This window comes from Silurus aristotelis (genome assembly GCF_946808225.1).
Source record: "Silurus aristotelis genome assembly, chromosome: 23".
In the NCBI taxonomy this organism is placed as follows: domain Eukaryota; kingdom Metazoa; phylum Chordata; class Actinopteri; order Siluriformes; family Siluridae; genus Silurus; species Silurus aristotelis.
Genome location: NC_139596.1, coordinates 16,088,954 through 16,161,042, shown reverse-complemented (window position 1 = coordinate 16,161,042; position 72,089 = coordinate 16,088,954). Strand labels below are relative to the sequence as shown.

The window sequence follows — 72,089 nt, the reverse complement described above, 5'->3', positions numbered from 1 at the left end:
GGCTTAATGACTTTGCCCTCCATCACTCGGAAAGAGATAGAAGCTACAAAAAAGGGAGACAGAGAGAGAGAGAGAGAGAGAGAGAGAGAGAGAGAGAGAGAGAGAGAGAGAGAGAAAGAGAGAGAGAGAAAAGATGACGACGAGCAGGCTCGGGAATGGAAATGCACTCTGGAGAACAGGGCTCTCAATGCCCAGACCTTGTATGCTTGAAGAGTGAGATGAATTAATACATTTTAAACAGGGAGAAATGAGAAGGAAATGGAACAGCATTGGCACACTGAAATATACTGATTCACCAATGCTAGAACTGACAATAACACCTTGCTCTTCCTGCTAACAGAACAGTGGGTGTATTGCAGCATATTAAGTGTAAATGGCTTGGTGGGGTCTGAAAAGAAGCTGTAACGAGGACAAATTTCAGACCTGATTGTGTAGAGCGAGTCATTTCTTTTTTATTTATATCATACATATTTGATCATACATCATATTGTCTGTATGTACAAATAGGGTGATCAAGAGATGATAGATTTCCTGAAAAATACATAAAATGGAGTTATTTGTAATAAAAAATATAAAATATACATGTTTCTAATTTATTTAAAATAACCATTTGCCCAACACTAACCCTAGACTTACATTCAATCTGTGTAAGATACCATCACGTAAGAAAAACAGGAATCCAAGTCCTGCTGATCACAGCAACACCAGCTAGTCATGGACTTCTGTGAGAACATGTAGGTGGTAATAGGGCATAAAGTACTTTTTTGGTGTTTATAATGATGTCCTGCTGTGGAACATGAGCAGAAGTTGAAGTTTGAAATGATTTTGAAATGTTGAAGCACCTGAAACAAGCCACCCATTAGCAGGATGCTTAACTGCTTTAGGGAAAAATAGGGTTGGCAGATATTTTAGTTTTACACAATAAAGAGGAAATATAAAGTTGGTTGGATTCATGTCATGGAGGTATTAATCTTAAGCCGCAGAAGAACTCGCGAAAGTGGCGGTAAAATCAAACCTTACAGCTGCTCCAGGTGTTGTATTGTATACTGGTGAATCTCTGCTGTTAGTTAGTGCACATATACCTTTTGAACAGCACACGGGAGAACGTGGGTTGAGCAGCAAAAGCATAGAATGAACACCGGCAGGATCGGGGGGGAATCCGCGATGCGCTTTGGGAAGAAAAGAGCAGCCGTTGAGAGAGTGCCGGTGGGAAGACACGTACCGGGATACACATGAGCGATAACAACGACCGCCGTGAACCAACATATACCAACAATAACAGACAGTGAGAGTGTGGAAGTTTAAATAGGAGCTGGTGATGATGATAAACGAGCACCATATGTGCGCGATTAAAGCCGGGAGCTTCAGAGAAAGCGGCCGAGAAAACACCTGCCACGCCGAAGGGGGCCGAAGGGGGCGTGGCAGGTGGATTCCTGACAGATAAACATGTACTGTATGTATTTTTATAACATGCCTTCATCAAACAAATCGCGGCAACGCTGTTGTGTAAAAAAAAAACCTTCAAAAACACGTGCATGCACATTCTCATTTATTAACGCACATCATGTACATAAAGAAATTTCAAGCACGTTAATATACTGCCGCCATTTTGATTTTCGTTTATCTCGATCATCGGTTACCTCGATGCTTTTTGGCGACCCCCTAGGACATTGACATAACCGGGTTCCACTGTGTATGTGTATATATATATATATATATATATATATATATATATATATATATATATATATATATATATATATATATATATATATATATATATATGTGTGTGTGTGTGTGTGTGTGTGTGTGTGTGTGTGTGTGTGTGTAGTGAACATCTCACCATAAGAGGCATCTGTGATTTTTTTTTTTTAACAACCAATTTCACATTACCAATTTGCAATCATTACAACACTCCATTTTGTAGACATGGCCGACATTTAGACTCCCAAAGTGTCCACTTTGGAAAACACCCTACAAAATAGCATTTCAATTGTCTTATCCATTCTCTGTGCATAAACACACGTCTGTAACTAACAATGCTGCTCTTTTCCCCGCTGATCAACTCAAGTCTCATGTGCAATAGGCTGCAATCAGTTCTCTAAAAGAAATCTATCAGCAAAGTGTCAACATGAAATGAAGCCATCAATCCAATGGCATCAATCACGTTTCCTTTCCCAGTGGAAAGCTATATAACTTATATAGTTGCGGAAATGTGAATCGTTGTTGTGAAATTGCCAGAATTCCCTGCAGGCTGACTTTCTCATTTGCTTACACTCATTGCATTTATAGTTCTCTCCATTAATGATGATGGAATAATAAAAAGAAAAATCTTTTATATATATATATATATATATATAGAGAGAGAGAGAGAGAGAGAGAGAGAGAGAGAGAGAGAGAGAAAAAATACTGGGAGAAAATACTGTGGCATTAATTACAATACATTGATTTGCCATTGTTGTTTTTAATTAGTGTCTTTATATATATAAAATAATAATAATAATAAACTGTCACTGAATTTTCTCAATACAATTCACTACTATTTATGGTGTAATATTTTACTTTTTCCTCCATTGCACTGAATTTCAGAAAAAAAAAAAATGTTAAGCAACAAAATAAAGACAGTGTTAAATGAAAAGTTGTGGCAAAAGCAATAACCCTGTAATTCCAATTAGAATGTGTGGATTAACACCCTTAATTGTTTGTATTTGACTATAGAAAACTCTGCACTTATGAAGGTCTGATGTGCAGGAGAATAGAAGCACTGATCTGCATCCATTATTCACATAGAGTTCTCACGGATAACTACTTTTGGCAGAATCATTTTTTTACTTTCCCTAAAGTAGGAATTCAAAATGAGTACTTTTACTTGAGCTGGAGTCATATTTGTAATTTTACCCAAGTACAGTAATGTCATCCGTTGTCCAATACTGTTAATGAGACCTTATGAACACGCTTGAAACACAATGGGAATTTGGCATATATTTGAGTTCTGATACACTTTTACAACCACACATTGAGTCCTATTTTCAGCCTTTATTGAAAAAACGGTGACATGCAAAAGTTTTATCAGAACTCTCAGCTCAAGTCGAGAGCTCTCGATCCTGTAATCACAGCATGAACCTCCTCCTTAAAAGTACTGTAAAGCAATTCAGAATCCTTTCCCTCCTGACCTGTGGACTTTATTTCATTTAGCCGGAGAAGTATTTGGTCTCATTTATCTTGCTGCATTTGCCTTGCCAATGCTGCCAGACCCTCAATTTAAGGCATCACATTTTCAATTTGTCTGCCCGTCAGTGTCTGAAGGGGAGAAACGCAGATCTGAGCTGCTGCAGGTGGTGGAAACGTGGCTCGGGACGTTGATGAATATGGCGTAACGCAAGTGTGGCTTTAATCGCAGAGCTTTTTTTGACAGCAGCAGCGAGCAAGTGAGCGAGCGAGCGCCTCAGCCTGTTAGCAAGCTGGTGCTGGCTTTAATGACTCAGGCTTCGGTGTGGATCCTGGAGCTTCAATTTCACAATGATGAGATTTGTGTAGCAGGATTTGGCCCGGTCTCTATTAAAAGTTTATTTAGCAATCCTGTTTGTTACAGGCAAGAGGGAATAGATCAATTTATATTGTGGTGCAGGGGAGATTTGGTTTACACGAACGCAGTTAATGAAGGAAAGAAATTGGTTGCATGGCTTGTGGCAGCAAAAAATGCCACAAAAACCAAAGAGAAAAGTAGTCTGTAAATCTTTTCTTTTTTATTCGGCAGCATGGAAGCGCGTTGACTGCATTTCGCTTAGTCATTCCACTCGTCAAGGTTAGGCCAAAAAAATCCGAAGCGGTAGTTTATATACGCCGATATTCAGCGTTTCAATGTCAGTTAAAAAAAAAAAGCAATTTGGACAAACATCACGTTTGGCACTTTAGCGCAACTGTAGAAAGACGTCCCTCCCGATGAGAATACCGTCCCGCTTTTCTCCGTGGAGAAGAAACCTGGACCCAAGTCACATATTAATGAGCACTTTGTTACCAGTTAGCATCTGCTTAAGCGTTCCAGGACTGGGATTTGTAGCAGAGACAAGGACAAAGTGAGCCGAGTGTAGCATTTTATATTAATCAGCATACAGGGACTGGTGGCTTGTTGGCACTTTTAGGCTGTGGGGGGGCACTTATTTATACCGCCGCCATGATTTTGGTCTATTTGTTCCCGTAGAGAAAATAATCACTCCAAATCATGCAAATGTTTTTGATTGATATTTTGTTCTCGTTTATCCTTTGAGACTAGTTCTGAGTCTAGATGCACAGGAGTTAGACAGCTGAAGATGGGTAGATATTTACATTTATGGCATTTAGCAGACAGCTTCATTCGGAGAGATGTACAAAAGGGCTTTGAAGTCTCTAGCAATGAATAAATCAACACTGGATCACTAGGTTGCAAACTTATGATACCATCAGTCTAAAACTCTGTTGAGAGGAAATTTTTATTTTTATTTTTTTTATGTAAAGACATAAACCTAACAGGGAAAACAGACCATCTCTTGCACTTTTCCTCTTTTTTCTTCAGCTCTCGAAGTTTGGATATTCTCTACCCATGATGGTGTCCGATTCCTGTATTTAATTCAATTTAATTCATTTTAATTTGTATAGCGCTTCTAACAATGGACATTGTCTCAAAGCAGCTTGACAAAGAAAAAGTTAAAAGTATTGTATAAAGTTATGAAAGTATAAAAGAATGTATAATTGCAGTGCCTTCAAGTTTGTTCCTTATATTGGTAAGAACTCTTGCCTTTATTTCAGGAAGGAATCAGCCAATCATTAGGAAGCAAAAATAAATAAATGCAGCTATAAATCAAGGCTTTGTTCACATTGAACATAAACAGAGAGCAGAATGATCTCAGTGCCTTTTGTAGATGTCCTGGTTTGAGTGGACAAAGTTTGGACCGCTGCTATAAGACAATGTATATTGTTACAAATAAAAATGAATTGAATGATGGAACTGTAATAAATGGACATTTGGTGCCCTTTTGAATCTGGTTTTTCTGAAGGTTTCTTCCTCATGCCTTCTTAAATAGTTTTTCCTTGTCACAGTCACCACTGGGTCACTCATTAGGAAAAAACTAACAGTTTCCTGCAACCAGAAATAACGCTCTCATTTGGCCTCCAAAAATATTAGCGAAGTATTCAATTCTGTATCATGGCACTGAGATAAATTTGTCTAAATAAATCCTTTAAAATGTGTTCAGCCTTATAAATAGTTCCCTTGCTCAGTTTAACTAAAAAAAATCCAGATTAATGTTAAAGTTGATTTTACAGATAACTTCTCACTTTATAATTTATCCAGCCAAAACTCGATAACCGCTCAGGAGTATATCTACCAGACTTGATCATTAATACTTTTATTCCTATTATTATAGATTTCATGTCCGATTCATGATGCTGAGAGGATTCTTGATTTATTCTTGAAACACCATCCCAGTGCATCATCAGTTTCTTTTTTTTTTTTCTTCCTCAATCCCTCAAGCTTGGCCCACTGGCAGTTCTAGGAAGATATAATGCTTCATTTTGTTATTATTAGAAGCATTGACAGCATCATGGGGTTTCATTTCCTGTTTCGACTTCGCATTTTACTTGGCCACGCTTCACTGGACACTCATTTGGCGAATAGGAAATATTTCATGATACAAAATATAAGCAGTTGGAATAGAACACAAATTCTATAAATGGCTGTAGCGACTGCAAGCTCTAAGATTTGGACATGGATGTCCATACAAATGACATGATGTATAATTGTATAATGTCTATAACTACAGAAAAAAAATAATAAAAATTGTGAAAAAAAATGTATTGTGTATACTGTATATGTATGACTAGGGATGTTGAAACATCTATCTATCTATCTATCTATCTATCTATCTATCTATCTATCTATCTATCTATCTATCTATCTATCTATCTATCTATTATTGTGTGATGAAAATCTTTTGAACAGTATGTTATTGTATATTAAACTGGCCAATAAATGCAATTGCTAATTTTTTCATTTAAAGTGCAAAATGTACAAAACGATGGCAAAAAAAGCAAAAGGGTGAATCTTACAATCCCTAATATATACAGCACTTTCATCAAAAGTCCAATATGCTTTATAAATAAATTTGACTGGCTGGCAAACAAGATACACTAATTGTGGTGTGAGTTTATTTTTTTTCCCAAGAAATACAAGAAACACATTGATTCAAGTGCAGACAGGCAAGTGACATGAAACATGACAGTGCAGTGGCTTATGGGGATTGGAGTCCTGTGGGACAAATCTCACGCCAACGCTTCAAGCCCTTAACAAATGAATCTCCTTTCATTTTGTGGAGACGATTATAGCAGATCACAGAGAACAATATTAAAAACCGATTTTATTTGTCATAAAAAATTTATCCATCTATCTATCTATCTATCTATCTATCTATCTATCTATCTATCTATCTATCTATCTATCTATCTATCTATCTATCTATCTATCTATCTATCTATCTATCTATCTATCTATCTAATTTTAGGAGACAGTATTTTACTCTAGTTGTATAAGCATTAAACCTAGATAACATTACAACACACTGATATTCAACATTCACAAGTACAACTGGTCTAATTTCATGCAAAGTGCCCAAACTCATCAGAATCAGAATCAGAATCAGGTTTATTGGCCAAGTGTGTTGACACACACAAGGAATTTGGTTCCAGCTGTTAGTGACTCTCAAAAGTACAGACATAAATTGAACCTATATATGACAAAACAGACAAGACAAGACAAAAACAGACTATACAAACAAGACAATACAAGACAATACAGACAATGTGAGACAATATAGACAGTGTGGGTAATAAATAGGGATACAGATCAGTAATGTGCATAAAGTGTGAGAGTGCATGTTAGTGCAAATGACAGTATTGTGTGTCAGGTATGATTAAAGAGTTTACTATAAAACTTTGTACAGTATATAGCAGCCATAGTGTGTGCAACATATACAGATGATGTGATGACTGACAGTTCTGTGCAGTACTTATAGATATGAGCAGGGAATATAATTATGGACAGTTGTTAGTGAGGCTGATTGCTTGGGGAAAGAAACTGTTCCTGTGTCTGGCAGTTTTGGTGAACAAAGTTCTGTAGCGCCTGCCTGCATGCATAGTCAGTTAAAGGCTCTTTGGTAAAGTAGGATTGATTCTTTACAGAATCAACAAGTTAGAAACTAAGTTGTGTTGGTTGTACTTTAAGTGTCTTGTTTGTATGCTAATTGGTTCTATTATCTTACAACCCCATCCCCCCCACCACCCCCTCCCATCCGACCTCACTAATAATACCAAGGACCCACCATTATCTCTAACCTCCTTAACACTAACATTACAGTCATACAACCCCCACCCTAAACATTTCATATACTGTATGTTACACTAACACAATCAACAAAGACCACTATATTGCAACCCTGCACCTTGGCTTTATTTGGGTGGGAAAAATGGTCATTGCACTGCCTCACTTTAAATAACTTTGCACAAACTGTAAAGTATAATGTCTTTATCTTTATTAATTACTGTAATATATTATTTTACCTGTTTTTTTTATATATAGGTTTTCATATCGTTTTATAGCGCAGCACACCATCACAAATTTCTTGTACATGCAACCTATGATACTTTGCAATAAAGATGATTCTGATTTAGATTCTGATGTTTTCAGGAGTAGTTTCCTTTAAGGTGTGATTTGTGGGCAGGACTTAGTTAGATATATTGGTTCTTTCACACCACTCCACTGCTACATTCCCTCTCCTGGTTTTCTGTAGTTGCTGCATTAGATTTAGTCAGATCTACCTCACAGCACTTCAGAGGTGGGAAGTAACGAAGTACAAATACCTCCTTACTGTACTTAAGTAGATTTTTCTGGTATTTTGGTACTTTTTCACTATTTATTTTTCTGACAAATTTTTACTTTCACTCATTACATTTTTACACAAATATTTGTACTGTCTAATTCTTACATTTTCAAAACGGACTCGTTACTTTAGTTTTAATCTATTTGGTGAAATGTCCATAGTTTTTCTTCTCATTGCGTGCCGTTTTCAACCCATCAACCGATTTCCTGTCATTGCACAGGATTTTCAATCTGCCACTGGTCTATCATTTCCTGGTTATCACACACCACAGACGTAGACTAGTTTACGAAGATAACAATGAACAAGGCAGTAAGAAGTCTGGGGTTAACGTGTATGAGACAGAGGGTGTCCGCGATGTAAACATGATGAAGAAAAGAGACATCCTGATCCCCTGAACATCATCCTCATCTGTTCTCTGCTTGTGTTCTATATGGTGGTTGTTCAGCTTGGATACACTCATAAGGTAGCAATATTTTTGTTATTATTTTCTTTTAATATAATAATTAAGGCAGTCAAAATGCAAATTAATTTAAATGACAAATACATTTTATTATTAAAGAAATTAATTCAGTCCACCAGACAATCGAATGTTCTTCTGTGGCAACCCCTAACGGGAAAAATCAAAATCCATATATTTAATGCAATAAAGCTTAAATGTATCAAAAATAATATGGATAAGCATATTTATCCCCACAGGGCCTGACATTTTGGTGATCCGCTTGTCTAGCTATCACAATTTGGTCCTTGTCAAAGTTGCTCAGACTTCTATGCTTGGTCATTTAGTTGTGTTAATTGTAAAACATGTTTAAATTAGTCATACCTGTATGTTCAGTGCAAACTGTTGGTTTGCTCTAATCTGGAAACAAATTTCTTGTACAGTATGTTCAGGTTTATTTGGCTAATAAAGCTGATGATGCATCGGATACTCACTGACATTCACTTCACCTCCCAGTGGTTTTACTGTTATGGCTGAATGGTGTATGGTACAGTAAAAACATTAAGAGTATTTTAAAATAGAAATTTAAAATATATCAAATGTGTATTATTACTGGTAATATCTGACGTTTGCAGTTTTGTAGAAATCATAAAAAAATGGCAAATGCTCCCACTTTTCCTGATGAGTTCTTACAACATTTATTTGGATATTGAAGGATCATTTAATAAAAAATGTTATCATCCTACTCTCTTGCGACCTATTTGTCGAAAGTTCACTTAATGCTGCTAAATTTCGTGGACATTAGGAGTCCTGACAGCCCTTTTAATGTCACCTCAGCCAAATTCTGAAGTCAGTGCCATCGCCATCGTCATCACCTCACCCCACAGTTAACGCTCATGCTGCACTTGGTAGAAGCCGCAAAGCTTCTCAGAGAGTCGTCACGCTTTACGCTGAATCACTCTAGCAAATTGGCGGTCCTGCGGATGTGGTGAAACGCAGCCTGGTGTCTCTGGAGTGACACGCACTTTCCTTGGCATCCATAAAAATGAAGAGCGCTGTAAATAATTGAACTATAATGAGATGAAACTTGGATGCATTATTCAGATCTGCAGACAGTTACAGCTTGGAAAGTGTCATTTAGAGCAAACGATGGTATTATCCTCGACATTAGGCTGTAAAATCTGTTTTTATAGTGATAGCTAACTGTGAAGGCTTATTGTCACTGTAGGCTCTGTACTGTAAAGACAATTCATCAACCCAATAATCACATAAATAATGGATGGGTTTTTTCTTTTGCATTTTGATGTTTTTAGTTGTTTTTAATGGGTTTCCACAAAAATATTACCATCATGCTCTATGAAAAACCATGAACAGTTAAATAATAGTGCATAATAATGAAGGGATTTATTTTCTCTCATATCACATTTGCCCACAAGTAGCACCCCCCCCCCCCTTTTTTTTTGTTATTATAATTTCTCTTTTATTGCTAAAGACCATCCCTAAAACCAATCATATTCTTTTTCCACTTTTAGTAAAGCTGCTATTAACTTAAACATGCAGAGTTTGTAAAGTTTGGAGAGGGGATGACTGTTTATAAGACAAAATTAGACAGAATCTTTCCAAAAAACTCAATAAATGTCTGACATTTTTTTGTCGTTTAGCTTACTGGCTGATTCAAAGCACTGGCAATAGAGACTCCTTCCATATATTATATATTTCTTGATTAAATACAAAACATTTTTTATGTAGTTATTAGCATTAGATTTGCAATTTAAGTCTTTCAGTGTTATACACTGATATGATACATATATATAGAAGCGATATGAATCTACATAACTATATTTATTTAGCATCTTAATCCATAGCCAACAATACGATACATTAAAGATACATATAAAGCAGCTACCACTGCAATACGATTCATCCCTATTGCGATCCAACGCGATTCGATTTAATTCTACACAAAACGATGCAATGAAAAAAGATTATGCTGTGCAATTTAATATGGTACTTGGTGGTAGAAATCAATCTATGTGTAAAATATTGCTCACAAACTTTTGGTCACTTTCTAAATTATAAAAGTATAGCACATCTACAAATAATTATGTTTTAATAAATGTACAAAGCCCTAGACAGGTTAAGAATAACACAGGGTGTTGTTAAGGGAGAAAAGTGACTATGCAAACAGAGTTGGAATGGCAAGAAAAAATACCAGGCAGTTTAAACAATACATAAATCATATTTTGTAGGGAAATTGTTTTGGAAGACAATCTTGACAGTTGCCTGCCAGGTATATCTTATTGAAATTAGCCATTTTTTGTGGCAATATGACCTCCACATTTCTAACTCAACTATCACAATTTGGGGCTTGATGCATTTGTTCTTTCAGTTTCAGAGAACATCAGCCTCACTGGAAAGACAAGCTGCAATACTGAATAATGAATGGACATTCAGTGCCACCCAGATAAGGATGGGTTCTCTTTTGAGTCTGGTTCCTCTCCTGTTTTTTTTCCTCATGCCATCTCAGGGAGTTTATCCTCACCACAGTCACCACTGGATTGCTCATTAGTGATAAAATGCTGATACCTTGCTCTGATGTAAGTGATATGAGCACTAAACGATAAGAAATAGATCAAATTATCATCAATTTGAGGTACGTATAAGAAAATGCACAAGCATGTCTCTTAAAAATAATGTGGTGGAGTGTGGTGAGGGGGGGAGGGGGGGGGGTTGCCCTCTATTCCATTACGCACACTATAGAAATCAGGCGTTTACTTCTTATCTGATCAAAATAACCCGATTAGGTACTAAAAAACAACTTCATGGACCCAAGCCAAGATTTTTACAAGGTATCTGTAAAAACCTGTAGAAACTGTGGAAATATTTCAACCACTAAATAGTAAAAGAAAACAAATCCATATAATCTTAAATATTAGATATGTGCTGGGTTTTATTTGTTGTTTTGTGCTTATATCCTGTCTTATATCCTACATGTCTTTTAACTCAACCCCACTGTTTTAGCTTCTGTGCTTTTAGTTTTTTAATTAAGTTTGATAGTTAGAAAGTCAACTTTTAAATTAAATCATCGTGCTACACAGTATGAACTAATAAACTGAATTCATGAGTGCATTGGGAATTCTTTAGACAAATAAAGAAAAAAAGGCTTTGAGCTTTACCACTATAACAAGCACAGTCTTTCCAGATCTTGCACACATCCCTGCTTAGAAGATGTCCAAACAATGATGCTGCAAAGCCCATGAAATTAACCTCCCCTGTTTGGCAGATGAAATTGGACCTTTCGAGCTCTCTTATGGCTAAAATCTGATTCTGCCTTGGCAGTCATTGGCCAGTGGTGCAGTGGCCTTGCTTGATCAACTACAGAGGTCATGTATCTTTCGGGATAAAATGCTTTCGAGGATTCTGAGTAATCATAGAAAGGTCTTGCAATGTTCAGGATATTGGGAAAGTAATATTGAGTATGTATGGAGTAGATTTGAAGGCATGAAGAGTTTCCAATGCCTTTGTTTTTGATCTGTATTTGATTTTATCAATCCTTCTTTATACCTTCATTCACTCTTCTTTATACCTTCATTCACTCTTCATCCAGTCTTGCAGGTGAGAGTGTTTTACTTATTCCTTTTACTTTACTTTTTCAGGTGTTATTTCTTTTTATTTAATTCCAAACAAAAAACCCAGATTGCAGTTCCATTTCTATAGGTTGAAGTGGAAGATCTTGACTGGCCTGCTTTAGAGCTCTGACCTTAACCCTATTAAAAACTTTTGGGATGAATTGGAACACTGAAGGCAACTCAGGCCTCCTAACATCACGTACATCAGTACCTGACTTTAATTTTAACACCCTTGTGCCTGAATGATCACAAATCTTCACAATCAAACTTCATAATCTAGTTGAACCTCTTCCCAGAAGAATGAAGGTTAATTATAACAGCAGCCAGGACAAAATGTGGAATGTGATGTTCAAAAAGCACATACAAATTTAATAGGCATATAAAATTTATTATTACTATATTTTTCTATATAGTAATTATTTTCTCTATTACTGCAACAATTTGCCAATGACTGCATTTCTGGTTTTTCATTTCCATAACAATATAATGATACGTACATGATTCAATCATTTACAATCAATTCAATATGACTTTAATTATTTGTGTATGTGTTTGTACTTCATAAACTCATGATGTTTCTTTCAGGATGCTTTTGATCTTGGACATGCTATTTTCTGTATTTATTTTAACCTTGTCCAAGATCTATAGTATGGATTCGAGTGTTATTTACACATAAACATCAATATAAACATAACGTTTTGTTTAGACTATAGAACACCCAGATTGTCTTCATGCACCCAAAAAAAAAATCTCTTTTTTATAACATGGCACTTTGTTACATGATTCTTCAATCATCTTACTGTACTTCTAATGAAACCTGTATTCTGGTGGTCATTCATAAAGAAAAAAAATAAAGAAATAAAAAACTCTTTATGAAATGAGTAATGTTTTTTTTTTTATGCCATTAATTTACCACTTCTAACAGTGCCGGTCCCAAGCCCGGATAAATGGGGAGGGTTGCATTAGGAAGGGCATCCAGCGTAAAAACATCTGCCAAATTGAACATGAGGATCACGGATATACGGATGATCCGCTGTGGCGACCCCTAATGGGAGAAGCCAAAAGAAGGTTTTTTAAGTATCCTATTTCCCAATAAGGTTCTCCATTGGTTTCTTTGGTTTGAGTAAAATTACTTAACAATGTACACAAACACACCACTTAATGGAAACTTTTCAGTAATGGTTAACAGAAGATGGTTTCTAATGGTATTTGAAGTGGGAATGATTAGAGATTCTGTGATGGTTTCTACTGTTATTTACTGTTTTTTAGCAGGGTATTGTTACATTTACTCTTCAAATTACATTATAGCAGCAATTAACAGCCATTATATATTATATATACTAGCCTCTAAATAGTCTTTTTGCTAAAGAATGTTGCTTTTCAGGTTATCAAAAAGTTGCAATTGTCTGTCCTTCGAAGTTTTTCATAACTGGAAACACACAGATATTCCCAAAGAGCTTGTCCTAGAGACTCCTTCCATAAAAATATCTTCAAATCACTATATCAGCAATTATTATGGGATGTAGGTTGATTGGTCAAACTATTTTCAATAATGTTGTAATCTAGCTAGCTTTCGCTAATTGTATTAACGCGATCTGGATAGGTTTTTTTAATATGATAGCTGGATATGTGTGCAGTGTATTAGTTTTATACCAAAAATGCTGTTGAATGCTTAATTCCGATTGTTGCTTCCGAGTTGTGACAGTGGCTTTTTCGTAAGGTTTAATTTTAGGGGACTTTTCTGATATATTAGCATTAAAACTGGTGTAGTCGTTATGTTTACGTGTGTAGCAGCTGCTGTAGCGATTGCTTGGACTGGATTGGACAGTTGAACGCTGAATAGCAGTCATTCTACTTTACAGTGAGCTGCATCACATCATGCTCCCACTGATCTTTTCACATTTCACACTACTATTATTTGACATGCTTATAAAGGATTTGTGAATTGCTGTACATATTAGCATTGAACACTTTTCCTCCCGTTTTCCATCAGTAGCCTTTGTCTTTTGTTGACACCATGAGGAAAGTTAATCATCGCATGTAGAACAGTCATGGAACACTTGTCTGCTTTTAAAGACCCGCAATCACTGCTCGCTACGTGCTTCGGCTTCCTCATAAATCACCCAAATAAACCCTGACCAGCTTTCGAGCTTTAAGCAGCTTCAGTGTGCAGAGTCAATTACGAAAGCGCACCGTCTGGACCGGAATAAGGCTCTTGAAATCTAATTGAGTCACGCTTAAAATATGAGTGACCCCACATGAATAATTAATAAGGGCCAAAGACTGATCATTATTAATGCCGATAGGCAGAGGAACATCGAGTTATGCAGAAGGATTCCGTTGCTTGTTAATGTGCTATGCTGAGCCCCTTGCTGTGAGAACCAGCAGGTGTAGAAAATTCCCATTACTGCTTTACCCCATAACGGAATTTAGGTGGTGGTTGTAAAAGAGCTTACTTTGTATGCAACATGCAGCAATCGTTTAGATTATTCTTGTTAGATAAAGTCGGTTTCTTGAACAGAGCAGGCATGTACAAACACGTGTACGTGGAGCACACATGGACAAGACAGTGAGAATTTCGATGAATAGAACAAAGTTGCCTAAAGCCCTAGGGGTCTCAAGTCAAAGAGAGATATAAGCCACATAGTATATACACTGTATAAATATATACACTATAGTTCCAAAAGTATTGGGTCACCTGGTCATAAGTACGATATGTGATTTTTGAGCATTGCATTCCACATTTAGTCCCAGTGTGCTCTTATAATTCCCTCCACTCTCTTCTGGGAAGATGTTCCACTAGATTTTAGAGTGTGCTTATGGATATTGTGTTTATCAGACACAAGGGTATAATAAATGGCAGGTACTGATGTAGGTGAGGAGACCTGGGGTGCAGTCAGCGTTCCAATCCATTCCAAAGGTGTTCAGTAGGAATGAGATCGGAGCTCTATAGCAGGCCACACAAGATCTTCCTCTTCAAAGCATGTAAACCAGATCTTCAAGAAGCTCATTTTGTGCACAGGAGAATCACCATGCTGGAACAGGTTTCAATTTTAAATGAATGCAAAATTTTATTATAGCGCATCTAAAGACGTACAATTGAGTGTCTCCAGCTTTGTGGTAACAGTTTGGAAAAGAACCACATATAGCAGGAAAGGTCAGGTGACCCAATACTTTATACTATATATATATATATATATATACACACACACACACACACACACACACACACACACACACACACACACACACACACACACACACAGACCTGTACTTATTCTCTTGAATGACCGGATTTTTTATTTTTTTGGTTTCAGCCAGTCACGCTGTTTTTCTTAGTCTCTCTTTCTGTCAGTCTCTCTCAATTCAATTAATGTCAGGCTAGTGCTATTCAATTACATTGAAGAGGAAAGTTTTTCTGTTACGTATATAGTGCACTCCTGGGGAAAAAAAAACGTGCCAAACTCCAAATGACAACAATTTAAAGAGGACATAACACACACACAGTTTCAGCCAATCTTATGTATATCTTGAGTACCTATAGAGTAGTATTGCATCCTTCAGATCTCTGAAGCATCATTGGTTTTTAATCAGATTTATAAAAGAAACATACAGCTTTATGCTTCTCTCCGAAAACAGTCGAGCTCCTTAAGCCGTGCCGTGAGTGGAGCAAAAGAGTTGCAAGCATGAGCAGACTTTGAATATCAATCGTCTAGAAGCTGTGACCTTGCTAACAAAAAACAGGAACAAAAATGTTTAAATCTTAAATAAACTCTGGCTAACAATCAGATCCAGTTGTACATATATGATCTAGAATCGGATTCCGAGTCTGAAACATCAAAAACAGCAGCAGCAACACTGGCTACAGCAGGACGTGTTTATATGGTAAATACTGAACAAGACAAACAACACAACAAGACAGACAACATAAAACCAAACAGTATAGAACAGATACACAAAATAGTGCTGACCAGTATACATTCTGCATAATACAGCAGGGAAAATAAGTATTTGACACATCAGTTTTTTTATCAGTAAGGGGATTTCTAAGTGGGCTATTGACACAAAATTTCCACCAGATGTAGCCATCAAGCCAAATATTGAATTCATACAAGGAAATCAGAATATTTAAGTATACAAGTTGGGTCATAATAAATAAAGTGAAATAATACAGGGAATAAGTATTGAACAAATGAAGATAAGGTGCAAAATGGCATAGAAAGGCAGGAGATCAACTAAAATCTGTCAGTATAGAGAGATAAACCCTGCCCCCTATCAGTACTAATTGATATCAGCTGCTTTAGTCCTAATTGATGGCCTATAAAGGCTTCTCATTACCCAGGAGGCACACAGAAAAGACTTCATGATGGGTAAAAGCAAAGAACTCTCTCAAGATCTTCGTAATCTTATCGTTGAAAAGCATTTTGATGGGGTTATAGGCGCATTTCCAGAATGCTGAATGTTCCTGTGATCACTGTGTGGGCCATTATTCGGAAATGGAAAGAGCATCAGTTCATCACAAACCGGCCAGGATCAGGTGCTCCATGTAAGATCCCTGTCCGAGGAGTCCAAAGAGTCCAAATCAGGAGTATTTTGCAAAATGTAGTTAAGTCAAATGTTTGACTTTGAAATGTAGTAAAGTAAAAGTCTGCCCAAATGAAAATACTTCAGTAAAGTGCACATATGTAAAAAAAAAAAGCTACTAAAGTACCATAACAAATTACATTTACATTGAAGAAGAATAGCTTTTCTCACATATATTGTGCATTACAGCACAGTGAAATACTTTTCTTTACATATGCCAGCTTGTTTGAAACTTGGGGTCAGAGAGAAGGGTCAGCCCCCCAGAGCACAGAGGGTTTAGGGCCTTGCTCAAGGGCCCAAGAGAGGTAGCTTGCCGATGCCAAGGTTTGAACCCTCATCCTTCTGATTATTAACCCAGCGCCTTAACCACCAAGCCACCACTCCCCCAAGTGTTTCTGTCCACCACTGCTTACCCACTGTACAAACCAGAAGTTTGAACATGGATTGGATAAAAGAGGGCTGCAGGGTGTTGCATCATCACTAAGCTGTTTAAAAAGAACTATGAAATGTTGTGGTTCAGTCTGAAAGCTCTTATTTTTTGTATCTTTAGATTCCACTTCATGTACAGTTTTAACATCGGGCTTCTTTGAACAATTATAGGCTTTGACATGGAGGAGTTGGTGTTGGATCTATGATGATCTCAGCTATTTTATGAGTTGCTCGGTAGCTCCTGGTTCCACAACGTCTATTGACTGTATAAGACTGTAGAAAGGACATTATTCATAATTACACACTCCAGTGCTCCTGTTAGTTCTCATTCTCCATTTTTTTTGTATTGTTTTTTAAGATTTATAATCACACTCTTGATATCACCCAAATGAGGATGAGGTTCTCCTTTTGAGTCTGGTTCTTTTCAAGGTTTCTTCCTCATGCCATTAAGGGAGTTTTTCCTTGCCACCGTCACCCCAGGCTGCTCATTAGGGATAAACACACATCAGTCACTTATATAAATACTTTTTCTTTTGTAATTTTTATGTTCTGTAAAGCTGCTTTGAGACAATGTACATTTTTAAAAGCACTATAGAAATAAACTTGAAACTTTTTCTCTGTGTTGCCTGACTGCTGACCTTCAGAACTAATAATATAAATGTACAGGATGAACATAAAGTGGGCCAGTAGGTTAGTGATCTTATTTTTTTGATGGGATGATGTTCAATTTTGGAGCCTGTATGAGCTGAGGAATATTTGCTTTGCCCTAATGGCTCAGTAGATTTGTGCGTTGGTTGGTATTAGAGTGGTGCTGCGGCTCAGGATTCAAATCCTAGGTGTGGCTGAGGTATTATAAAATTCATTAACAAAAAAACCCCATGCTTTTTATCCATTTGTAGTTACATGTACTGTTGTGGACTGTCCACAAAACAAGTTAGTTCCCATCATTACTTATGAATTATTACTTACTGACATAATAGCAGTTTTACAGGTGTTCCCTTTATCGGCTTCCTAATTTTCTTTCTTGAAGTTTCTAAGACAAAAATGTTTATTAAAAACAAAAAAGCTCCTCTATCCCATAGACCTGATACTGAACTTTCATTTACAGCTTTCCCTTTGAAATGATGATACTAAAGACTCCTTCCATAAACGTTAGCATCTCCTTACAGAAAACTTCAACATAACATTTTTATGGGTCTTTTTTTTTTTAAGATAACAGCTTCTTTCTTAATCCATGTTTTTTTCTGGCTGTTACTATAGAACCAATAATGAATTAGAATGAACTAATGCAAGGCTAAATCACTTTGCTGTAAATCTCAATGTCGTCAATCACAACATGATGAAGCCCACCGCAGCAAATTCATCCTGTAGTAACTGAAAGTCAGAAGAATATAATTGCGGAGAGGAAAGAAAATGCTAACAAGATGGATCGAAAAAGAAATGGGAGTGTCGGAGCTTAATGCATCATCAAATATTAATCTAATCTCTGCATCCCACTCCATCTGTTATCTACATTCAAATCAGGTGAATGGAGGAAACGTTCCGATGCAATTTCCACATCTGTTGCCTGGCCGTGCCTGAGCGCTGATTGCTGCTTTGTCTTCGACAAAGTCGCAGCGTCCTACACGCAATACGTGTAATTACAAACTGGTTTAATGGATGCCGTGGTTCATTGTTACAGAACATGTCAGCGCTTGGCACCTCTGTCACCTCCATTTGCTGAAAATACCCTTGTAAAAATATATCACTTAAGTGCACAGCAGGTTTGGCCAGAAACTACTACTATTGATTACACAAATCAGATGCTAAATACAAGTAAAAAAAATAAAACAACAGTGTTTAATTAAAACCATATTATTGCCCTTGCCTCAATTATTCTATTAATTAATCTATTGTTCAATTAATCTATTTATGACAGAATTATTCATTTTCATTTATTAGTATTGTCTGGTAAACTGCTCAAATCCAAACATAATTCTGAAACTTTAAATGTGGAAATGAATTGATTAAATATATTAATAAATGAACGTTTAATTAACAACACATTGTGATATCCAGGCTCACACAAGATCCAAAACATTCCAGTAGATCTTTACTAAAGTTATGGGGGCAGGCCTGCCAGACTGAACCAGTATCTGAGTGGCTTGTGTGTGGACAAATTGTTGTAGAAAAAGAAAAGTTGTAGAAAATTGACACGACACGACTAACAATGGCAATATGAGATGTAAAGAAATGTTGCCCATGGCTACTTCAAGGTTGAGTCCACTGACATACAGTGATTATATAAACTGAAATGTTGAATCAGAATCATCAAAGTGGTAATAAATACTACATATTTAACAAGTTATCTTTTGAATGACCTAAAATTAGTATATTTCATGGCCATTTATGACTAGATTTTTTGTTAAAATTCTTCCTTGTGTGTTCCTTGTGTGTTGGTTCAATGTGTTAAGTCATCAGAAAGCACCATACTTGTGGTAAAGCATGGTGGTGGGAGCATCATGTTGTTAGGATGCTTGTCCTGAGCTGGTACTGGTGCTCAATGATAGATGGAAGCATGTTTAGCTTGAAATAATGTACCAATCCATTTTGAAACTAAATTTGCAGCTGAAAATTAAAGACAATTTTACTTTCCAGTACAATACCAACCAGAAGAACAAATCGATTTCAACAATGAAGCAGCATCAGAAGAAGATAAATGTTTTTTGAATGGCACAAATTTGTATCCTGATATGAAATTGCCTGTGTACAGAAGATCCTCTCTAGATTTGTTAGACCTCGAGCATTCTTGCAAGAAAGATGATATAAAGTTGTTGTTTTTCCACATACACCAAATATGTTAAGCCAGTAGTTTAAAAAAATGATTTATGATTTGTGAAAGGCTTGTGCAAAGATTCTCCAAGTGCAGTTACCATCAACTTCTGAAAATCAACACCAGTCTCTAGGATTCTGACTCATTGTGGCAGAAAGTCCAACACTATTCTTGTAATGTTGTAACTTGAACCATTGAAGAAAAAATTTGTATCTGTGATTATGTAAACATTTTAAATTTGGACTTTACAAATCCATATAAGATGAAAAAAAAATATGAACAAACACAAGAAAGTTTATTATATTATTTTTTTGTTGTATGTATAAAAAAACCCTTGTATTTTACATTTCCTATTCACATATAATCTTTCTAGCCTGTTGTGTTTCATTGCTTCTCCACACAGGAAGCCAGGTATTGGATGGGATAAGCAAGGTTTCAGGTTTATTGTCTCTGCTGAAAACATTCAACATAATTGTTTTTGAGCATTCACTGAATTGACTTTCATATTGATCCGCTGTGCAGAGACTCCTTTAGTTCTTTCTAGAGACACTTCTGTCGCTGTTATCAAACTGGTCTGAATTCCAAATGACTGCTGTTTCAAAACAGTGAAACAGTATCATCGTCATGATCACCGTCATCATCACCACCATTATTTTTTTCATATATCTTCAATTTGTTCAAACAAAGTCTGTGCGATTTTGTGTTTTGGTGTTTTCATGATGATTATGATTGATGATTTATGATGGGGAATGGTTTTTTTTTGGAAATGTTTCAAAGGTCTTCAGTTGGGTTGCGATCTATATAGTGTGGAGGTCATAACATGATTTACATCATTACCATCCTTATGAAAGTATTCAGCAATCCCTCATACCTTGTGGGTTGGGGTTGGCCTGTTGTTGTCACCCTGAAAGAGACCACACCCATCAGAATAGTAATGATAGGAATAAGATAAAAAATAAGTACTTTGTATTGATTTGGAGTGATGTTTTGCATTAAGGAGACAATTGATGTCAAACCATTTGAGAAAATAAACAAATGCCCCCCTCGCAGCATAACAGAGCCACCGTTTTATTGTTGTCACCCTATGAATTAGATTGTATAAATAGATGGTTTGTGTGGGTGCATTTGAGTTGCGTATTGTTTTGTATGTACATCACATTTAGCTTGTTCCTCAGAAATAGACTGTACCCCAAAGTTCATACTTTTTTTTTTACAGTGAGTTGAAATGTGCCAGATATAAAATACCCTGAACCCATTTTTTATTTTGTGTTATAACAAAAGTGAATATCACTGCACAAGGCCAGCTTGTCTGGCCTTCTTTTTATTCTTGTCAGATACAGTAGTACAGGAAGACGCAATAAACACATTTTACAGGCTGGACCCAACACGTACATGTTACATATTAGATTTACCCAAGCTTAACAGCATGTTGAATGTGCCTTAACGAATATGTTTATGATATAAAAAAAAAAGCAATACAAATATACATATACTATATTTCCAAAAGTATTGGGTCACCGGACCTTTCCTGCTCTATGTGGTTCTTTTCCAAACTGTTACCACAAATCTGGAGGCACTCAATTGTACAGGACATCTTTAGATGGTGCTATAATAAAATGTTGCATTTACTTGAACTTGGAAATCCAAACCTTTCCCAGCATGGTAATGCCCCTGTGCACAAAGTGAGCTCCTTAAAGATCTGGTTTACATGCTTTGGAGAGGAAGATCTTGAGTGGCCTGCTATAGAGCTCTGATCTCATCCCTACTGAACACCTTTTGAGATGAATGTGAACGCTGACTGCACCCCAGGTCTCCTCATCTACATCAGTACCTGCCTTTCATAACACCCTTGTGGCTGGCTGATGAACACAAATATCCATAAGCACACTCCAAAATCTAGTGGAACATCTTCCCAGAAGAGTGGAGGGAATTATAAGAGTGAATTGGGACTAAATGTAGAATGCAACGCTCACAAATCACATACCAGTACTTATGACCAGGTGATCCAATACTTTTGGCAAAATAGTGTATGATGCAAATTAGATCTAAAATGATCTGTGTAAAATACAGTGAAGAAAATTTTGAGTAAATAAACAAAAAATGAGTCTGTGTAGGGAAAATAAAAAATGAGCAACATACAGCACAGTTTTAATCTCAAGTATTCAAATATTTAAACCAAACACTGCCTTGACATTGGTATTTTTTTTATCCCACAAAACTACACAACAATAAGCCGTACATCCAAACCTCTTAGGCCCGCTGTATATATTGCAATTTTTTGAGCAAATAATCATTTTGGACATGTACATATATTACCTAAAACATTTATATATTAGAAAAACTCTGTTAGTATATACATATACAGTATATGTACAATAATCATTGATCCAATGACAATATGAATTCATTAAACTTGTGTATAATAGTATTTTAAAGTGCAATAAGAAAATAATATCCCACTGGGCTTTTTTCTTTTATTAGCTCTGGCACCTTGAAATCTCAGATAGCTCACAGATTTTTACTGCCTCAACAAATGATGGATGAGCTTCAGCGTACATGGAACAGTGATAGGACAGATGATGCAACCCATAAAAAATCTACATTAATGGTCGAAATTTGCAGCTGTCACATAGGGTTTTTTTTTTTGGAGGTGCTGTTATTCAAACCTTTGTTCTAACATTTACATATTCATTGTTGTACCTAATTAAAAACTAACACATTTGCCAATTATACCTCCGTGTTCACACACAACATTCTCAGATTTAGAACTTTAACTCAAACTTTTACACACAGCCAAACAAAAAACTCATTCACACATAACAGTCACATTCACAGTTTTACCTCACGCATACACACACAATCACATTCACAATTATACCTTACACATTCACACACAGTCACATTCACAATTTTACCTCACACATTCAAACACAGTCACATTTAAAATTTTACCTCACGCATTCCCACACAGTCGCATTCACACACACAGTCACATTCACAATTTTACCTCACATTCATACACAGTCATATTCACAATTTTACCTCACGCATTCACACACAGCCACATTTACAATTTTACCTCACACATTTCCACACAGTCACATTCAGTTTTACCTCACACATTCACACACAGTCACATTCAGTTTTACCTCACACATTCACACACAGTCACAGTTTTACCTCACACATTCACATACACACTTACATTTACAATTTTACCTCACACATTCACACACACAGTCACATTCACACACAGTCACGTTCACAATTTTACCTCACACATACACACAGTCACATTCACAATTTTACCTCACACATTCAAACACACAGTCACATTTACAATTTTACCTCACATATTCACCCACAGTCACATTCACACACACAGTCACTCACAATTTTACCTCACACATTCATACACAGTCACGCTAACAAACAAAGTCACATTTACATCTGCGTGTATCTGTGTGTATTTGAACATCATTATAAACAGCACCTCCTAGTCATGGTCACACTGTACTTGAGCTACATTGGATCTGTTGCCAAAAATGATTGACATATGCATACAACATACTTAGGCAAACATTCAAATGTCAGAAATTACTCTGAACTAATACACCTCTTTCATCTTTATACAGCTCCACATGGCAGTATGAACATCCTCTTTCCTAACACAGCAGCACATTTCCTAATTAGCACTGCTTTCTATTTTACCCTAATTCACCCAATTATGCTTAAAAATAGTGATCATGTCCTTTACGCACAGGTATATTGCATATTTTAGTTAGACTATTATTTTATTGATTTCATTCATCAATATTTCTGATTGAATTAGTCATCATTGACATCACTGATTAAAGAAATCTGTAAGGTCCAAAAGTCTGTTGCTTTTTGACTTCCGTTTCTGCTGTCAGAGTTTAACTAATCCAGCAGATACTGTTTGTTGAGTAAATTTATGCGACTGATCATAAAGGCTGCTAAACATACCAGCTAGCTTTATTATCAAACAATGTCTATATTAGGGCTGTCAAAAGTAGCGCGTTAAAAAACGCATTAACGCAAATACATTTTTACGGCACAAATATTAATAACGTGCGATTAATGCAGCGCCATTTTTCTTTCCCGTTTTTATTAAGCATATAAATAAATAAATATAAAAGAGGCGAAATTTAAACCTTCGACGCAACACACATTTAGTCATGATGTAATTTTTTTACTTAGATATGAAAAATAATTATAAACTCCACCTGAAAATTATTTTTAATCAGTAAACATTTGTTTTACTGATTCGCCAAGTCTCAAATCAAGCACCAAAATCCACACGATGCACACATCCGGCAATTAAAACCGTCCGTGTGAAAACAAGGCAGAAGTTCAGTTTGGTGTCCTGATGTTTTACGTAATTTAAAATGCCATAATTACTTTAACTACATTTACAAGTATATTTTGCCTTCATGCTCTATGTTGAGTTTGGTTTCACTCATAATAAACATACATTTGCATGTCCATGTGGATAAGAGTATTAAAAACTTGAAAAGGTACACTGAGAAAAGATACAAATATGCAAATTAAGTTGTGAATAATTGCGATTAAATATCTGAATTGATTGACAGCCCTAGTATATATTATTAGCTACTGTATCTTGCTTACGTAAGACTGCTATTTTTGTCATTGGAGTTGCTAAACATAAGTAATTGCACAATGAAGCTTGGAGGTTACCTACTATTACCTATCACTCTCTTTGTATAATGAATAAAATAACAATTATTCAACAGCATTGTTGGATTCTCGTATTTGATCTGTCAGATGCTGGAGCTGTTGCTTTTCTAGAAATTTCTATGAAATTCAATTCCAGTTCCAGCTACAAATTACAGGTTCATATTATTGCTCTTCTTGTAGTCAGATCATATCTACAGTAATGTTTAAACAGAATTTATAAAAATATTGTAAAGATTTCTGATAGATGTTTATTTAAGCCAGGAGTCTCCAGTGTCAGCAGTTAAGCTTTTTACTTAAGCATAGGAAAGTCTTCATAAAAGATAGTTTTGCAGTTTATAGATTAAGTTAATTACTGTTTTAATGCCAATAAAGGAGCAGAAAACTAATTGTTACACTTCAGGATGTTGTTAATGTTGTAATTAGAAAATAACCAGTTTGACAGATTATTTCTGTTCATGTAAACGCATATATCTTTTAAAATATGTACTTTAGATTTTATTTTTGTAACTCTGGTTGCTTAGTCATGGATTCAGGCTTCTGGACCATCCTATTCATGGTAATAATTAGTAAGGCAGAAGTTTTTCCTGATCACTAAAACCCCAAAACCACATTGAACCTATTTTGTACGTGCAATTTGGACTTCCGTGTGCTGCTTTTTACATCTATATGCTGTCAGTGGGCCACATTGCACATAAATTTAGCAAAAAATAACAACCAAATCTACTGAGATTGACTAGTGAAACACAAAGATGGACCCCTGCTATATACAGAAAATCTAAACTGAATTACACACACACACACACACACTCTTACCCAAGGCAATATTTAAAAAGCCTAGGAAATGCGTCATGAACAAACCCAGACATACAGCTTACTACATCATGAATAACAGGGTGGATTTGTTCAGGTGGTGATTAAACCCACTCGTGAGATTAAATATACAGGAATACATTTCCGAATAGAATGTAAATAAACTGCAATAGGTTTTCAGTACATAACATTTCAAAATATGTATCGAATCTATTTTATATATCTATAGCATCTTTTTTTTCTATAATACATTGTGTCTGGACAGTTGCAACTTATCAAAGTCATTTCCTGAAATCACAGTAAATCGTTGGTAAGATGCACTCAGTGCACCCATCTAGTATTGTGTCATCTCTGACACATGATCATGCATCAGCAGTGCAAAGGTTGTTGTGAGTAATGAGAGGAAACTATTACTGTACATAGGGTTGACCGCTTGGGTTATGCATAGTGATTTGCAGAAAAATAAAATGTTGAATTTATTTATTTTTTTTGGTGTTTGATGCTTGCTCACTCATGTAATGTTGACAGTTTGAGCCTACTGTTGCTAACAAATAAAGAAACCCAACAGGCAACTGGTGGCTGAACAGAATAGTAAAATAATCACACACTTGCCTAAAAAGACATAAGAAATCCTTAACTAAGCTAAAGTATATAACAAAGTTATTTTTAAGTAATTTGGAGCATTTACACATTTAGACATTTGCTATTCGTGATTTTATAATTTTTTTTTTTTTACAAAATTTCACACTTAGTTTTGGAAATTTGCACATAAAGGGTTCGCTTATGTGAATCCTAATTGATCAGCTTCGTCTCATAAAATTAATGTGGGTTTCTGGAGTCATATATACTGTCAAATTTTTTTTTTTTCGATAACACACACACATTTCTTTGTCATCGAAGCAAAAAAATCATTAAAGACCTATAAGATTATCTTTTTGATTAGGACAAAAGGAATGGAAAGAGAATTAGAGCTGATGAACTGCGGTGGCTGAGCTGTATTACTGGAAGATTTAGCTCTTGCTACAATGCTCTTTTACCAATTAACCATGCTGTCATGAGGTGTCTGAGATTTCATTAGGTTTTGTGTCACTAACTGAAAGGCATTTGTCATGGGTATGCTTAGTAATTTACTTAATCAATACTTACAAAGGAATACTATACACAAGAAAATCAATGCTACTGGTATGTTTTTCAAATGAAGACTTTTTAGTTTAGTTTGGTTCTGGAAAATTTCACAACACAAATTTATTGAAGGATCAAGAAGCTTTTGGTTATGTCTCAAACAAGCAAGTTTGAGACATAGTTCATAGCCGTTTTTTAAAGCAAGTGTGTGATGTAGAAACAGGCTGTGCAAAGACTAAACTGGCATGCTCTAAGTCTCCATTATTTGTAAGCAACAATAGATAGGTTATAGGTTTTGTCATCTTCAAAACGCATTTAAAAATTAAAATTTCTGGCCAAACATAAAGATTTATGTCTTGAACCAGACCTGCTTTGCGTTTTTTCTAGAAACGGAGAACCTGCAGTTAACATCTCTCGAGATTGTGACCTCTTTTGCGCATCTATAATGTATATCTTGAAGTGCAAGGAGAGATGTACAAACTTTTCAAAGCAGTCTATATCCTGCTGCTTTTGTGTCTTGATCAATCAAACATATTGCTGTACACCTTGAAATCCTGAGTGTGACCCAATCTTTCGTCTTCCCATTTCACCTTACAGTTTCTTTGTGCTATTTTTTGGGAAAGTTTGCAATCTAAAACCAAGCCGAACTAGAAAAGCTGGTAGGCATGCTGAAGCTGTAAAGACACAGTTTGTAAATGCTGCTTTACTGATTCCAATCCCAACCCCAAAATTGATAACTCTGTAGTAAGAATAAAGGGGGAAAAGTCAGTAGGAAGTTTTCACAGCAATGCCATAGAAGAGCCATTTTTGGTTGCTCAAAGAACCTTTCAGTAAATGATTGGAACTAAGAAATATGCACATTGTTTAAAATTTTATACAGTTTTCTTCCAACTTTTTTGTCCAATTTAGTAAATTGCTTTGGGTGGGGGCGGGGCTATTATTATTATAATACAAATCCCTGTTGCTAAATCATAATAAGATGTTTTCATGTGCAGTATTTATTATCATTATTATTATTGTTATTATTTATATTGACAATTTATTTGCACATCTCACAGTTGTATACATACTCTGTATACTGGTTGGTACTGCATCGTTGTTGTGTTGTGCTGTGTTGTGTTGTGTTGTTGCACTGAATGTTGTTTGCATAAAGTTGCATACATGCAATCTATGTAATGTCCTGTATAAAGATCTGTTTTGGAAAATGTGCTGTACTGTATATGGTTGACAATTAAGATTTTTGGGTATAAATTACCTTTTTTTGGTTCTATGGATGTTAAAGATTCTTCACACGACCATACACCTTGACAAAGAACTATTGAAAAACCTTTTTTAGCAGTTTTAAGAGTAAACATGATTATTGCTTCCACATCAAAATGATTTTATTAAAACCAAATAAAATTTCTCAAATTTGGTTAAGACTTATTTCTACTGTTATTAAAAATGAAAATAAAAAGGTGACGTTTTTTTGAAAGCCTGGTGGAGAAAAAAACTTTCTACTAAAGATGGAATAACTAATCAAAATCACTGGGCCAATTACCAATTCGGGTTGTTTGTTTTCTAATGGCTATGTAATGGTAGTCTAAAAAGTCCAAAACCTTAAACTAGAGAATCTGTTGTAAGGTTATTGCTAAATATTTAAAGACAGACTTAAATGTGAAGTCCAATGAAGACATACTTTTGCAGTCAAGAGAAAATAAAGCACAGGAGATCAAATTGTCATTACTAAGTCAAATTAAGTCAAATCTTAAGGGTTGTCAACGTCTGGTTCCCAGTTCAAGAAGAAATACAGAACCTACATCACCATACGAAGACTTCAGGGCTGCTGCGCCCCCTTTGGCAGTGTGAAATATTACTACAATGTGCTCAGTGCAACATGAAAGAAAGCACAGAAACTGATAAACAACACATAACACACCCACACACACATTTTACAACATGAGCATATCCTGAACAGCCCTTGTAGTCATGCACATGGACCAGCACGCTTTATAGAGGGTATATTTCCAGTCTTTAAAAATCAGACCTCCTTGACTCCTTCACTGGCATAAAGATAGAACAACAGATGCTTTAAGACTACTAGAAGTCCATGCATCACTTCATCACTTCATGCACTGAAGGAGGAGGATGAAGACGAGGACAAGAACAAGTAGGAGGAAGGTCCTGGATTGGAGGTTTCCATGCATCTGGTACATCCAGGCCATTGAGGAATGAAAGTTTCTTAAGTCGCATGACCTGATCAGGATGTGGATCCAATCAAACAGTCTTTTTTTTTTTTTTTTTTTTTTATCCTTTGTATTTTTTTCCCCCTCATTTACTGTATTCAGCTGAAGGTCTGTGTAAAACAGATTCAGTACTTATTAAAAATTTGCAATTAAATGAATTACAAATTAAATCTTATGGTTCATGTAATGCAATAGTTTTGTTTTTTACAGTGCTGATTCCAGTCAATGTCGAATGTTCGCAGGTTTGTGATTGGATGCCGACGTTATTTCATGCCGCTTCGGAGCACCTGATTGGCTGCGATAAGCATGACGCTGATGATGAAAGCGATGGCGAAGGCGCAGATCAGACTCTTCCTTACACACGTCTGTTTCACCTGTTGTGTCGGACTCTCCGCTGAGTAGACACAGTAAAGAGGAAGACAAAAATCAAAGGACAGTACAGCAAATGACCACCAGGGTTTTTTTTTTTTTCTAACAATGGTGCCTGAGACGAACTAAGACAACAAAAATCTCAGCATCTCATTTATTCAGCTCACAGTGGCAGATTTCGTTTGAATCATCTTACAGTCGATGTCCACTTGGCAGTCCTCAGGATTCTCAATGTGGTTCTCCTCTGTCATGATGATGGTCTCGATGTCTTTCATGGTCAGGTGATCGCAGAAGGTCTCGTAAAGCAGACGCTTCAGCTCGTCTACAGTGAGCTTCTGCATGTCGCACTATCAAAAAGAGACAAGTTCACAGTTTTAGAGGGACACGTTATAGGTTTCATAACGGACATTAACACACACAAATGCTGTTTTTGTCTGATTTTATGTCACTTTGATGTAACACCTGAATCAAATGTTTCATGCTGCATGGCCTTTTGCACACATTTTTCACTTATACAGCTTGATTACTTACTTTGCACTTTTTGTGTTTTTGTTTGATAAGAAAGAAAAGAAAGAGGTAAAAAGGCTTTTTACTTGTCACATGTATATTACAGCCCAGTGAAATTCTTTCCTCTCATATCCCAGCGATGTAAGGAAGTTGGGGTCCCAACCCAGGGTCCACTATGATACAGTTCCCCTGTAACAGGGCCTTGAGGGCCTTGCTCAAGGGCCCAAGTGTGGCAGCTTGGCAATACTAGAACTGACTTTTTTTTATCACTAACCCAGAGCCTTTACCACTGAGGTACCACAATTCAGTCTTTTTTTATATAAAATGTATGTTCTTTTTGAAGATTCCAGTCCACATGTAGTCTGTATTTCCTCTTGTAATACTTTTAATCACCAGATTTTGGAGCATGCTTGTGGAGATTTGTGTCTCATGTTAGTAAAGTCTGGCACTGATGTAGGTGAAGTAAGAAAGACTGGGGTGCAGTCAAGATTCAAATTTTTGTTCCAAAGGGGTTCAATAGGGTTGAAGTCAACTCTCTATAGCAGAAGATTGTCCACTCCAACTCATGTAAAGCAGATCTTCATGGAGCTGGCTTTGTGCACAAACTGACATGATGCAGTGTGTCTTCCACTCGTATCTCTCTTATTCTTACACACACACCCACACACACCCACACACACACACACACACACACACACACACACACACTTCTGCTTTTAAGCATCTAAAGGGCTTTGCTCAAGGACACTACATCACAGAGCTGTGCCGGGACACAGCAACCAGCTCCGCTTAATCCATTTCTAACCCACTGTTAAAATAAGAATTAGCACAAAGTGCAAATTTTTATGCAAGCAGGAGGCTTAAGTTAGCTGCTTAATTAATGCCAAATTGCAAAGTAAGTGTGAGGGCCGATACATTCCTGATTTAGCCTATTTTGGTGTGTGTGTCTGATTACGGGAGACACGAATGGAAGAACACACTGCATCATGTCAGTTTTAATAAGACAAAGTCACATAGTAATTACCTTCCAGAACACAGAGTCGAAATCGGTGCCGTTGAACTTGTCAGGCATTCCGGCTGCGGAGATCTTTGGCCCCAGGAGTGTCACAAACTCCTCAAAGTCCACTTGCCCATCTCCTGTGAGAGAATGAGTAAAGGAGACAGAAAGAGAGAGAGAGAGAGAGAGAGAGAGAGAGAGAGAGAGAGAGAGAGAGAGAGAGAGAGAGAGAGAGAGAGAGAGAGAGAGAGAGAGAGAGAGAGAGAAGAGGTAGAAGTGAGATGTTTGAGTGGAATTAATTCTATAATTTAAGCACTACAGACAAACTGAAAGAGAATTCAAAGGTTAATGTGATTAGAGGTGGAGTCAGTATTTGTGTATGTAAATAATAGTGTAATGATGTTTATAGATGGTAAAGGTATGAAGGCTATGAAATTCAGAAAAAATTATATATAGCTAGTTGCTATCAAGATGGCTGCAGTTGTGGGTAATGATTTTATTGAACCTGGCAAACAACAAAGTACTCTGAAAAGCACTTTGACTAAAATTGGTCAAGGACAGACAATAGATCAGGCAATTTATTAAAAGAATATCAGCACTAATACCAGTGGAGACTGTTTGGGACACCATTTTTTTATATGCTTTGCCTCACCATCCATGTCCAGTCTCTGGATGATGACCTCCAGCTCCACCTCATTGGGCATGTAGCCCAGAGAGCGCATGGCCATGCCCAGCTCCTGCTTAGAAATAAAGCCGTTCCCATCGCGATCAAACACCTTAAATGCTTCCCGAATCTCTGAGGGGACAAAAAACACCAAGACACAGAAAAGAGAAATCATGAATCATCAGTTGTGTGGAGCAGCATGTAGGAGCCGTTTAAACGTAAGACACATAAAATTAAAGTTTCAAAAGTATTGGGACACCTGGCTTTTCTAGGCATATGTGTATCTAATCCTCGTATCCAGAAAAGCTTCTAAACCTTTACCACAACGTTTAAGTCACACAATTGTATTGGGTGTCTTTGGATGTGCTAGCATTTCATTATCCCTTTAATTGAACTAGCAAACTCCAAACTCTTCAATGATGGCGAACCTCCTTAAAAGTTTAAAGTCAGCTCTATAAATATATGAAGTTGGAGTCTCCAGGCCTCCTAAAATCTCCACAACCTCCCTCCAATATCTAGTGGAACATCTTCCCAGAAGAGTGGAGGTTATTATAAGAGCAAATTGAGGCTAAATGTGGAATGAGATGCTCAAAAAGCACGTATAAATCTTATATCCAGGTGTCCACAAACTTTCTCCAAAAATCTTTTTTTGTATGTTATAATTTCTTTCACTTTTTATTTATCTTGTTTGGACACACTTTTGTCTAATTCTAGTCCTTGAGTAATTAGTGCAATTAACAACTTTTGTGGCAACTGTGAATTTGTATTCCTTAAGCACTTTTATTATTTATTAATATTGTATTTATAGTTTAATTTTAGCAAATATGTGAACACTTGTATTAATGTGTACAATAAATGACCTTGAACAACACACAGCTATTTTTTATTAGGTGGTGTTAGCTCAGTAGTTAAGATTCTGGGTTACTGATGGGAAGGTCGGGGTATCGCCAAGCTGCCACCCTTGGGCCCTTGAACAAGGCCCTTTTACCTTTATATAAAGAGCGAATGACAAAACAGTGAAAAAGGATATCCATTCCAGAATACTGGGTTAAAAGGATTTAGTATTTAAAACACTCATTGGAATGCATTCAGCTCACATATACAACAGTCAGTGCTGGTCTTTGAAATAAAAACTTCAGCATGGAGGTCGTGTTGAAGTGTTCGAGCTGAACTCGGTCAAGCAGGATATTGGTTATGCTTGAATGCGGCATTTCAAGTCTCAATCTCTTTTTTCAGCATGCTAACTTTATTAGGAACTAATAAACATATGGGGATTGAGGTTATAGAAAAAATAGTCAACAACAGATTGGTTAGTGTCAAGCAGGGGCTGTGTAGCATGTGTCACTGGCTACCCAGGTACATACTGTATAAATATGACTTTATTTGTAGGTATCTACAAAATGGATTGTTTTTTCTTAGCTGTTTACTTGCAATACATGGCAAGTATTCACAAACCCAAATCGGCCCAATCAGCTCTTAGAAAAGTAATATAAATCTGACACACTGAGAAGGTGACCTTCCTCCTGATTGATTTTATTCCCAATTTTATCTTTTGTTTCATAATTTTTTGGAATATACACGCTCAGACAATAAAGAAGGGCATTTCATTTAGTTGACTACGAAAATGAAATTCGACATTTCTGTCAGGGTTAATTTATTATTTCTGCCCTGCTATATGTTCACACACTGTTAGTTATATTATTCAATTAGATTTTTAATCAAACCATTCATTTGCATTCATGAATTCAATTAATTAACATGATTATTCAATATAATTACATGAAATATGTTCGCAGTTCTGCGATAAATGGACAAAATTATCAGGAACACCTGACTTTCCCATCCATATGTCCTTCTTTTCCCAAACTGTTACCTACACTACAGTATGTATAGGATGTTTTAGAAAGCTGATTGCACCCCAGGCCTCCTAAACCAGTATCTGACAGATTTTCACATTAACACTCCAGAATCTTCCCAGTAGTGTGGAGGTTCTTATAAGTGCAAATGGATGTCTACAAATGTCTATATATAAATTTGTCCATATAGTGTATGTTTATTCTCATTATGAGCCTTTAAAAGCATTTACCTCAGCATAACGTGACCTTTAAAAGCATAGGCATTTACACAATCGCAATTTTACAGCTCTTTGTAAGCTTGAATAGTCTCGCTTTTGAGGTTAGTGTACTTATATTTCATAATTATTTCTTGTATGCACACCTCGCTTCATCTAACAGACCTCTTAGTTACAATCAGTGGTGAAAAGTATTTAAGTAAATGTACTTCGTTACCGTACTTATGTAATCTTATTTTTATGTAAAAGCAAGAAAGATATAAGCAAGTTTACGTTCTATTCAACTCATTTATGATCCAATATACCGTATTTTTCGGACTATAAGCCGCTACTTTTTTCCCACGTTTTGAACCCCGCGGCTTAAACAACGAAGCGGCTTGTTTATGAATTTTTCCTGGGTTTTTCCCGGTTTTCACAAACTTCAAGCCAAAAAACTGAACCCCATAACATTAGACCAATGAAATTTCCGAACAGAAACGAAAAAAACGCACCTCACCTGTGTTCTGAGCTGCACGGCATCGGGAAGTAAAACGCACGACGATGCCAAAAGATAAACTCCCGAGAGAAATAGTTGTGAAAGGAAGGAGGAAGACAGTGAACAATGACTTTCTTGGTAGGCTACTGTTTAGATACAAGCCGTTGTAACGCGTTGAGTCTGGGTGAAGGGAGAGCTCGCTAACTCCAGTTGCAACAGATATCATATAAGCACAGACAGGTTTCCAAAACTCGTGCTTTTTTATTTTTCTTGGCAACAGCGTTATGGGTTAGTCAAAGAAACTTAGAAATGAGCATCAGAAAATAATAAGGACATATTCCTCGTCTTGAACACACCCAGTAATACTGGAAAAATGCAGTGGCAAGCTATTCCCAAAATACCGCTATGCTCCTAAAGGAAGCGCAACATATTTCACCAGTTACACCGTGTAACAGACATTAAAGCCTGTGTAAAGTACATTAGTGTAGACACCTGAGGCTTATAGACAGGTGCGGCTTATTTATGTTCAAAATATAAAAATATTTGATATTATTATAGCTTGTATATGGGTGCGCTTTATAGTCCGGAATTTACGGTATGTATGTTTTACTCCACTGTATTTTGTTGGCAATGACTATTACCAATCACATGTCGCAAATCTGTTGATGTCATTAAGGATGAACCTTAATGACATCAACAGATGTGCGACATGTGATTGGTAATAGTCATTGCCTAAATGTTGCCTGTGAGTGGCTTTTTAGCACCGCTGGCCTCATTTTCAGTCTAAAAAAGAGCTCAAATAAATTCCAAAAACTTTGAGAACCAGGTTTTGTTGAAGTAAAAAAAAAAAATGTTGTCCCTCTCAGAGACTGAGCAGTGCATCAAATCACAGTCAGCCCTGAATATTTGATTTAATTGAATTTTGATAGTAAATAATCTAAAATTATGGTTTTTTTCTTCGCTCCTTCAAAGATAAAGCTGCAAATTCTTATAGAGAAAGTCAAAGAGAACGTTTCAGAGAAACTGCTCTGTGGGGAAAAAGTTTCAGGAGTGGAGACTCCTTCCAAACATGCTAAACAAACATCTCCTTTGCCATTTCAGTACATTTGTATTTTTCTTTTATACAAGTTCCTGAATTAAGCATTCAGCAGCATTATGGCAGCGAAAAACAAACCAAAAAAATATCATGAAAATAGAATTTAAAGAAGAAGCATCATATGTAATAAATATTAATATATGACACCAAGCATGCAGCGTGATCAGAAATGATAACTTACTAATGAATAAAGCGTCAGGTTGCAAACATTTTGAAATAAACCTAATCAACCTGAGACACTGGACTCTGAAGTAAAGACTTTTTTTCTTTCTTTACCCCTCTGCATCTTTCTCCAGGTCCCAGGGATGGTGATTATCAGTTACTGGTGCAGGAAAGCTGCATTGTTTAGCATTTCCCCTGCTCTTTCTACAGTAGTCTTGATTTCATATCAGTCCATTCTCCTGCATCCATCCGTCTTCTATATGAAAAGCTTTTGGGTGACATTTTCTACAAATCCATCCGGAAAAAACAATAACCTCGTCACATATATACTAACACTAAAAACCCTGCATCTATAGCTGTAGTACAAATAGCAAGATAAATGAAATGTTCAACATTTTGTTTGGTGCAGTCTGATAACAGAATAAATAATAATGACCAAAGTATTAAGGATCAAACCTCAAGGATGCTGCAGGAGAAACTGTTACAGATATACCATAATAAGAATTGGGCAAAATACTGTGCCATGCTGAAACAAGAAACCATGGGGCAAAGAGAAAGGGGAGATTCAGAGAATAATAACACAACATGCAATCAAAGTAGCCTTTTCTTAGGTTAAAAAAATACAAATACTTCATTAATATATTTCTGCTTAACAATGGAAGTCTATATTGTTGCTAGTTATATGTATATTGTCAGAGATATTCCTCCTTGTGCAGAGCACAGCATGCCAGCTTGCAGAAAGAGAGACAGCGGGTACCGCATTCTATTCCCTGATGTCATGTGCTTTTGTTTTGATTTAAGTCCGTATGCACTGAGTATTTGTTTTCATTGTCACGTCTTTGTAATTTCATTTATTTAATTCCCGTCTAATTACTGGTCCTTGTGTTTTCCCATTCACAGCTGTTCCCTCTTCCGTGTTCATTAGCTTGTGTTTAAATATTCGTGTGTATCCATGTGTATTTCACGTTTTCACAGCGATCACTATCCTATTTTTGTTTCATGTTCCTCGTTTCCTGGTGTTGATCTAGTTTTGGTTTCTCATTCACGTTATTATTTATTAGTCGTTTTGCTGTTTGACGACCGCGCGACCTTTGCCTGTCTCACGTTTTCGCATCAGGGAATCGGCATAAAAGTTAACGATGTGATGCATCGATTTTTCAAAAATGTGCGTCTTTACATATTTTCATCGCTAAAAAGCAATTTATTGATATTATTATTATTATTAATAGATATGCTATACTTAAATTATTTAGAAAGTGAACAATAATTCATGTGTAGATTGAGTCCTCCTCCACTAAAGTGTTTCTTGATCGCGTTCTCGCTGCTACGTGACTATGACGCATCACAACACCAAGGAGACTGAGGCGTGTCCTGATAGTCACATAGAATAGAGATTAACATGGCAGAGGTAGAGCTGCATCTTCCTGAAGACACAAAAGGAAAATAACGTGGTTTTTTTTGCCTGTTTGTGAAAGGGACATGTGTTAGAAGTCAGACGGCACTTAAGTATGAATAATATATATTTATAAATTTATGATTTGCTGTCTGTCTGAACCAAAGAAATAAAAGTACGATTTGAAATTGTATAGAATCATATTTTTTCCAATGCATCGTATTTTATTGAATCGCATTGTGTTAAATAAAATCTAAATCTGATTGCACTGCATCGCATCAGTAGCTGCTTTATTAGGTATCTTCATTATGTATCTATCATTTTTTATGTATCGTTGACTATGCATCGAGATGTGAATCGTATCGGCCTCAGTTATGGAGAAACACATCCGTTATATGTGTTACACAGTATATCAAAATGTGGCATTCAATGTATGAGCAAATCCCATTTAGCCATTCAAGGTCTTTAAAACTTGAATCCTCACACAATGGATGCCGTCAACTGACAGATACTGGACGTGCTGTCTTTAAAAATAATATGAAATTAATTTCTGCAATTTATACTCAGATATCATTTGAAATGTCCTCAATGCCAGAATCAAACTTTTAAACATCAATTACCCTTTTTTTTTTTTTTTTTTTTTTTTTATATTAAGTGTAACTAGAGGTTAAAATACCAAAATGTTATGACTATATATCTAAAAGTTTGTTGATACCTGGCTATCACACACAAACTATATGTGATTCTACTTTTTAATTTGGAAACGCAGTTGTGTAGAATGTGTATATTTGCTTGGCCATTATAATTCCCCTTCAGTGGAACACCCCTGGAATGCCCCCTGTGCTACAGGAAGTTATAATTTGGCGAGGTTGGAGTGGACGAGCCGGAGTGTCCAGCACAGAGCCCTGACCTCAACCCCACTGAACACTTTTGGGATGAACTGGACCACTAATATGCTTTCAGTCCCTCTATATCTGACATCAGAGTAATCAAAGTAATGCTCCTATTGAAATCCTTCTCAGAACAATGTTGGTCAAGTGATGGTCAGATGTGTAAATACAGTAGATAAGTCCATACAGTGTACATGAAACAAAAAATGAAAAGACAAAGCACAAATTATCATCCTTTGCAATAATATTTTCCCTAAGCCATGACTCATTTATTAATATTAATATTAATAGTGCTAGTAGATACACAGACAGTAGGCTGCATGTCATCATACCATGTGACAAAAGGGGACTCGTATCCAGCCTGAGTGGCTGATATGAAGAAGTAAAATAAGAAATAAAAGAGTGCATAGTAGAATGTGACTCGATCATGCTGAATATGAAAGAAAAAAGGGCTGTGTGAGTCTCTCTAAAGGCAAAAGTACTGAAATAGATTTTAAACACAGAGGGTGTGAATGGAGGGAACGGCAGCACGTAGGCGAGGGATGAACTTAGATCAAAGAAAACGAATTAATCTTTCACTGGTCTCCAATTTTCTTTGTGTGAGCCCTTTAGACAAAATTGTAACCCACAAAAAGACCATAGTTAGTCTTAATCTGTGCTCAAGAAGAGACTGCAAGGGGGAGGGGGTATCCTATGCCTCTTATTCTACAGAGAGAATGGAGTTGGAATAAATCAAGGTTTTTGTCTGCGAAATGTCGAATTTGGCTAACTGTTAAAAACGTAATCTTACCTGAACCATGTGAACAATAGAAAGCATCTCTCTTTCTTTTTCTTTCTCATCCACACTGAACACCTTTGAAATGAACTGGACCCAGTCACATGCACCCTGGACCTCTATATACTAACATCAGTACCCAATCGTACTAATGCAATTGTGGAAACTTTCATGTCCTTCGTTTTTAATTTTTGCAGCTTTTCAATAAATCCTAATAAATGTGCATTTTTTCTGTTTTGTCTGAAAAACAAAAAAAATATATTGAATCTGAATAAAAAAAAAAAAAATTTAAGTACTAAAAACAAGTCTCAAACTGCTTATTTGTATTTGGATGTTTTTTATTTTTCATTTAATAGACACTTTGCACTTTTTTCCAGATCCTGAACGGTAAATGGGCTTTAAAAAGCATCAGAAATCATTTGAATGTCACATTTGTTAAAAACTTAATCCTACCTGAACCCCCTTGAAATCAATATAAATTAGTGTAAGTAGTTATACTTGACATGCGTGTCAAATATAAGGATATGATTTTTATAGTGTCAGATTACATCACGGTATGGCATTTACAATTAAAAAAAATTGGTGAATTCAAATCCCAGCAACAGCCAAGTTTCCACTGCTAAGTCCTTGAACAAGACCCTTTTCCCTGCCTCAAGATATGTCAAATTCCCTTTAGCAGAGGTTCTGCTTTTATATCTTAAAATTCTGAATATCTTGAAACAACAATAGGTTGTATTATGGTGTATTTTGACACAGACGTATACAAAGTAGTGATGGGAAAATCGGATCATTTTAGTGACTCAGTACTTTAAATCTCGTTCATTTTTTGAGTCATTGAGTTCATTTTGGGGGTTGGGGTTGGAAGCATGGCTGGAAGCATCAGGTTGACATTTAAGGATGGAATCTTCTTTTATCTTCTCTTTAATGATGGAGGAATATGTGTGTATGTAAATTTGCTGGGATTATGACAAGCTGTTTATAGCTGCTATAGCTAGACTCTCTATAGCATACGAGAGCAAAGATCATATAATCAATAAATAGTACACTTTCTTCCCTTTTTGCAATACTTTAACATTTACAACATTTGACACAAGCTTTTGTCCAGAGCATTTATCTTACTGTGCATTTATCTCATTTATATAACTGAGCAGATATTGGGTAAAGGGCCTTGCTTGAGGGCCTCGGAGAGGCATCTTATAATATATACACAGCGCTACTCTGCTCCAAGGTGCTTTGTCCCCTGTTTCTGAACAAACTGGAATATGTAAAGAAAATAATTTCACTGTAATATATAAGTGACAAATAAAGGCTCACTGTTGATTAATTTCCTAAACACCCGTCTCACCCACCCACCCCTTATAGGGTGAATCCTTATTTGATGTCTACTTTTCTACTCCTATGCTTTACTGGGGCCAGGGGTGCAGCTCCATTTTTGCTGAGGGGTATTCAAGATATTGTATTTACCCACTTTTTGGGACGGGGGTAAACAAGAAAAAATTACACTACATGCAATGGATGCAATGGAGGCACCCCTATGCCCACTGCACATACTGCATACTCCATGTATTATAGCATGTGTGGGAATGCTTGTATTAAATTATCTTGACAGCCTGAATAAGTATAGCAACAGCTTTTTCTCCAAGGTCCAATTTTAATGTGCCCTTTAGAGTTACAAACTATTGTGGACTGTACCTTCCTGATGTTCCTTTAATTAAAGGAACAAAAAGACCCACCCTAGAGGCTACCACCGAGTATTTTTTTCCTGAGTGGTCACAATGACCGCATAGGAGACTCTGTTCATCCAGCTTAATAAATATCTCAGCTTGTCATCATGCTGCATACCAATGAGCCTCGGAAGCCTTTGGCTTCAGGTCCCGAATCTCCTCTAAATATCCTTTGTCGCTCTTTTTGTTGGTTTGATATTGACGTCTTGGCTCTTGCTCCTCTCTTTTAAACAGAAGGGTTCGGCTGCTCCTGATACACACCCACGCTGCTTTTGATGTATGAAGGTGCGCTCACACTTCAAAGATATGTAATGATTCCTGCTGTGACTTCGAGTAAGACCGACATTTCAAGTGACCCTTTGGAAATTGCTCCTGTGCGGGGTTAAATGGATTCCATATACTTCTCGGATTTATATAGAATATGAGAGCGCACACTCATGAACGTGCTTTCAAATAAATTCCTCGAATCTAAATGACGTCCCTGATATAAATCTTCAAGCGGGACACTATGAACGCTTTATAAAGCCAGTTAAACGGTGTTTTATGCTGCCAATATGCTCACATGCATCATAATGACGGGGACAGTAATTCATTCTGTCTGTAGTTTCAGTGTAACAGGTGTCATCTGAGAGCTGCAGAAGCTCCTCCACATGCTAGGGTTACATTTGTGGACTTCCCTACTAGCTCTTTATAGAACAGACTAAAGTAAAAAAATTTTAAAAATCTATGTTGGCAAAAATATAACCACCCATTGTGTGTGTTCTGCACTTATTTTTTTTTTTATCTCCTCATAAGACTCAGTCCATCTTGCATTCTGTGCAGACCTTACTCCACATTCGAATACCACTGTAAATGTATTTTAACGAGCCTCGAGAGCCTGCAAATGGGCTTAATCGCAGCACTGGTACAGAAAGATTTTCCCCTCACTTCTGTGTCTGTCCCTGCGGAAGAATTGTTTTATGGAGAAAAAGTAAACAGACCTAAGAAAAGATATATGCTCAGGATAGCCAGTTATACAAGTCATCATATTGCTGATACAGTGGATATTAAAAGTTTACACAACTGTATGAAATTGCAGGTTTTTGAAATATAAATACAGAAAAAACAACATAATTGTTACATCTTTAATGCAATATGATGCATAACATTATGACCACCTGCATAATATTGTCTTGGGCCCCCTTTTGCTGCCAAAATAGTCGAGACCCACTGAGTAATAACAGCGTGAACTTCTTCAGAATTTTTAGCTACAGGAGCTCGTCTGTTGGTTTGGACCACACGGACCAGCCTTCGGTCCCCACATGCATCAATGAGCTTCAGCCGCACATTATCCTGTCGCCGGTTCACCACTGTTCCCTGCTTGGAGAACTTTAAATAGATACTGACCACTGCAAACCAGGAACTTCTACAAGAGCTGCAGTTTTGGAGATGCTCTGACCCAGACGTCAATTTGGCCCTCGCCAAAATCGCTCAAATCCTTGCACTCACCAGTTTTTCCCGGCTTTTAACACATTAACTTTGAGGACTTTCAACTTTGCTGCCTAATAAAATCCCACCCACTAACAGGTGCCATGATGTTATGCCTGGTCGGTGTATTCATTTGTAATATATATATATATATATATAATGTTAGTTCCCTGGTGGTCTAGTGTTTAGGATGCGGCGCTCTCACCGCTGCGGCCCTGGTTCGATCCCCGGTCAGGGAACCAACCCCAGCCACTCTTAGTGCCGGTCCCAAGCCCAGATAAATGGGGAGGGTTGTGTTAGGAAGGGCATCCAGTGTAAAAACACGTGCCAAATCAAACATGCGGATGATCCGCTGTGGCGACCCTTAATGGGAGAAGCCGAAAGAAAGCTTTTGTATATACACAGTATATAGAAAAAAAAAATTACTTTTTTGGCAATAATCATAAAAAAAGTTTTCTTAGCTCTAGCTGACTATTTGTTGTATATATTATTGCAGCCAGATCTTGTCATTGTACGTCCGTGTGACTCAACACGCCTGGCTGAGATTTGTGATTTGGGAGCAGTGAATAAAGCGAGACCTCCTTTGTTAGCACACGTCCTCATAATTACATGATGACAGAAGCCTGTCTCCGACTGGAAAGCTGTCTGCCAAAAAAAAAACCTCTAAAGAAGGATAAAAAACTTCTCTGAACAGAGGCTGACAGACAGCATGGAAAAAGAGAGAGAAAGTTAAAGAGTGAGAGAATGTGAGGATTAAAAGCTGCCGTCTGTCTATTTTTGTTTTTTTTTTATCATTTTTGAGTCTTACCTCTGACAAATCACATAAGTAATCCAATTACTAGCAAAGTTGATACATTCTAAAAGATGGGTACGGATTAACCTTTAGATTTATGTATAGCTGTTAGTTTAATATTCACATCGTGAGTCGCCCTATAAAAGCATCCATCTGTTGACCTTAATGTGATTGACAGCGTTTGATTACTGAAACCGCAGAGTCATGAGGGGTGTGACATCATCGTGACTAAACGAAGACGAGAATCACTTAGCGGAATGAGCAGGACAGGAATCAAATTGAAAAGTAAGAGGGGAAGGAATGGAGCAAGACGGATGTTGCTAATTAAATACGGCCTCGTATTTGCTAATTAATAATCCTAATGGTGATATATTGTGAATCCAGACCGATACAACCCTGAAAATATTTCCCAATAACAGCACATTAGGGTGTAGTTTATTCCTTTTTTAACACAGGATCTTTGACAACAGTAACATTTTAACACCACACATATTAGGTCCTTTTATAACTTTTGTTACAGCATCCATAAAAGTCTGCATTGTAGGACTTTTGGGCTGTCCCAGATAAAAGATGTGCAAGGTAAGCCATTAATAAACGGTGTTCGTACACCGTGTAGTGAGAGGTTTTAAAGATTCCATTGTGACGGTCTTGTTATATTTAAGCGACGGCTGAAGACCCACCTCTTCCAGAAACACGTAAATTAGCACTTTCCAAGTTTGCTTTGTAAAAATGAAGAGTTATAGTCTAATTTATATTAAGTAATCTAGCATACCAATGTAGATTTATTCATTGCTGGAGACTCAAAACACTTTTGTACGTCGCTCTAAATGACCATCTAACAATGTATTTGCTGTGTCTACCGACTAGCCAATAAAAATTCAACACATCCATCAACGAAACATTGCGCTAAAACCTATATAGTGTGGATAAAAAAAGAGCTAAAAGAAGTGAGGAGGAAAATCTTGTTGAGGTGTGGCAGCAGAGGTCTTGCTCGTTCGACATGTCCTCTAGCTGCAACCATGATCCTGTCAAGAAAGATACTGCATGGAAACAAATAGCGAAGGAACTGGAGCAAGCAAGCAAGCTGTACAAATGCAATCCTTTTTGTCGGCCAACAGAGTTTGAGTTATTTAATACTGTTACACCATATGTTCGTTTCACATTTGGAGAAGTGAAAAGCCGTGTTTAAACTTTCACGATTTTTCAGTACACATAAAAATGTCAATTGCCAAAGCGTGATTCATTTGGCTTAATTTGTTTAACAACATGCAGCTGACGGTTTATTCTTCTATACTAACTATTATTCATATATATTAACCTCAGAGCTCAGGCTAACAACAGCGACTTTGACAAAGTAATTTTTATAATGTTAGGGTTGGGACATTTCAGATTTGAGAGAGAATGTGTTTGGACAGAAAATCTGATAAGGAATTGAAGTCATCAATAATGTCAACAAAATTGTTTGTTAGTGCACCAAGATACTGTGTAGCGTCTGTAATACAGGTCTATGTGAATGATTTGCTGCTATAGAAACAAATCATATTGAAAAGAGCATGTTGATATAAACCTGTCATGTTACAGACAGATTTAATGTCTAATCTGTGGGCGTATATCAGTTTCTACTCAATCAAGTTTAAACAATGTAGTAATAGTGTGGTATAAATGTTCATTAGCTATTTAAACTTCAAAAATTGTGAATCTGACTAAAAATATGGAAATTTTCACCTCTGAGAGCAGCAGTGTGTTTCCAAGTGCTGAGTTTATGCTAATATTTGTTAACCATAGCCTACTTAGATGCAAGCCTGGGCAGTTTATAAAGAAATGTCAGCATTCTTGGTTAAATTAGCTAGTTTAAAACATGCTCAACAAACAGATAAATACAGGTTTTTTTTTTTTTTTTACAGATCAATACATGTAGTCATCAGTGAGCCTGTTATTCTTTCAAACCTTAGCAAAAATCAACAATTCTGCTAATCTGTATATTAACAATAGGTTGCAAATCTGACCATCAAGATTTAAATAAACATTTAGCAAATCTGAAATAGGACATTTTGTTTGAGGAACACATAAAGGAATTAATTTGCCTCTTTTTGGCAGAGACAGTAACTTTCTTAGGACATTTTTCATTTTTTTATTTTGTGTTTGTTGCTAACTCTTCACAAAGCTGTCCCCAGCTTCAATTGAGTTGTACTCACTTGTTGATTTGCAGCCAATTCGCATTTGATTATGCAAATAATGTGCATCTCTCATGCGATGGAGATAATGCTGCTGATTTTTGGACAGCTTCTTAAATTGAGGAGGATTTGTGTCACTTTTCAGCTGAAGGAAAATGAAGGAAACACTACTGGCACACGATAATCACAATATCCCCACTTTAAATGTAAATTTACTCATTACTATGGTTGTTCTGTTTTTATAAATACCCTTCGCTCGGCTTGATGTTTGTTGTGCACATTCGGTTATTCTGTAAATAAACCATGCTTGACCCTGCTATGCCTACTATCGTCTGAACTCACTTATATGCTTTTGTACAGAATGTGCCTCACATTTGCTTACAGATGCTCAAGGTAATCGTTTTTGCCACATCACTGCTTCTGGTCCTTGGTTCAATCATAAGCTCACATTATAGCATGTTCTTACATTTCGCATATTCTTCTGGTGCCAGTGTGGGTTTTCTATGGGTTCTCCGGTTTCTTCCCACCTCCCAAAGCTTTCAGCGGGTTAACTGCTGTATGGAGTTTGTAATGTATTCATGATGTCCACCCTCGAAGTTTTCCTGTCTCTCAGCAAGTATTGGCAAGATAGAAAGATTTACTGCCAGCCTGAGCAGGATAAAGTGATTGCTCAAGATGAGTTGACATCCAATGATTGTAATATATTTGCATAAAAAAACCTCTTCCTCATCTAATGTATAACTATAAATGATCTTGTATTATGGTCTGTTTCAATACATAATTCTGATTGGTGAACATGGAGTAGTTCCAGTCAGTTATAACAAAATTATACATGAATGTGCCGCTTCATAAAAAACTGCAACCATAGTAACATACAGTTAGAGTCGCTTATAGAGTGAGACAGCTATTGTTAACATTTCTTAAATGATCTAACTGAGCCAAATGGAGGATTTTTGCATGGTGAATACACTGACTTTGCTAAATATACAAGATAAATTTGATGAATTGGAGAAGATAAAATATAATGAAAAATGGCACCAACAGCTTTATTAGTGTAAGTACGCACAATCCCCTTAAACACAAACAATCTCCCTCTCATAAGTATTTATTCAAATTTATGAAAAAAAAATTACTCATAGCATTTCTGTATGTCTGTGTATAATTTAAAGATCAAATGATCCATATTTTTTTAATAACTAAAGGCTTTATATTATCCAGTAATTATGCAGAATAATTCACAGGCAAATGTATGTTTCATGATTTTAAAATATCTCATGAAAGTGAGTACACCTCTCACATTCCAGCAACCATTTTAGTATATATTCTCATGTGACTATACTGTAGAAATGCAACTTGGATATATTTTAGAGTACTTAATGTGCAGTTTGTGTAGCAGTACAGATTTTTTTTCCTTTAAAAAGAACTCAATATACAGCTATTATTTTCTAAATAACTGTATGGCGTTTAATCATGCAAAGTCACATTTCCTATTTATCACGTTCATATTTTTGTTTGCTTGACAGGACCATACAAATTTGTATATCTTGTATTAGAGGAGTTAAAATTGGCACAATTCTCTCATTTTGTATGACATATAGACTCACATACAATATGTGTGTGTGTGTGTGTGTGTGTGTGTGTGTGTGTGTGTAAGTGTACATACTGTTTTTATTCTCTCCTTTTGTCTTTTTTCACACTCTCTCTCTCTCTCTCTCTCTCTCTCTTTTTTTTTTTTTCCGAGGACTAAATCCAGTTCCAGCTAGAGGTCATTAATTTTTAATTAGACTTGTCGATTTGCAGTAACGGGGGCAAAACAAGTGGTGGTGAAGTGAAGGTGGTGAGGGCAGGGATTTATGGAAATGTGAAGTGAGAAGATGCGGCAAGTGTACTTGGGATTAAGGGATGATGGGACACCACTTGAGTGAAAAAACTGCTGCTACTGAGAATGTTAGTCTTTCGCAAGATGGTATGGAGTCCATACGGTTAATTTTTTTTAATCCCGGAAATTAGCACTGCCCTTATTTGAGGATGAACTATTTATTTTTTCACCTTTCAAACTTTGAGGCATATGAGGAAGACTTGTAACGTGTGTGATATTTACTTTTTACAACAAATAAGTCTGAAGCAGAGAACCTAAAAACCTGCTGTAGCACTTCATCACAAATAGCACAATATAAACATATGGACAAAATTATTGAGACACCTAATTTTCACAGCCATTTTTGTGGTTCGACCCCAAACTGTAACCACAAAGTTGGAGGCACACAATTGCATAGGATGTCTTTAGATGCGGTAGAATACAATTTTCCCTTCATTTTACAACTAAGACACCCAAGCCTGTTCCAACATGAAGCCCCTGTGCACAAAGCCTGCACTATGAACATATCTTTTACATGGGTTGGATTGGAAGATCTCAAAAGCTCTAACCTTGACCCTATTAAACCTCTTTGAGATGAACTGGAATGCTGACTGCACCCCAGACCTCCTTCATCAGAACCTTATATTACTAACATCCTTGTGACTGAATGTCTCTACAACCACACTTTAAAATCTAATAAAAGATCTTCCCAGAAGAGTGGAGATTATTATGACAGTGTCCACAAACTTTATCCATATAGTGTCCCTCTGCACAATAAGACACAATTTCCCAAATTGCAAACTTATTCACTATTCAACACCAATTTTTCTTATAAATAGTGCGAGTTCTATGTTTACACTGAACATTGCAACTAGCAGAAATGCACTTCTTCTAGGAGAACCTAGATGATATGCATATTCAACCGAAGTCTGGACTTATTGACACTTCATGCACAGTCACTGATATGCAGAGAGGCTCCCAGGCTACAATTTTTTTTTTTTTGATTGAACAAGTCTCCTATGGAGGTGTTTAAACTTCTATTTGATGGTGACTGAGGTCATGTCTGTGTGTACAAGATAACATTATTGACCTAAAACATTCAAATTAGGAAATCCATTTTTGATTGTTTCTGCAAAAGCTATCAGCATCACATTTAATGTTCAATGTGAGCCAATGATACCCTTCTGCAGTAGAGTACACAAGTTGTAGTATAATATGTCATTTGAGACTCAACTGCAAATGGTGAGGCTTTTACAAACAAACTAATCAAAGGGAACAGGTGAAAACAATCAAATAATAATCCAATGCCAGGACAGGGGTTGGATACAGGACTAGAGCAGGAGAAAAAAATACACATGGAAAAGAAAAAAAGAAAAAAAGAAAAATGATATAAGCATTGCAATGGTTTTTAGGCAGACATAAAGTTAATTTATTTCAGTGATTCAACTTAAATTGTAAAACTTGTGTATGAAATAAATTCAATGCACACAGACTGAAGTAGTTTAAGTCTTTGGTTCTTTTAATTGTGATGATTTTAGCTCACATTTAACAAAAACCCTCTAATCTCAACAAATTAGAATATGGTGCCATGCCAATCAGCTAATCAACTCAAAACACCTGCAAAGGTTTCCTGAGGCTTCAAAATGGTCTCTCAGTTTGGTTCAACGGGCTACACAATCATAGGGAAGACTGCTGATCTGACAGTTGTCCAGAAGACAATCATTAACACCCTTCACAAAGAGGGGAAGCAACAATCCTTCATTGCTAAAGAAGCTGCTATTCACAGACTGCTGTATACAAGCATGTTAACAGAAAGTTGAGTGGAGGGAAAAGTGTGAAAGGAAAAGATGCACAACCAACCGAGAGAACCACAGCCTTGAGCCTTGAGCTTTGCTCGTCAAAGCAAAATCCATTCAAGAATTTGTGTGCACTTTACAAGGAATGGAATGAGGCTAGGGGTCAAGGCATCAAGAGCCACTACACAGAGACATGTCAAGGAATTTGTCTATAGTTGTCGTATTCCTCTTGTTAAGCCACTACTGAACCACAGACAACGTCAGAGGCGTCTTACCTGGGCTGAAGAGAAGAAGACCTGGACTCTTCAGATGAGGGCAAATCTTGTATTTTATTTGAAAACTAAGGTCCTAGAGTCTGGAGGAAGGTTGGAAAAGCTAGTAGCACAAGTTGTTCAAAGTCCAGTGTTAAGTTTTTACCGACTATGATGATTTGGGGTGCAATGTCATCTGCTGGTGTTGGTCCACAAAAAAAAAAAAAAAGTTTGGCAAGCAAGTTTAGACCTGCTAACCAGTTTTTTAAAAATGCTGATTTCATTTCCAGCAGGATTTGGCACCTGGCACACTACCAAAAGCACTACAAGCTGTTTAAATGATCATGGTGTTGGTGTGCTTGACTGGCCAGCAAACTCACCAGATCTGAACCCCATAGAGAATCTATGTTAATTATCAAGAGGAAAATGAGAAACAAGAGACCAAAAAAATGCAGATGAGCTGAAGGCCAATGTCAAAGAAACCTGGGCTTCTGTATCACCTCAGCAGTGCCACAAACTGATCACCCCCACGCCACGCTGAATCGAGGCAGTAATTAAAGCAAAAGGAGCTGCTACCAAGAATTGAGTACATATACAGTAAATAAACATACTTTCCGAAAGGCCAACAATTTACTAAAAAAACTCACTTATGAAGTATTCTAATTTGTTGAGATAGTAAATTGGTGGGTTTTTGTTAAATGTGAGCCAAATCATCAACATTAAAAGAACCAAAGACTTAAACTACTTCAGTCTGTGTGCATTGGATATATTTAATACAACATTTGAGTTGTTTTACTGAAATAAATCAACTTTTCCATGAAAGTATTTAGCCAGATTTCACCTTTAATCCCTGGAGATGGAATGTAAAGATCAGTGGCTTCATTTAAATGTCAGATTTATTCAAGATGTTTGATTAATGTGATAAGTCATTGATGATTTCATTTGCCTTGGAATGCATACAGATAATCGCAACATTTACATTCATTTGCAACAAACACACACACACATGCAAAAGAGCTAATATCTTGGCTAGTTCTCTTTAATTGTGAACCACTCACTGCTGCTGAGGATGGCTTCTCATGAACAGCTTTAAGATCCATAAGATTACTGTGAAGGGGTTAAGCCGAATAATCATGAAGATGGTTTTGGAATGTTAGAAATATATACACTTTGCTGCACTAGATTGGGTCTATGGTAGCTCAATTGTTAAGATGTTGAATTTCTGATCAAAAGGTTGTGAATTCAAATCGCAGTGAAGTCCATGCTTTACCCTTAAGCAAAGTCCTTAACCCTCATCTGCTCAGCTGTATAAATGAGAACATTGTAGATTGCTCTTGATAAGAGTGTCTGCTAAATGCTGTACATGTACAATTGCTACAGACAATTTTGACCTTGAATCCATCAGTGAACAGTTGATAACCTCAGCCCTAATGGAACTATAATGAATGGATATATGGACATCACCCAGATAAATATAAGTCCCCTATAAGTCTGGGGGTGAGTGTTTCTTCCCTGTTTTTGCTGAAGGGAGTTTAAAGAAGTCGTTTTTGTGTTATTTATTTAATTGTAGGTAAGTTGAGTTTATTGAAAATAGTATTTTGATGGTTATTTTGGCTTTGGTCCACCCTGAAGCTATCCCTAGTGTTTGCCTATGAATGTACATATTCCAATATATACCTCCTGTTTCATGCTATTAAAGTGTTTGTGCTTTTTTTTTATAGCTATCAGGATACCATGTACCTTACAGATAAATCTAACATCCATCACCCAATGCCTTTAATAATAGAGTGGGTTGTATCATTCTCTCAAGGTTTCTTCCTCATATCATTCCAGGGAGTTTTTACTTCACTTACCATCACCACTAAGTCGCTCATTAGAGATTTGGTACTGTGGGACTGATTTTTTCTTCTTCTTCTTTCGGCTACTCCCATTTGGGGGCGCCACAGCGGATCATCTGTCTTCATACCCCCCTGTCCTCTACATCTGCTTCTTTCAACCCAACTACCTGCATGTCTTCCCTCACCCCATCCATAAACCTCTTCCTTGGTCTTCCTCTTTTCCTCCGATGGTGGCTCCTCAGCATTCTCCTACTGATATACCCCATGTCCCTCCTCTGCACATGTCCAAACCATCCTAATCTCGCCTCCCTCACCTTGTCTCCAAAACGTTCTACATGAGTCTAATAAACTCATTTCTAATCCTGTCCATCCTCGTCACTTCAAACGAAAACCTCAACATCTAATTTATGACTTAAAAAATTATTTTCACTTTAAAGCTGCTTTTGGACAATATGCATTGTTAAAAAGGTCAACAAATAAAATGTAATTGTCAGTAAAACAGTAAAACAATAGCTCCTGCCATTGGGTGTGCATGTTAAAGTGTCAAGCTGAGCTCAAGATTCAAAGTGCTTACATTTGCACTTAGCCTATAGCACACCCCATGCAAAATCCAACCTGTGTGTTTACTCATTTTATACATTTTACCCAGTACAGAATAGAAACTTCAGCAAGCAACGTCTTATCATTTTTATTCAAATATTTCCGCACCCACCAAGGGGGAGAATTCGTTTAGCCTGCGGCACTGACTATACAGTCCCAGCATGGTTTTTGCATAATGATATCTCAGCTTTGTCTCTTTTTTTGTTTTCATTCTGTTTTATTTGCATTCTGTCACTACTTGCCAATAACCTTGTCATGTCGGGAAGATGCACTGACATTGAGAAGTAAGTGGAAAATTGTCTCAAAGATCACTGACTCATAGATCATGTACAATAAAAATCATTCTAATTTATTTGTATGGAGTCAGTCATTGTGTTTTATAGTTATATAGCTGTAAAAGAAAAAAAAAACCACAGACATTATATACATCATTTCTCCTTTGATCGTGTTACTAAGAAACCACAAGCTTTAACTTTCACTGGTACAGTACAAAGCACTAACACTGGAGACTCCTTCCATAAAAGCCGCAAAAAATACTATATAAACAAATATTTACTTTTTGTTTTGTTGCTAGTCTTCCATTACTTATTATTCTTCCATTAATTATTAGATTATATCAGTGGTGGGTTTTGCATTTCACACCCAGGCCTTCAGTGGTGTTCTACCTGAATCGATCCACCTCTTAATACCATCATTATGATGCCTCAGCTATAGAAACCATCAATATTATAGGGAAGTGCAGTAGAACAGAGCTCTGCATCACATACAGGAATATCATACAGTGAGAATGAATGCCATGACTAAAGCAAGAAACCCAATGAACACAATTCAACAAGTCTCCTTTCACTGAAGCCACAGCTGCATTGCCCACATACATCATCTCTAGCAGAACCATTGATATTTACCTCATAAAATGACCCTGGTTGTGCATTGTATACAGGAAGGAAAATGCTAAAGTATAAATGGTTCATAAAAACACTTGAGGACTGTTTTGGCCAACCTTCCCTCACCGTGTCCAGCTTTTCTGGAAAAGTTCATCTTGTAAATATCCTTGTAAGTTTAACTCATTCAAATCAAGTTCTTCTTCTGTCAGACAGCGTGGGAAACAAAAACAGCTATATAATCCACACAAATATATTTGAGTTTGGGTAATTTGGTAACAACGTTTTGTTACCTAATGAATATATCCAGGCTGAACATCCACCATATAGAACACAAGCAGAGAAAAGATGATGATGATCAGGTGATCAGGAATGTCTCTGTTCTCAGTCATGTTTATATCGCTGACTCACTCTGTCTCATTCATGTACGTTAACCTCAGACTTCCTGTTGCCTTCTGCCCTGCTCATTGTTCGCTTTGTAGGCTAACCTACTGTACATCTGTGGTGTGTGAGAGCCAGGAAATGACACACCAGTGGCGGGTTGAAAAAGGCGACCAATTACAGAAAATAGGTTGATGGGCTGAAAATGAGTGCAATGAGAAGGAAAAAAAATAACGAGCCTGGTTTGAAAATGTAAGTAGAAAGTACAGATATTTGTGTAAAAATTCAATAACAAAGTAAAATGTTGTCAGGAATATAAAGTACTGATACCAGAAAAATCTATTTAAGTACAGTAATTACAGTATTTATACATTACGTCCCAACTCTGGTCTAGTGCGGAATCAAAAGACATGAAAATGTCAACGTGTTCAGCCTGCTAGACGACCAAATCTTAGTCTGTTTGTTTAAGCAACAGCTTCAAGTAACATGGATTGCAGATAATTTAATACATATTTATGGACAAAAATATTTTAAAACTTTAGTCAGTGATTTTGATTCTTGCCACTGGGTTATGGAACACATTCAACATTAAATTCCTGATTGAGATTAAAAGCGATTGAGCCATTTCTATACAAACGATAACGGTATTAAAAGTAAAAATAGCATTTTTTTCAATATTTTGCAGAATAACCATCTAAGCTGTATTACTACAAGCCAGGCTACGAAGAATGATGGAAATATCAGAATTGCTCTCTGAAAGGCACCTTGCCACACAATGAAGGCTGCTAAACTGGGTTTAATTGGCTTCTAATCATCCATCGAAGTATGCGTGGAATGACATGAACATCTCCATATTTAACAATAATCTCATGCTGAGTTAAGTGCTGGCTGATCATAAGCAAGGAAGACTTTCCAAATACACACCTGACAAGCAATAAAAAGAAAATTTATGACCTGTTGCTCAGATTAGAAATGAGTGTTTATTAAAGGGCTTAACCAGGTCTATCATAACAAACATACCCACACGAGCATAATAGTTTTCTCATCGTGTAGTTGGCTACCGTCGCTTGGAATTAGGTTTACTTACACACCTTCTCATTCAAAGAGTTTTCTTTACTTTCATGACTATGAAAATTGTAGATTCACACTGAAGGCATCAAGGGCTATTTGACCAAGAAGGAGAGTGATGGGGTGCTGCGCCAGATGACCTGGCCTCCACAGTCACTGGACCTGAACCCAATCGAGATGGTTTAGGGGCGAGCTGGACCGCAGAGTGAAGGCAAAAGGGCCAACAAGTGCCAAGCATCTCTCGGGGAACTCCTTGAAGACCGTTGGAAGACCATTTCAGGTGACTACCTCTTGAAGCTCATCAAGAGAATGCCAAGAGTGTGCAAAGCAGTAATCAAAGCAAAAGGTGGCTACTTTGAAGAACCTAGAATATGACATTTTTCAGTTGTTTACACTTTTTTGTTATGTATATAATTCCATATATAATTCCACATGTGTTCATTCATAGTTTTGATGCCTTCAGTGTGAATCTACAATTTTCATAGTCATGAAAATAAAGAAAACTCTTTGAATGAGAAGGTGTGTCCAAACTTTTGGTCTGTACTGTGTGTGTATATATATATATATATATATATAGTTTTAAAGCAGACCAAACCAGAACCTAATCCAGAAGTGTAAACGAAAGCAGGGATGGGCAAACAATGTGAATTAGTGCAAGACAAGAACGTAAATAATAAAACAGTAGGTTTTTGGATCATAAGGTCATGAGTTCAAGCTCCCACTCATTGGACCCCGAGCATGGCCCATAACCACTCCACTGTTCAGCTGTATGAATGAGAGAAAAGCCACTCTGAATAAGGGCGTCATAAATGTAAATTCAGATCAAAAGCAGACAAACTTAGAACTTAAAACAAAATGACCCGATGTAGGGCAGCAAAACGTGCATTTCGTGAAGTGGTATTTCATCAACAGCTGTAAACAGTGATGAATAGGAAATGACAGGGGTTAAGATATAGCATGAATCCAAACATGGCTATACAAACAAAAAAAATAGCAGAAGAGTGCTAAAGATGCTAACTGGAATTTGCTACACAATGATGTGATGCAAAAGAGGGGAATCTTTTTATGACAAATTTTTACCTGCTAGTTTATAACCAAAATCAACAGTCTGGTAAAGTGTGTCATACCTGTAGTATTGGACGGAACGTTATTTTAGTATTATATTGAATTGAATCTCTGGGAAAAAACCTGGGGTAGACAATTTGTTAGATTAAGTAGGAATAATTTCATATCCATTTCAACAAGCTGATGCGGCTTTCTGGAAATGTTTAAACAGTTGTAAATTAACTCCCCGAAATAGTTTTTGTTTCCTCTGGCTATTATAAGTCATACAAGTGAAACAAATGATTTGAAATGCCTCTGATTGTCGGCGCATACAAATCAGAGTTTGTTCAGGGATTCAGAGGTTTCCTAGCAAAAAAAAAGAATAAAAAATGTACGATGCAAATAGGAGAACTATTTTCCTGCTCCATTTTTATTTCTCGGTCGCACGAGGAACACGCCAGGGGGTGAAGCGTCGGATCTGAGAAACGCAGAAGACCCGTGGCTTATGGAGCACCGCGGCTGTCAGGAGGCAGATCGTTTCCTTAATGCCGCAGCTTCTCTGTCAGTTATTTATGCATAGCTTTCTAGATGTTGAGTCTACTTCTTGTCTTCCATCTAGATTGTGCTTTCGCTCTTTACTGGCATACTGGTATAAACAAATGTATCATAAACATCATTACGGATTCTTCTGTCCATTTAAATGACACTGATATGAGCACTGTAAAGCCACACCGCTCTACGTCTTATTAAAGACTGATTACGGGCTAATGATATGAAGTTTTTCCTAATAAAATGTCAGCAATAGATAAACAGGATGTATATAATTGAATAGCGGGAAAGATTTATTCTAAACATAAGCCAGAAGCACAAAAAAGCCTGATGGTGTGAAGGTTATAAATCATATAAATAATGAAGTGAAAATAAAGTGATTGATCGCAACTTAATCGAAAACTTTCACTGTTCTAAATGTACCTTAATTTAATTTAAGAATTTCCCTTTTTTAACACTATAATCAACATGCGCATGGACAAATATTGATGCTTTATGCAAATGTATGTTTATTATTAGTGAAACCCAACTCATCATAGAGCATGAAGGCAAAATATTCTTGTAAATGTTTGAATTACGGTGCTTTAAATAGCGTAAATCATCAGGACACCGAACGGAACTTTTTCCATGTTTCCACACGGACGGTTTTATTCGCCGGATGTCTGCATAATTTAGATTTTAATGCTTGATTTGAGACTTTCCGCATCAGTAAAGCAAGATAAAAAATAAAAGATAAAGATTAAGGAAAAAAAATTATATTAAATCTGGGCCACATCAGTGTTAGTCATTGCTGTCTATTCTTTAGCTAATTATTTTTCCTAGAATTGGTGACATTTTCTCTCTCATTTGTGTCTCCGGAAATGGTGTAATTGAGTGAAACATGAAATAAGAGACATGAGACAGTTTGGGAAAGGTCAAATTTATAATGTTTAGAGTGTAAAAATTAAACACTATTAACATGTGTATATAAAAAGCAGGTTAATGGTAAGATAAGAGAGAGAGAGCGAGAGAGCGAGAGAGCGAGAGAGAGAGAGAGAAGCAAAAAAGCCATACAATAAATAAAAATAAAAAGTAAAGCAAAAAAGAAAAAAGCAAAAAAATGTTTTATTAAAATTTATATGATTGTTATTGTTGTTAATAAATAATAATAATAATAATAATAATAATAATAATAATAATATAATAATAATAATAACTAGAATGAATTCATTAGTTTTTCTTCTTTCTGCTGCTTCCATTATGGGTTGCCACAGATTTTGCATCTCCATACCACTCTGTCTGTACCCTGTCCTCTACATCTGCCTCTTTCAACCCAACCACCTGCATGTCTTCCCTCACCACATCCATAAACCTCCTTCTTGGTCTTAGATTTTTCCTCCTGCCTGGTGGCTTCATCCTCAGCATTCTCCTACTGATATACCCCATGTCCCTCCTCTGCACATGTCCAAACCATCTCAGCCGTCTCTTACCTTTTTCAACCCTTTCACCTCATCCACCTTCACCACCTCTACTCCTCATAATTCCATTGCCCTCCTATGCTTTTAATATTAATAATAATAATAATAATAAAAATTATAATAATAATAGTTCTTACAGCAGTGGAGAATGCATGACTATAAACACCAGATAGAGAAGTCATATAACAAATATAAGCACTGTATGCTACCACCACCCTCCACCCCCACCCCGAGGGCAGTACTGAGTAAATCCTGCACGGCGTCCCATTCGAGGCCGCTGTCACAGTATTGAATCTGCTCTAGGTTTCATCTCAGAGGACTTCATCCGTCACTGCTGATTTTTACTGCGCTGTTTGTACTGCAATGATTTTTCAGTACATTTAAGTATTGACGTTTTTATTGAACACAAGCTCCCATTTAGTGTTTCTCCTGGCACTGACTAAATCCTTACATGGTAGCGAATAAAAAATTGCTTCATCACCTAAAAGAAAGAAAACAAATGATAACCTCTGGGGGGGGTGGGAATGTAGATGTTACCGCACTTCAGTTGTTGATTCGGTGTGAACTTTTTTCATGAGGGATGAGTTTCATCAGCAAGTACATGCAAAGAGCTCAGGCGCATAGATACATCCCTGGACTATGCTGAAATTTCCGGAAACCTTTACCCTAATTATGTGTCTTCTTTTCACCGACAGTCATTTATTACCCAGCATGCTCGCCTTCACTGCAGGCACCGTGTGCACTTTCCTGCCAACTGGATGGTGGAAAATGTCTTCTTCTGAATGGAATTTAAAGCAAGCTATCTCTATCTATCTATCTATCTATCTATCTATCTATCTATCTATCTATCTATCTATCTATCTATCTATCTATCTATCTATCTATCTATCTATCTATTCTCTATCTATCTATCTATCTATCTATCTATCTATCTATCTATCTATCTATCTATCTATCTATCAGTATTTCTATCAGTATTTCTATCAGTATTTCTATCTATCTATCAGTATTTCTATCAGTCTACCTATTTATATATTTGTCTGTTTGTCTGTGTGATCTATCTATCTATCAATAAATCTGTCTTTCTATCTGTCTGCTTGTCTGTTTGCCGGTCTGTTTGTCTGTTTGCAGATCTGTTTGTCGTCTGTCTGTCTGTCTGTCTGTTTATCAAAATTTTTTAAATCTGTCTATTATCAATCTGTCTGTTGTTTAACTCTCTGTCTGTCTGTCTGTCTGTCTGTCTGTCTGTCTGTCTGTCTGTCTGTCTGTCTGTCTGTCTAGTTATTGTTACTTTCCAAAAAGAATAAAACTCTTCACACTCGATGTGAAACATACTGAAACATAAATCATTATTTACACGCGTTCTCTCACGCCACCTTCGTCATGATTACCCATGACTGAGCCTGCGTCTCCATGTCCTACAGGAGTATGTGAAATTATGCTGTGATCCATGACTTTTCAGCAAGTGTTCGATGGCAGGTAGAGATCGTTCTCTCTCACACGGGAAAACACCATTCTCCACGCTAGCTCGTGTGCTGCACAGACACCCCCCTAATCCTTACCCTTTCATCCAGCATCCAAATGCAGATTGAATCACGGATGCAGTTTCACCTCTGCCATGTCTGCCAAGCGCTTTAATCAAGCTCGAAACAAGCTCAGCAGCCGATCGTCATGGTGCAGCGGAATGCCATGTGGAGCACGTGGCCAGGTGCAGGAAACATCTGGGAATTTCCTCAGAACAGCAAACACTGTCAATCAGAGTGTTCCTGGCATAGCATGAGGCAACTCTATATCCTGAGCGCGTCTCTGAAATAAAGCAGCTGCAGTACGACTGGCCTTTCACTTTCCTTAATACACTTGTGAGGGTTTTTTTTCTTTATCTGTGGTGTCAGGGCTGCTGAATAAAAACCATTTAGCATGAAAATAATTTTTCCAGATTATCAATCCGGACTTGAAAATCGAGATCAGATGGGATATCTTTCCAGAACGCTGAGAGCATGTTCTAATTTTTTTTTATCTTTTTAGAAGCTTAAAGAAAGCAAACTTTCATTGTAGATAAAAATCAGTTAAAATCCGATCATCGTTCGACACGCATGAGATAGGATCAGATGCTAAACGGGTGAGACACAGTAATTTAAATAATAAAAAAGTGAATTTGCATTAAACTAAATGTTTCTATTCTATATATATCATTTAGTTTAATGCAGTACATGCTTTTATTATATTTATTATATTTATTAAATTAAGTAATATATCATTAATCATTAACGACACTTCACACCCTGGACACAACATCTTTCAGCTCCTCCCTTCTGGCAGGCGCTACAGAACTTTGTCCACAAAAACTGCCAGACACAGAAACAGTTTCTTTCCCCAAGCAATCACCCTCACTAACAACTAACCATAATTATATTCCCTGCTTCACATCTATAAGTACTGCACAGAACTGTCACTCATCACATTATCTGTATATGTTACAAACACTATTGCTGCTATATACTGTACAAAGTTTTATAGTAAACTCTTTAATCATACCTGACACACAATACTGTCATTTGCACTACCATGCACTCTCACACTTTATGTACATTACTGGTCTGTATCCCTATTTATTACCCACACTGTCTATATTGTCTCACATTGTTTGTTTTGTCTATATTGTCTTGTATAGTCTGTTTTTGTCATGTATAGGTTTTTTTATTTATGTCTGTACTTTTGAAAGTAACAAACAGCTGGAACCAAATTCCTTGTGTGTGTCAACACACTTGGCCAATAAACCTGTATATATGTGTATAAATAGAGAAAACCTTTTTTTTTAAGCAGGCATTTTATTTAAATTTGTTATACAAACATATATTTCAAATGTTTCTAATAATAAATGATGTAAATACAAAAAATGTATTAAAATTTAAATTATTATAAAATTTTAATTTAACATCGACTTAAAAACAGAGAATGAAGTCACCTTGTTCTCTGAATCTTGACAATTATTATTGGATCACGGATAATAAATAAATGCTGGCATCCAATGTGGCATCCTATCATTTCATAATCATATTCTTACTGGCAATGGTGAGTATACGGTCTCTGACTTGAATGTCTTTAATTTTCTTATAATTCCTCCATACTCCGTCCCTAATGTTATTTTTCCTCTCATTTGTACACCAAGCTGCTACCTTGATTCGTTAGCTGATAAAAATGTAAAATAAATAAATAAGTGCTTGGTAGCTCTTTACACAAATATGAAAATTTGTACAGCTGTGGAAAATAAAAAGAAATGGTTTCTGAAGCAACATTTCTGCCTGCTTTGAGGTCACATCATGCAGGATCACATGTGAAACATGTGCTGCTGGTTGAAGAGGGAAAAATGGCTACTGTGAAATAGATAAAAAAAGCCTCTGTGACCATTCGCTTGCTCCGGTTGCTGATTTTGGATGCCTGCATTCTTTTCCAGTGGCAGGTCATTCAATTTACTGGATATCTGTGCTTGGATGTTTGGAAATAAATTCCTACCCAAAGTCTTCCGAGTGAAGTATTCCCAATTGGTGGCCATCTTGTTTTCACAAGAGACATGAGCTGAGTCATTTCCAATCATCCAAAACTCATTTTTAAACGTAAGAGACACGTGTACGTGAAAAAGGTCAACAGGATGACATTTAAAAGGCACAATAATGCCAAGTATTATAAAATATGATCAAATAAATGCAAAAAAAGTTTAGATCTATCGTTTAAAACGAACAAGCTAATGTACAAGTGTTTCTGTGTATACACTGGTGTAAGAATCTGATGTAGGAGTCATGTTTTTGCTCAAATCTTTGCCAATATGTTTGGGTTTTTTTTTTACTAAAATACAGCACTGTCCCAATCGGTTGCCAGTCCCACTTCACACTATCTTCTGTAAAAACTAGCAATACATTAATGCTTTAGTCTTGAGACCACTGTTTTTATTAACCATCTATAATTACATTACTTTCCCCCAAAACTTTTAGGACACATTTGGATGTACACAGTTGAAAAGGATGCCTTTGGATGCAATAACATAAAATTTTGCCTTCACTTAAACTCAAAGACCCAAACCTGTTCCAGCATGACAATGTCTCTGTGCACAAAGCATAGATTGGAGAGCTAGATCTCCTGCTTTAGACCTCTGAGCTCAACCCCATTGATCAACCCCTCTTTACTAACACCCAGGTGCCTGAATGGATCTGCACAAATCTCCACAAACACACTCTAAAATCTACACACTTCCCAGGACTAAATATGGAATCGATTGCGAGAGAACTCAAACGAACAAATCGAATGGTCATGTGCACACAAACTATTGTCTGTATTGTGTATATGTGAATAATATCAGATATGAGATGCAGTTATGTGCTCTATTCTTCTGCATATCAGACATTTTGAGGAGATTTACTATACCCACTGTAAGAGAACCCAACACACACTCGCCACAGTCTATCTTCAAAGTTGGAAGAAACAAGATGTTGTTGTTTTTTTTATTATTATGTAATTAAGTGAAAAGTAGGAAAAATCTATTATTTATTTTTTTTTTATTAATTGTCCTCTGATATTAGAAAGGAGTTTATTAGAGGGACAGCACATGTAGGACGTTTTGGAGACAAGGTGAGGGAGGCGAGATTGAGATGGTTTGGACATGTGCAGAGGAAGGACATGAATTATATTGGTAGAAGAATGCTGAGGATGGAGCCACCAGGTAGGAGGAAAAGAGGAAGGCCAAGGAGGAGATTCATGGATGTGGTGAAGGAAGACATGCAGGTAGTTGGTGTGAAAGAGGCAGATGTAGAGGACAGGGTGGTATGGAGACGGATGATCCACTGTGGCGACCCCTAATGGGAGCAGCCGAAAGAAGAAGAAGAAGAAGAATTGTCCTCTGATAAACTGCAGATATTTGAAGAAATTTATTAAAGTGTTGTAATGAAGTAAAAATACTTATTTAGTGTTCATCACTGCTGTTTATGTATTTGGACTACTAGGCTCTCAGGCTCGTTCTTTGTACTCTTTTAGCGATATTAGATACCTTAAATGCCATTTACTACATCTCTAAAGAAAAAGTAGGTTTTATTGTCTGAAATTGTCATAACATAAATACTGTAACATCCTGACATTATATTCATTTTATTTTATTTTATTTATTCATTCAGTTAGTTCATTAGTTATTTTGCCCTCTGTGCATTGTCTTTACTGTTTTGGTTAATAGTGATGCACTCCGAATGTTGACTTTTATGTACAAAATGTTGGAACAAGCTACTTATCATAATTCCTCATGATATTTTTACAGCAGAGGGTTTGCCATTTGGGTTATTTAGACATCAAGATCAGTCTTATTTACATTTACAGATGCGCTAATCCATAGTGACTTACATTTACATTTATCTTATTTATACCACTTGGCAGTTGGGGATTAAAAGCTTCAACTCTCAAGGGTTGAAGAACTTCCAATGGGAAGTTCGATGTCTTATCTACAAAGGATTTCTTTCGTTTCATGTCGTCAGTTCATTATCTCAGCAACGTTTTTCACTACACTACGTTTCGCTTCACGTGGCATCATGTGATCTCGTAAACCGACAGATCTCGATCTCGATCTTCAAGCATCCATAATAAAAACCCTTCATTAGAATTTATCATTGATTAACTGAGTATACTTGAACTATTGACAGTATGCTAAGTCGCACATCGCAGGTGAATCGTCTCGTCGCACAATGCCGTTAGTGTTTTACATAAGTTGACTCTGGTAGCGTGACGTCAGGAGTATTAAATCAGTGTTAGCTACTCTAATCCACAGAGTGCACTCTGATATCATTATCAGCTGCACCAAAGGCTCTTGTGTGCATCTTTTCACTATATAAAGTGATTTACTGAGGTGTCATACATAGAATATTCTTTCTTAAAGCATTAGACACAAATATCAAATGTTAAGGAGATCCTACAAGCAAAAATAAAATAACTTGTTTATTTTTGACTCACGTCTGTGTTTTAGCTCCACTGTCTTTCTCGCTTTCATATCAGACCACACTAATCCGCTCTTGAAGTGTGTGTGGGAATGTGCCTGCCTTTGTTTGTGTGTTAGTGTGCCTCTTATTGACAGTGTTTACAATTTGCCTTGCATATCGAAGGATGCGCTGCAGTCGTGTGGATCTGCATCCTGATGCAGGTGTTAGAGACGTGTGTGTGTGTGTGTGTGTGTGTGTGTGTGTGTGTGTGTGTGTGTGTGGTAGTCTGACAAGATGGTTTTGTTCATCATGCTGCCCGTTGTAATAGCCTGTCACCTCGGAGTATCGCCAAGCACTCACCCCTCCCCTGCTTATGGTTTATATTGGAATGAGCCACAGCTGACACCGTTTCCTCTCCATATGAAAGCCGTATGTCACAATACAAATTCTGATGCCTTTTTTTTGCATTTTGGAAAGATATGTTTCCACACTGGCGCATCTCATCTTTAGCATAGACTCTCCAATCAGTTTTTGGTCAAGGTGTGTCTTCGATATATTAAAGCCATGAGTCACAGAGCTGAGTTCAGAACTGAGTAATAAAATTCGTAAACATAACTTGTTCCTGTCTGTGGCCAAGTACTTCCCAAAAGGATAAGGAGATTCAGAAACGCTCATAGAGACTCAACAATGATTTGAAATATTGCTTTAACCTTGAAGGAAGTCAATAGACTACAGCTGAAAACTGGAATTGAAATTGATTTCAGTTTTGTCTCGCACACGTGGACGGGTTCTCCTTTAAAATTCTTTTTTTCTTTTCACTTTTTTAAATTCTAATCAACATTACGCTCGCTGATCATTTGACTTGCAATTGCAAAAAAACAAATAAATAAATAAAAATTCAAACACATTTTTGTCAAGAGGGGGAAAAAAATTACTTCAGAACCTCTGAGTTTGCTTTTTGATTTAGGTTGAAAAAACTTAGTTTTGGAGAACTTGTTTGAAATTGTTAAAAAAGAAAACAAAAAAACTAAGAAAATAAAACAATTGCACTAAAAAAAAGTCAGCAGCTACCAGAAGAGTGTTGAAAGATAATAACAATCAGAATATATATATATATATATATATATATATATATATATATATATATATATATATATATATATATATATATATATATATATGTGTGTGTGTGTGTGTGTCTGGCATGCTTTATGCAAGATATATAAATATGAGACCGTATAAAATAATAATAATAATAATAATAATAATAATAATATTAATAACAATATTATTAATAATAATATTAATAATAATATTAATAATAATAATATTAATAATAATAATATTAATAATTATAATATTAATAATTATAATATATCGAATTAAACATTCAAGAAATGAATTAAAGAAAGTGAGTGCTAAAAATCTCTAAATATTCCATTAATATAATCATATAAATAAGTAGATTCTGATTATTTTATTAATATTATTCTGTGTATTTATTTCTAAATTGAATACAACTGCCAATAAATCTGTTGCAACAAAGAATTGTTGATTTATTCAGAATTTAGTAACTCGGTTACAACCAATATTTTTCTCAGCTGCAGTAATAATTAGAAATAAACCAGTGGAAAGTTTCAAGCCTGTACAATATGCAATAATTTTTCCAAACACTTAGCCAGAAGAACATAAAACATAATTTTTTCCTAATAAAAATGCATTTCTACACAGCATTCCTTCAATAGAAGAAACCCCAGAAACCCATGAGAGTAGATTAACAGGTGCTCTGAGACTGGAAGTGACATTGGATGCGCTTCTTATCCATGATCATGCTGCCTTTTAGGGAGGAGAAGACCCCGCTCGTGTTGGAGATTAACAAAGATTTAAGTTCCTAATATGCTAGAGGTGAGGAGCCCCCAAAAGAACCGAAATATGACTGAGAATGAATGACGGAAAGGCTTCATGGATTGGTGCGTAATGATGATCGGATTAAAGCTCATCCAGTGCGCGAGGCGCTCGGACTCACCCTCGACCTCATCTTCAGGTAGGTTGACCGGTGTCCCGTACGAAAGGATGTCTGGGATGGTGCAGATCCCTCGGTACATCAACGTGGAGGTGACGGGGTGCATGGGCATGTCTGCGCGCCGGAGTCCAGATCTTCATATATGACCATCAAAATCAACTTTTCCTCCACTTCCAACCTCAACGCTCCTCGCGCGACAGAACACGACGAGTCGAGCTCCTCCTGGGGGGGCAAAAAAAAAGGCGCAAAGATCTCTCATCCGAGAGCAGGGAAGCAGAAACCACGGCGCATATTCCTCTCCTGCGAGGCGCGCGCCGAGCTGTCCGTGGTCTTTAGGCGCGCGCGACTATCCTGCATCGTCTACCGAGCTCTGCTCATGCCGTGCATCGCTATGTCGGATCTACACACTATATTCTCTAAATGCATAGTTACCTGCTCAAGGTGACTGAACTGCGCCCCGATGATTCCTGTGCAATACGTTTTTTTTTTTCTCACCCGTTGCCAAGGCGACGCGTGAAGGCGGTCCTTCTTTAACATACAGTATTACCTCTTAAGAGCCACTGGATGCATGCTGTTCCAAACCTCTCATTCTTCTGACATTCCCCTTTTTTTACTAAAAATATATTTTGCATCAAACCTTCAACTCATCTAGTGGTCCAGAATTTCTACATGATGGTTCTACGCTATACTGGTACTGTCCTGATTGGTCCCATATTTATACCCAAAGGATTTGCTTTTCCCCCCTAAAAAATAAACAAACACTTGATCATGTCAAGAAAATGCAGCTGATACTGAAGACAAAGCAGATTTGCTGTACTCATAAAGACATGATCACAAACAAGTCAGCAGTCCACTTACATCTCCCCAGGAGGGAAAGAGGGGGCTCCAGGATGGGTGACTGGGCAGCTGAACAGGTGACTTTCTCTCCTCAGATCAAAGAGATCCCCCCCTCAGTTTAGAAGGTTTATTGTTTTGTTGCATGGCAGATCTTTTATGTAAATATGTGTGCATATTTAGACACCAGAAGGTATAGTTAGTGTAATCTAGATGTTATTGATATCATTTTAGACAGCAACTTATCTTTTAAAAATCACATCAATCAAGTTACAAAAACAGCCTTCTTTGGCTGTTTTATATATATATATATATGTTATCTATATCTGATGCAGAGAAGCTCGTCCATGCGTTTATGACCTCTAGAATAGACTACTGTAATGCATTACTAGGTGGATGTCCTGCATCATTAATAAACAAGCTTCAGTTAGTTCAGAATGCGGCAGCAAGAGTTCTTACTAGGTCAAGAAAATACGATCATATAACCCCAATCTTATCGTCCCTACATTGGCTTCCTGTTAAGTTTCGAATAGACTACAAACTACTGCTACTCACTTATAAAGCACTAAATGGTTTGGCTCCCATGTATCTATCCAGTCTCTTAACACGCTACAATCCGTCACGCTCCCTGAGATCTCAAAACTCTGGGCTTCTAGTAGTTCCTAGAATAGCAAAGTCCACTAAAGGCGGTAGAGCATTTTCACATTTAGCTCCTAAACTCTGGAATAGTCTTCCTGACAGTGTTCGGGGTTCAGATACACTCTCCCAGTTTAAGTGTAGATTAAAAACATATCTTTTTAGCAAAGCCTACACATAACACACATCACACACATCACATCATAACCTTGTGCTCCAGAATATATGATTACATGCACATTATCAACTTGTGCTGTTAATATCATGAACAGCAGCTACGCTAATTCCTCTCCACTGCTTCTCTTTCTCTCCCCATCCCGAGGCATCCTGAGGTTTGGCCAGCTCCAGTCACGTCCCACCTCGTGAAGATTATGGACCTATGGATGATCATGGAGAAGTAGATGCCGAGTGTTTAAAGGCCCTAGCATGGAGAAGCTGATGCTGGATCTATGATGATCACAAATTGTTCTGTATTGTTGAAAGATTTATGACCAAACTCTTGATGTCACCCATATGAGGATGGGTTCCCCTTTGAGTCTGGTTCCTCTCAAGGTTTCTTCCTCATATCATCTGGGGGAGTTTTTCCTTGCCACTGTCGCCACGGCTTGCTCATCAGGGACAAACGCACACCATTCACCTTCACTGTTGTTTTCTGTAAAGCTGCTTTGAGACAATGTCTGTTGTGAAAAGCGCTATACAAATAAACTTGACTTGACTTGACTTATTGGAACATCTAAATCCAATTCTAATCCAGAAGTGACCACAGAATCAAGTTCAGAGATGAATCACGTGCCGATGAATCCTTCTAAATACGTATTTTAACATTTGACTCGTGCATTTCTCCATTTGTCTTCCAACTGGTGATTATAAGGGTTAGAGGTCTTGCTCAAGGACCCACCAGTGGCAACTTGGTGGGTTCGGAAGTCACTTGTTTGCTGTTACGCATGTTTTATTTTCTTGTAATCTTTTGTGTTCAACCTTTTAGGTTTACAATTTCACATTTATGGTTTGTCGTTCCTCATTTTCTTTTTAAGCTTTTGTCCCTCCCCTGCATTGCATTACTATCTTCATGTTTGTTACCTCCTCATTTTGGACCATATTCTTGATATCTATTTTGTATTTTTAATTAATGGCCCACACTTTTATCCTCTTGAGACCAACATGGACGCTAAGCTCACTATAATAGCCAGCATACAGTAGTTTTCAGGACTTCAATTTCCTGAAGATTCCAGATTGTCTATGGCGTGGACTCAATAAAGCAAAGTTGTTTATGCACTCTGATGAGAGGAAAGACGTATTATTTTCCCCTGTCAATCACAGAGACACTGGACATTCATTGGCATCTGTGGGCTCATATACATTATAAGGAATGAGGTGGACAGAAGAGTGTTATATTGCCCTGTAATGTGGTTGACTTCATATCAGGTGGTATCAAAACTGTCCCTGTTTACAAGAAAGTACTTTATTTAGTGTTTAAACAATATCAGCTTCAAAATAGTCCCCTTGCACTGCAATACAGTGCTCCCAGTGTCCTGAAGTCTTCTTTTCAAAGCGTGTCAAGCACCTTCTGCGTGTCAAAACGGCGACTTTTGAGTCAAATCTTCATGTTCGGGAAGGAAACGAAAGTCTGCAAGGAAAACTGGCGAGTAGGGTGTACGTGAATGGTTTTTAGACGATCATCACGCACAAGTTACTAAATGGTTCCAACATTTTTAGCGTTAGAGTTTGTTGAAGGTGTTCCTGATCTCTCATTGTTTTCCAGTGATGTTCTTCTGTTTGTGTGCCATTCAAAACACCTCAAACGTCTTATTGCTGCATCTCCGTATGTCGAACGTACGTCATGTCACATGTCTCTGTGGTAGCTTTGCCCAGTTTCACACAGAATTTCACGTTTGCTCTTAGTTCTAACTTGCTGTCCATAATGAAATCGCAGATGTGGAAACGGACGTGGTCAGAATAGCACCAGTTTGCACCATTAGTCTAAAAAGTTTTGATACCACCTCGTACGTCTTGGAGAAAGCATGTGTTAGACTTTACGCTTTCCAGTTTGTACCGGTTGTACATTTAAAGCACTGAATTCGACAAAATGTGCTGGACTCTGGATCGGCATGACCACAGATGTCAAATCTAATTGGCCGTCTTTTAGTCCAATCATTGGTTTAAATCCAATTTGCTATAAACAGCCCTAAACTGTAAATAAATTATATCTTAAACTCAATTATTTTTCAAGCCCAAGGACATTCTGTCTGATCCCAGTGATTAGAAATAACCATATTTGCTGGTCTCTAGAAGGCATGATTTTTCCAAGCACTGTGTTTTGAGACTCCTGCTCCAACAATGTGTTGTATAGGAATAATGGTCCTCATTTTGGATTGATATTATAGTGTGTTGATCTATATAATTAAAATGTAAATGATTTTTATTGGTCAGGATTCTCAGGGTCCTCTGGGAGCTCTTGTCCTGTTTGACAAAGACCATGTTTCAGCTGCAGATGGACGAAGCTTGCTAATGCTGCAGAATTCTGATGTCCTCTCTGACGTCTAGTAGATGCTGGAACACAGGGAAAAATATGGTTTGCAATATATAAAAGTTTCCAAGGACATCTTGTGTTCTCAGACAAATTCGATTTGTTTCTGTAAAACCTTTACACTATATAAGATCGCAAATGGATTATAGACTTTGGGTTTTATGTAGTTTTGGGGTGATGTTCTGGACATTCACATAACAACACTGGAAAATTATTGTCTTAGGTGGCAATATGGATTAGGTGAGTGTGGGAGGTAAGGAATTTTGATCTCAAAATCTAATATTTATGTCCTATTTATGTCTTCTCTCCCTCTCCCTCGCTCTCTCTGAACAGAAAAGCTGAGTGTGTTTATGGCCGTTATGCAGAGTAAAGCTGATTAGCAGGATAAGTGGCGAGTGCCGAAAAGCCGCACTCCTGCTTGTATACATTTTACGTCGCTGCCCGTTAGCCATGCTAGGGGTGTGTGAGCATCAACATATAAATTTCAATTCCCACACGCATTCTTATCCCAAGCAGTGTGCTGATGGGATTTATTGATTCTGTCGCATCAGTGAACTTAGTAAATATCATATATGATACACAGCAGGCATAGTAATGGGGGTGTTGCCTGCAACAAGAAAATGTACTGTATATAAAAGCTATACACATGAATTGACTCTTTATACATCACCATTGATATTCATACTGTTGCATTATTACTAATTGCATTTATAGTGGTCCATGGTCACTGTGGGAGTGAAATGTTTCCTTTAAGAACTGAGAGAATAAATTGTACATGGCATTACATTGTACAGTGTCCAAAAATTAGTCTCACCCCTGTACATATAAACCCATACCCTCATTTAACATATTGCTATTTATTGAAAATCAGTCACTAATGCACTTCTGGTTAGATGCTAACCGCATTTCATTGGCTCTGTACATCTACTTTGCAAAGTGACAATAAAGTTGAATCTAATCTAATCTAATCTAATCAAAATCCTCGATGGGAAAGCACGCCATCATTTTGCCTACACATACATTGACGCAGTATGCACCATGATCATGTACAGGAATCTGTGACAGTCTTTTATTGCGCCTGTTGTTTATTACTTACGAAAATAAAATTGAGTTTTCTGTATATTAATAGATCTTATGTATATATACCTAGAATACGGCAATGCATTGTGGGAGTTTATGAGGACACGATGTATTCTTCTGCAAGAAATGGAAAACAAGGACAAATAACGTGCTTTATTAAATATTAAACACCAAAAAATCTAAAAACAATCAATGTGACCCACAGTTTTGAAACGGTTTCAAGTTAAATCCATAAAGAAGCCAAAAACAAACAAGGAGATTTGGCTATGCAAAGAACCTCTTCAGGAACTGTGGCTCATTACTTATTCATGCTTTCTACCTGGAACCCCTCAAACCCTTACCTAGAACCCTTATCATGCCGGTTACATCAGTTAATTTACTCTGAAGTTTTGGTGATGATAATTTTGTTAAAACTAACTGAGCATTTAAACCAGTTTGGCCAACGTCTTTTAAAGGTGCTGATTTGGATCAGTAGTATGGTTCAGCTTGAATCATCAGTAGGGTTTGTATTTGGTGAAATGGAGATGTAGTTAAGTTGAAGGTGTCTATATTGGCACACGACAGTTGTCGCATTTATTGGAATATCATTGCTATTTTTATTCTAGAAATTCTAAATGTTTTAATATATGTAAATTCAGACCCCAAAAGGGTTCTAAATATAGTAAGTTTGTTTTGTGCTAAAATAAATCTACAACTCTAAGTCTGCACTAAACATGCTAGCTAATATTTTTAGACATTTTGACTGTTTTCAAACTTGGAATTGTCTTGAAATTCTAATTTTAAACATACATTTTTAAAAAGTGGCCAATAAAATGAAAACTGCAGTCTTCTGGAAAAAAAAAAAAAAAGAACAAAAATTGTCTATATACAGAATATTTTTACTCTTGTCTAAATTAAAGATGTTTTTTTTCTCTAGACTTCTAAGCCTTTTTTTGCAGTGTAATAAAGAAACCTCCTATTGTGTCACTAGTTTGTATATCAAATTCATACTGAATTGCAAAACAACCGAAAAACAAAACCCTACAAGGTACTACAGTAGAGATCCCCATCCACCAGGTCACAACCCAGTACCAGCTTGTGAAAGAATTGCTTCCAGGCCATAAGAACATTCTGGGGATAATGTCTACAGGTATGACGCTGTATTATTTATGGTGCATTTTGTCCTTCAAGAACCTCAATCAAAATTTCATACGGCATTTTCGAAAACATAATTTCCTCACAAACATCACTCAAACATTTCTTCAGTGGAGGATGGAAGAAAAATCCAAAGAATAGTGACAACTGAGACAGCTATTGATGAGATAAAGTAAACAAATATGACTCTAAAATACACACATCTAATGTGTATCTAAAATGTAAATACACACACACCACTCAAGACAGTCCGTGAAAATGTTTTTAAAATGAAACTGGTATACAAAAGGTTGAAAACCCCTGTTCTACAAAGATCTGAGAGAGAGGAAACAGTATGCAGTTACAGAATTACTGTATAAACAAGCAGGCAGTATTCGGTATTCACTCACACACCATCTTCAGTATTCTGTTGCATATTTTTTTTTCCCTTTTTGTTGCCAAATATGTTGGTGATATATTTGCCAGCAGGTGTTTGTTTCCCCTTCGACGATGACACCGCGAACACAAATCATTTTTAAAATCCATGACATGGAAACCGCGTTCACCCAGCGCTTGGCTGCGTTCTCCGGGCCAGATGTATATTATTAGAGCTGTATCTCGAGCTATGATGGATTTGTGGCCTGACAATGATCCTATTGTGGTTCCCACCTGTGAACCCAAGTTGCTGCTATGGGACACAGGTGCACCAATGAGGACCTGATAGACTATTATGATCAGAGCCGAGTTTCTGTCTCTGTCTCCTTCTTTCTCGCTGTTCCTGTAGAAATGGACTGGAATAAAGCCTGTATGGTCCTCACAATGCTGATGGATGGTCTTTGCTTGCAGGTTTATATAACCCAAACACACATAAGCACACCAGTATAAAAATGAAGCAGAAGGTCTATTCACTGTCATTCAAACGGTTACCCCTGACTGCCTATGAAGCGCTTTGTCAGTCATTCTCTTCTTCAGATATCTCCTTCTTTTCCTCTCTTTCTGACTTTCTGACAGCAGGCGGTCTCTCTCGGCTGCACCGGCTCTCCTTTGAGGACTGGCACCCCTCTCTGACAGTCAGATAAAGGCAAAGGATGTGCAGGTGAAAAGCAACGAGGGGCAGTGAAGAAGAAATAAAACCACAACTATGTCATTTTTAGGATGCAGTCCTGAGGAAATGTGGCTGAAACCATAAGGTCAGAAATTGCAATGTTGTGTATGTCTGGGCAACAGGATTGGCTCAGATGATTTTTATTCACCAAACATTTGTTTTATTGATGCTCCAAGACTCAAATCAAGCACCAAAACCAGTCATGATAAACACATCCGGCAATTAAAACCGTCCGTGTGGAAACAGCAAAAGTTCTGTTCGGTGTCCTGATGATTTACTCACAGTGGAACCTTGGATTGCAAAATGTTTTTATTAAAATTTAACCTGCATTTACATGAGAACACGCGTGTTAACATGCAAAGGTTCGACTGACGACTCAACTGAGACGATGGTTCTTCTTTATCATTGTGTAAAACAATGGGAGCTCAGATCAGTTTTCCAGACATTCGTCCTCATTCGGCGTGTATCCCTCGTACAGGCAGCATTCGCGCGAACGTACTGTTTATTATAGTATTGTGACCACATGTGTTTTCATGGATAGAGATTCTCCTTCTAGCAATAGCCCTCCTCCTCCTCCTCCTCCTCCTCCTCCATCTCATCTTTCTCACGCCAGCGACGGCACTTTTCCAAGGTAAAGCGCAGGTTCATTTGTTTTATTTTAACTTTATATTGTGTACTAAGAATTGTTATTTGTTTCAGATACATCAGGGTCAATAATTTGTACATAAAATACCATAAAAAATTATTTTTATATGAATATTTTGTTAACGGATTATCTGAGTTTACATTATTTCCTATGTGGAAAATCCCCTTTGCATTGCAGATTTTCCCAATGTAAATGTTACTTTAAAACATTTACAAAAAATA

At 36.9% G+C, this 72,089-nt stretch overlaps 1 protein-coding gene across 2 annotated transcripts; it reads right to left on the bottom strand.

Annotated features, from left to right (window-relative positions):
- Nucleotides 1–27,690: 27,690 nt before the first annotated feature.
- cabp7a (calcium binding protein 7a) lies at nucleotides 27,691–64,394 on the bottom strand. 2 transcript variants are annotated; one of them, XM_083527477.1, is made up of 6 exons: nucleotides 64,360–64,394; nucleotides 63,931–64,149; nucleotides 31,199–31,342; nucleotides 30,574–30,686; nucleotides 29,239–29,389; nucleotides 27,691–29,067 (listed from the first exon to the last, which is right to left on the bottom strand). In XM_083527477.1, exons 2-6 carry the CDS (start codon nucleotides 64,037–64,039, stop codon nucleotides 28,937–28,939), a joined length of 648 nt encoding a protein of 215 aa, XP_083383603.1. In that variant the 5' UTR covers nucleotides 64,040–64,149; nucleotides 64,360–64,394; the 3' UTR covers nucleotides 27,691–28,936. The 2 variants fall into 2 exon arrangements, with proteins under 2 accessions (XP_083383603.1, XP_083383604.1); XM_083527478.1 differs by having other exon boundaries at nucleotides 29,210–29,389; nucleotides 63,931–64,376.
- Between the last annotated feature and the right edge of the window lie 7,695 nt (nucleotides 64,395–72,089).

Bases quoted from the DNA above. Each gene is read 5' to 3' on its own strand.
- cabp7a (XM_083527477.1), bottom strand. From the start codon at position 64,039: ATGCCCATGCACCCCGTCACCTCCACGTTGATGTACCGAGGGATCTGC. The intron at 30,687-31,198 runs GTGAGGCAAAGC...ATTCTCTCACAG, and splicing joins CCAGAGACTGGACATGGATG to GAGATGGGCAAGTGGACTTT. The intron at 29,390-30,573 runs GTAATTACTATG...TCTTTTTGATAG, and splicing joins TCGACTCTGTGTTCTGGAAG to TGCGACATGCAGAAGCTCAC.